The following is a 72,089-nucleotide window of genomic DNA, read 5'->3' as shown; positions in this document are numbered from 1 at the left end:
GACGAATCCTGGCAACAGGCGCTTGTAGTTCCTGAGGTCGGTTGATGCCATCGTGCATCGAACCGACGGATAATTGTCCAGCCGCGTTGGCATCGCCACCACTTGCGATGAATTCTTGCGGCATCGCGTCGACTCGACTTGCTTGAAGACGCGCAGCACTTATGATGCGCGTGTAGATACCAATCATGATGCATAGAGGGGCTATGACGCACAGACCAAACTGAAAACAAAGCAATGATGGTGTCCAGACCTGGTCGGTAAAGCAGTAAGGTAAAGGAATATTAGGATGTTTTCTCCTCCATCCAATGTAAGGGAGGGTATTGAATGAAAGAACGAACACCCATATTACGGCAATAACGGCAAATATCCTCCGTTGAGTTACGATCTGGGGATACTGTAAAGAATAGAAAACGGCGATGTACTGGTCCGTGGCGATGACAAGAACATGTAGTATTGACGTCATTGAAGGTACCAACAGGATAGTAATCATGGACAAACAGTAATAGAGGCTTTCCTTCAGAGAATCAACAAAAATAGCCGTGTAATAGACGGGTGTCATAGAAAACCCCACAAGCATATCCGTAGCTGCCATGCTACCTACGACGTAGTAGAAGACTCGCTCTCGGAGCTGAAAACTTGTGTAGACAGCGACGATCACCAAGGTGTTCCCGATGATCACGAATAACGACAACGGAAGAAGTACGACGAATATTAGAATGAAGAATAACGTTAGGTCAGGTGTTTCTTGTGAAAAAGCCGTTTCGGCTGTTGAGTTGATAGCGTCCAAGAGGACGTTCTTCGTTTCTTCATCCCGCAACGAAACCGTCGACGGATACGGCGTTGAAAGCGACTGCGACATAAACGCCATGATCACTTGATGCTCTGACGCTTCAGTGAATTCTTAAACCGAGCTAAAAAAAATGTATATGGCTCGCTTTTTTTAATGTACAAAATGTCACATACAAGGAATAGTACGATACTGTGATCTTGATGAATGAATCCCTAGTCCTTACACAGATCAACTGGTGGGGATGACAAACCTATCATTGCAAATCTTGCGACCCGTTTTTATTGAAAGCTACATTCTCCAAAAGAACCTAGTTTATGATGACTGTTACAGTCTTATTGTATTTCACATCCAAACGTAGTTAAAACTGAAAACTCATTACCATTAGAGCAGTCGCAATCCAATCTGTTTTCCAAGGCTTGAAGAATCTAAAAGAATTCGGAATACAGCAAAGGAGAATCTCGTTATAATCACTGTTGTAATTAGTGACCTCGTCGCAGAAAAGTTAATGGAAAAGCTAACGTTCCTATTGTGATACCATGTTTTTGGAAGAAAAGAGGAATTACTTCGCTCGGATGCAAAATATAATGATCAACCTTGTGTGTAGCTGCAAAGCTATTAGTATAAAGAAGTTTATTTTTCTTCTATTTTTGATAAAAAAAGATGCGAGATTCTTTCGAGAACAAAAAAATACTTGATTTTCTGTTTTTAATTGTGAACGCCAAATGATGATGAATTATGATGAATATGATGATGATGAAAATGATGATAATAATGATGATTATAATAATGAATAACTAATAATGATAATAATGAATAAATCGTCCCTATTTTCACGAAGTGACGGTAGTCAAAGAAAATCGCATACAATTTGAATGCGGATTGTCCTCACTACCGTCACTTCGTGAAAACAGGAACGAAATAATAATGATATGACTGATTATAATAATATGACTGATAATAATGATATGACTGATAATAATGATACTCCTACTACTACTTCAACTACTTCTACAACTACTACTACTAATTACTACTCCTCCTACTACTACTACTACTACTACTACCACTACTACTACTACTGCTGCTGCTGCTGCTGCTGCTGCTGTTGATGCTACTCCTATACTACTTCTACTACTACTACTACTACTACTACTACTTCTCCTACTACTTCTACTTCTACTTCTATTTCTGCTACTTCTACTAGGCCTACTTCTTCTGCTTCTATTACTTCTACTACTTCTAATACTACTACTTCATAGCGCGCAGGATTGTGCGATAAAGGGAGCTGAAACCAGGCGCGACCTAACCGTCCCATTTTCCCCATTTTTTTTCTTCATCCCCCCCCCCATTTTTTTTTTTTTTGGGGGGGGGGGCGGGGGCGGGAGGGGGAACACTCTAGGGGCCATCTAAAAAGATTTTCGACAACTTAGGCTTTGAAAAGTAGCTACGCTTCCTACCTTCATATGCCCCCCCCCCGAAGCTACACTATTTCTCCTTTAATTCATGCAATTCAATTCAAATGTTAGTGATTAAAATCCAAACAAATAGGATCATTCTCAACATCTAGTTTATAAAATTGGATAACAGATTTCAAAATTATAGTGTAACATAGATAATTGAGTGTCGACGTAAAGATGACAATAACCAGGAATGACAAAAATTAACTTACTACTGAATGCCTCTTGTGGAATATAATACAGGAATAAAACTACGTGATATTTCTTGACATGTCAATGTCACAGAAAGAGGATTGCAAATTTTCATTTTTAGAAATATTCGAAACAGTCTTCTTTGGAAATATCAAGAATTTAGCTTTGTTTTAGCATATTTTAAGTACAGAAGCAAATTTAAGCATAGGCCTATTTAGAGTTATTATTTTACATAAACATAACGTAGGCCTTACCAATATAATAGAGTTTATATAATATTAGGGATCATTATCAATCGAAAGCAAGTTTTATTATCCGAGGGAGCGTAGCGACCGAGCGAAAAAAATTACCTATGTGAAATTGAAATGTGTGATCAAATATAATGTGACACACAACGAACAATCACAGTCTAAATATTTTTTCGTTATTATTGACTCTAACTCTAAGTATCTAGGCAGGCTAAATAATACCGCGCTGGTGAACGGATGTTATACCATTTTCTTTGATGACACGACTTATTATGTCTGGAAGGGCAATGCGCTAGCTAGTAGCTACTCACAATTTAAAAAAAAAATCTTTGGTCTCTAAGGAGCATTACTCTTTCTATTTATTTTCTTTCTTTTGTGACTACTGACTGATATGGCCTTATTAACCCAGAGTAGCAGCATCATAATACTGTTCTCCCTGAGGACCCTGCATTCGTGTTATTTCCCCTGTTTTAGCCTGGCTACCGTGAAAAGACGCTCAGCATTCAAGGAATAATCTCATTATCTTATTACTTCGCATGCGTGGAACGTGGCATAACCACTGACCTCTGTGTAGAGGTCAGTGGGCATAACTATGTAGATTAATGTCTACATGCAGTCTTGCTAAAGGGATTCGAACCCCGGACCGTGTGCTACAATTTTACAAAGTCCGATTGACTGATCAGCTATAGTCCACAACCCCTCTTCAAAACTCTTTCATCACTAAGAAAAACAACAGCAACAATGACAACGAAAGTAACAATATTTCGTCTCATATTCCAATTCTGATTTAATTTGTCAAGCTTTAATACTACTACTAGGTCGAGCGTACTCGCACTGATTTGACAAGCTTTTTCCATTCAGTTCTATTCTCCATAATCTTTGGGAGCTCCTGCCTTGGTAGACAGGTGTTAATAAGGTGTTAATACTATTGATAACAAATAGACCAAGGTTGAAGCCATAATGATGGAGGTGCATTTATGTTTCGGATTAAGGACATCTTCCCTGGAAGATATCATTTTGTATGAATCCTGAATGTGTAATTTGATGACTTAGGTTCCTCCCATCTTCCTGTTTTTTTATTTGTTGATCTTGCTTGTGCACCACTAAAGGGAATTCTTTAAAGAGATAAGTAATCATTTTCTTCTTAAAGACATATCGCATTGCAATGACCTTCGCTCCTTTCCATCCCGCCCTTTCACTGTTCTCTCTCTCTCTCTCTCTCTCTCTCTCTCTCTCCCTCTCTCTCTCTTTCTCTCTTTCTCTCTCTCCCCCTCTCTCTCTTTCTCTCTTTCTTTCTCTTCTATATTATTGTTAGTATCTCTTTTGTCCATGTCATCACATCTCCCCCTCTTCCTTTGCACTGTACACTCCCTTTTGTATTATTAAAGGTAAAGACCAGTATTGGAAACGCCCCAATTTCAAAAAATGAAATGGAAGCTCTCATTACCAATCATGTGAAAGAATATATTTTGACTAATACATGATGATAAAAAACTTGCCGGGAAACCGCCTACTAATTCATATATTTGGTAAATTTGTTTCTCTCATGGTCTGTGAGAGATATAGGGTAGTCCCATATACATCTTTCTGTGTATAGTGCTTGTAACTTTACGAAGAATGGGCCAAATTTCTTATCATTTTGATGATTCCAGAACCTTGCAGATGCTAGATGCTAGATGATCAACCTTTTCTGATCGATTCCACAACGTTTCTTTCACAATGCAATCGCGTGACCATAACTGGTCTTTACCTTTAATGAGCACAATCTTTCTTCATAATATTGTTCTACTGCAAATTCCTTTTTAATATCATGTTTCTGTATATTAAAATGTTCTCTTCTCAGATTTGTTATACATTTCCGTGTTTATCCTCTCCATTGCTGTTGACTTTTTCATCTCGCATCCATATGGTGGCCCTGAAGGGACATCGCGAATAGACTAAATCGTGAAAAATATGCGATAAAATTCACGATATCGTCAATGTTATCGCATATTTTTCACGAAGAAATTCACGAAATTGACGATATCGTGAACTTTATCGTGAACTTTTCACGATGAAATTGACGATATCGTGAATTTTATCGTGAAAAGTTCACGATATAAAGTTCACGATATCGTCAATTTTATCGTGTACTCTATCGTGTACTCTATCGTGTACTCTCCTGACGGGCGCTTCGTAAACAAAACCAGCCCTAGCTGGGGGAGACAGAGAGAAGGAAAAAAGGGAAAGGGAAAGAGAAGATAAAAGGAAAGAAAGAAGAGGAAGAAGAAGAAAAGAGGAAAACGGGGGAAGGGCGAAGGACTCTTGCCCCCCCCCCCGCCAAAAAATAAATCAGAGAGAGAGAGAGAGAAGGGAAAGGGAAAGGGAAAGAGAAGATAAAAAGAAAGAAAGAAGAGGAAGAAGAAGAAAAGAGGGAAACGGGGGCAAAGGGCTTTTGCCTCGTCCCCCCGCCCCCGCCAAAAAATAAATAAGAGAGAGAGAGAGAAGGAAAGGGAAAGAGAAGAAAGAAAGAGAAAAACGAAAAAGAGGGAGAATAGGAAAGAAAGGAAAAGAAAGAAAAGAAAGGAGGCAAGAGCCCTTCGCCCCTGTTTCCCTCTTTTCTTATTCTTTTTCCTCTTCTTTCTTTCCTTTTATATTTTCTTTCCCTCTCCCTTCTTTTTCCCTTTATGGCGGGAGGGGGGAGGGGGAGGTAAGAGCCTTTCGCCCTTCCCCCGTTTCCCTCTTTCCGTCTTCTTCTTCTTTCTTTCCTTTTATATTTTCTTTCCCTTTCCCTTTCCCTTCTCTCTATCTCTCTCTCTCTCCTATTTATTTGTTGGCGCGGGAGGGGGGAGGAGGCAAGAGCCCCTCTTTTCTTCTTATTCTTCTTCCTTTCCTTTTTTATTCTCTTTCCCTTTCCCTTCTCTCTCTCTCTCTCTCTTATTTATTTTTTGGGCGGGGGGATGCAAGAGCCCTTCGCCCCCGTTTCCCTCTTTTCTTCTTCTTCTTCCTCTTCTTTCTTTCCTTTTATCTTCTCTTTCCCTTTCCCTTTCCCTTCTCTCTCTATCTCTTATTTATTTTTTTGGCGGGGGGTGGGGAGGGAGGAGGCAAGAGCCCTTCGCCCTTCCCCGTTTCCCTCTTTCCTTCTTATTCCTCTTCTTTCTTTCCTTTTATATTTTCTTTCCCTTTCCCTTCTCTCTCTTATTTATTTTTGGCGGGGGGGGGGGGGGAGGAGGCAAGAGCCCTTCGCCCTTCCCCTGTTTCCCTCTTATTCCTCTTCTTTCTCTCCCTTTCCCTTCTCTCTCTCTCTCTCTCTCTCTCTTATTTATTTTTTTGGCGGGGGGGGGGGGGGGAGGTAAGAGCCTTTCGCCCTTCCCCCGTTTCCCTCTTTCCTTCTTCCTCTTCTTTCTTTCCTTTTATATTTTCTTTCCCTTTCCCTTTCCCTTCTCTCTCTCCTTATTTATTTTTTGGCGGGAGGGGGGGGGGGAGTGAGGAGGAGGCAAGAGCCCTTCGCCCCCCCCCCGTTTCCCTCTTTTCTTCTTATTATTCTTTCTTTCCTTTTATCTTCTCTTTCCCTTTCCCTTTTTTCCTTCTCTCTGTCTCCCCCAGCTAGGGCTGGTTTTGTTTACGAAGCGCCCGTCAGGAGAGTACACGATAGAGTACACGATAGAGTACACGATAAAATTGACGATATCGTGAACTTTATATCGTGAACTTTTCACGATAAAATTCACGATATCGTCCATTTCATCGTGAAAAGTTCACGATAAAGTTCACGATATCGTCAATTTCGTGAATTTCTTCGTGAAAAATATGCGATAAAATTGACGATATCGTGAATTTTATCGCATATTTTTCACGATTTAGTCTATTCGCGATGTCCCTTCAGGGCCACCATACATCCATGACTAGCATGTGACCGGTCTTACATTATACTACTATTCTCCTTCGCGTTACCTCTCCCTTTATCTCTCCTACCCCCCCCCCCTCTCTCTCTCTCTCTCTCTCTCTCTTTCTCGGCTCTCCATCTACCCACCTATCCATCTATCTGTCTATCTGTCTAGCCTTAGTCGTAACATTTTAGTATTTTGTTTAATATCACTTTTGTCTCAGTCTAGTGTACGTGAATTCTGTTGTTGATTTTTCTCCTTCTGTATGATTAAGTTAGTATATGTAGTTTGATTCAGTGAGCCTACATACATAAAGTCTAGCTGTAATTAAAGTAGGTTCACTTTTCGTTTCCGTATTTAGTTATTTACAGAACATCCCTTCATATCAGTAATGATTCAGGATTATTACTTCCATATTACTTAAAGAAATGTTAGCGTTTAGTAAAATGAATTATGCTTTGTTAATTTTGAATGGAATATGAATAAAACAACCAACCAACCAATCAATCAATCAATCAATCAATCGATTTATCAGCGTTTATGGCACTGGGTATTGATGCTAATGCGTTTGTATACACATTTCCTTATTCCATTGTGTTTTAAATTCCACCCTCTAAATTACGTCTTTTCTATATGTACTGCTACGGTTTTTAGGTTTTTATATCTACAAAGTCTATTTAACCAGGGATATATACAAGCACTGCTTTTCAATAGGATCCCCATATTCTGCTAAATCTATCATATGAAATGAGTGTCATAGAAACTTACTCATACTATGTATATACATGTTTATATATATATATAATTTGTATTTGATATGTTTGTCTATATTTTTGTAAAATTTGGAACAAATAAACTTGAAACTTGAAACTTGAAGGATATTGTACCACTACCCGTGTCCGCTACGATTCTGCCCCATTGTTATTGATTTTTAGGTGCTTCTCATTGAACTTACAGATTTGTCTTCCTTCTCAAGCCCTCTAATCAATATAATCAACTGCTCAAAAGTAACGCGTCATCGGTCAATTCTGTTGCCCTGCACTTGTGGGAAATTCACTCATATTTTGCTTCTCCAGATTGAATCCGATAAAAAGCACTTATTATCACTGGACAAGGGTAAGTCCAGGTATCTAGGGGAGTTGGCATGAGGAGTAAGGGCATCTGTCTTACTGGGTGGATGTAATGCTAATTAAAGAGATTCCTAATTTAGCTGGGGAGGGGGGGGGGGGGGTGGGGGTCTGGAAGGCGTTCATTTCATCTTCTTTTGCGTTCCTTCGCCCCTCTCCCTGTCTCTTCTCCTTCTCCTTTTCTGTTTCTGCCCTTTTGTCATTATTTTAGGGGTCGGCAGGTGCCCCCTTTGCCCTTATATCTACGCCTCTACTTACTCTCCAAAGCTACGGGCTAATGCCTGTCCACCATATTCATTTGCCTCTTTATCATTTCTTGACAGACTAATATAATTATAGGAAATAAATTGAAAGACGTGTTTTGTGCATGCTTTTGAATTAGCCTTTGCACGAACTCCGGGATACTTTAAGTTGAGTGAATATCAACATAATGAGAAACAAATCGCAACAGAATCGATGATCTATCAAAGGTGTTTATTACGATGAATAATGTAATTATTGACATTAAAATCAAGTTTCTGGACGCTCGCACAAGAAGGGATCGGTGGAATTTTGACATCCCCGATTGGGATATGACTCTATATAGTGATTAGTTATATGGCGCATAAGAAGTGAAAAGACTCGCTATGCCCTTAACAAGGTCATGTTGGTATATTATTCAATTAAAAAAAATACCATTTCGCACTTTCAAATTCTCATGTTCAATTTCTATATCCTATATCTGAAATAGCTCGTGAAGAAGACGCTTTTAATTATTATAAAAAGTGACTATCTACAGTTATATCCCATATGGATGAGAGGTTTTCTCCTTCCCCCCACCTCCACCTGATTTGTTTTCGTTTCCTTTTTTTTTTATAATCCTCCTTAATTTGTAAGTATCTAGGAAATGTTTATAGGAGTAGGCTTTATTGAAAAACTTGTTTAGCACAAGGGAAGTCTGCCATAAGGTCCAATACCAAAATTGAAAACAATACATTATCAGATACAAAAATGAAACTTAATGAAAATAAAAATTTAATGAAAACATCCGGTCAATGTACATTTTGACGGTCACAGTGTAATAACCTAAATATCAAGACGAGGAAAAACATGTAGTTGTCAGTTTCACTGTGCATCTTTCTTACAAATAATTTCAGAGGAATTAATAAGTATAGTAATTATACCTTTGCTTCATTACTTTACTTCTTTAGATTTTTTTTTCTTCTTTTTTCTTAATCCACGAAGTTGGATGGAAGTATAGCCTGAACCTTCATATTTCCATTTCGTGATAATGGGATCATAAATAATTATGTGAAGCCGTCTGGCGATGCGAAGGGACTTTAAGGTCAGTAAAGGCCGAAAGAAGATGCAAGAAGTGCAAAATGGAGGCCATCCTCTTCTCTGGCCATACTTACTGCCTAAAGGTTTTTATTCTAATTAAGGTCCCCAGCGAAATAGAGAGGGATATAATTGAAATGGAAATGAGACAATTTTGTAGAGCATTCGCTACGAGCGATCACCTGAGGCGGGTGCCGGTGCTATTATACAATGAGCAAGCAACTTCGTCTGGGGCCGCGTACATGGCGAAACTCCAATCAATAATCGGTAATTATTTAAATAATCTCGCCATTATGGAAAATAATTGGATCAATAATAATCTCGCAATTATGGAAGTTAATTGGATCGATAATAATCCCCCATGTATGTCAGCGTTAAAGTCGTTTCGCCCACTTCAGAATCATTAAAATCTAAATGAAATTTTAAAAAATGCAAATAAATAAGTATCAATCTATCAATTGAATCTCTTTATTGGCAAATAAAAATGATAATGATGCTTATCGACCGTTATACTATATAATATGGACTTACTGATAACCAGATAACTGCTGTATAACTCTGAACCACTTTTTTCTCTCCACATCTACGGAGTACGGGAAGTTGTTTTTATTTTTATTTTTGCGTTTTGTACTATTCAACGAAAGTCTTTAAATCGCCTTTATTATTGAAAACTTATTCTTGTTGTTTGCCAGAATATCTTTTTTTTTAAATAGGCCTACATGGATATAACTTGGCACTTTCTATTATAAGTTCAGTCTTTAATTATATTGTGTACATGTATGTACTTATTCTAGGTCAACAGGGCTATTGTGGAAAGCAGTTTTATAACTACCCGGTCCAAATAAAACTACAAATAAATATATGATATTATGGAATAGATTTGTGTTAGATTACATATTCCATTACAACTGACAATGTACACCTTTTTGTTACAGCGAGTTGGCCTCTGATATCCATTCATTATGCAAAGACGGGTAATGCGGGAGGGGGAGGGAGATCAGTAAAAGAAAGCCACTGAAGAATAACAAATTGAGATGATTAATCTTGTTTACTGGACAAAGAAGTATTTTTCATGAAAAGTATATCTTCGTTGTATCCCTCAGCGAGGGGGTGATACTACTAAATCAGTTTATGATTTATGATTATGGAAATAGGATCAGTGTTCAACGAGAGAAAGAGAAAGGAGAATCAAAATCTTCGAAAGCAATAATAGATAGAACTAGGTACCATCATGACCCGTTCATTATGCATGGATAATTTAAAGGGGGAGAGAAAGAGAGGAAGAAAGAGATTATCAAGATGAGGTAACCAGGAACAACAAAACAGAGGTGATTTATTGCCGAAAACGAATTATTCGAGAAATAATAGTTTTGTTACTTAATGGCCAATTTTTTTTCCCCTCCAATCCATGCAGCATTATAACGTGATTTATTTGTAGACTGGGAGGAGAGAGAGAGAGAGAGAGAGAGAGAGAGAGAGAGAGTAAAAGGGGAAATAAAGAGAGGGGTGGTGTACTGGTGAATGAAGAATTTGTATACAAAATGTATAAGAGCAACATTTTTGTTTCAAACTCACATTCAGTAGGCAATTCTATACCGGAATTACTCTCTTTAAAAAGAATCGAGTGATCCATCATGAAATGGCAACATGATTGAAAGCCTAGTGATAATAGAGGGAAAATTCTTTTTTTGATAGCTACAATAACTTGATATGTTCTCTTAACCACAGGTGATTTCTGACGTGATCGCCGAGTGAAAATTGTACTGGTGTACTGGTGATACATTATGAACAGAGATATAAATATGAATGGTGAATGAAGAATTTGTATACAAAATGTATAAGAGCAACATTTTTGTTTTATTTAAAGCTCTAGAATATTTAGTTTCATAGACATTTGATAAGATATAAGAGAAAGAGAGAGAAAGGGAGAGAGAGAGATATAGAGAGGGGGGGGGCAACCAATAGTAACCTACTCTTTCGTGTGTTTTTTGTTTTGTTGTTTGTTTGTTTGTTTGCCACTCTCCACTCAGGTGTAAATCTTAACCAGAAAGGGTAAATCACTATTTCTATATTGTTCTGTCTTGATTTCACCTGGGAGATTCACAAACTTATTACTGTGTCTCAGGTTTCTTCGAGAAGACTGACTTTCAGACAACCACTCACGAAAGTTACATTAGAGGGGCCATGGCAAAGTTGCGACAGAGCTATACTCCTTTGTATAGAGAGGCAGTGGCGGATCCAGGGAGGGGGGGGGGGGGCGGCCCCATCCCCCCCTTGGGAAAAAAAACGTGTAAAAACACGTGAATTTTACCTTTTTGGGGAGATATGCCCCCCCCCCGTCGCTCAAGGGGGGGGGGGGTGCAATTTTCACATTTTCAAGGGCCCCCCCCCCAAAAAAAAATGAGATCACCACCCCCCCCCCCCCCAGCCCCACTGAGCGAATTTCCGGCCGGCGCGATTTTCAAATTTTCGGGAGAAAAAAAAAATAGTGCCCACTACCCCCCCCCCCCCAACTGAGCACATTTTCGGGAGCAAAAAAAGAAAACAAATTGGGCCCCCAACCCTAAGAAATCCTGGATCCGCGCCTGTAGAGAGGACACGTTACACAATGTATGTGCCTGGATTTAGTTATCAGGTATAAGCGTAATTAGTAACACATTTTTAGAATATAGATTATTACTAGTGAGCCAGAGTTTGACCCCACCCCTAAAATAGAGAGAGAGAGAGAGAGAGAGAGGGGGGGGGGGGGGCTTTTTTAAAAAGTTTGGTCAACAAACTCACATTCAGCAGGCAATTCTATACTGGAATTACTCTCTTTAAAAAAGAATCGAGTGATCCATCATGAAATGGCAACATGATTGAAAGCCTAGTGATAATAGAGGGAAAATTCTTTTTTTGATAGCTACAATAACTTGATATGTTCTCTTACCCACAAGTGATTTCTGACGTGATCGCCGAGTGAAAATTCAATTTTTGTTTAAAGAGTACATCTGCAAACTAGTTGTCTTTGTTCTTTTAACGATTGAAGTAATGCGTTTTAAAACATAATTTTTAAATAAATCAATGCTTTTCGAGTTAATAAATTCTCATTTAAATAATTGTCACTGTAATGTGCGTTAATGTGTGTTTTCCCTGTTTATAAGCGCAGGCTGTGGTACAGTGGAAAACACTCCGTCCCTCGGATAGGACACTAAATGGAGGCCCCGTGTAGAGTGTGAGGGGAGGGGGGGGGGGCAGTTCCCCCACCACTATTTAAATTATCCAAATATCCTCTTTTTTTTCCTTTTTTTTTTACATCAGCCCCATTTCCTCCCTCATAAGTCCCTCTTTTTACTTCTTGATAAGAACCCCTTCCCCTCCTCATAATATATACCCCTATTAAAATCTGATAAGTGCCCCTTTTCTTTCGACAAGTGACACATTTTTGTGTAATGTTTTCCCCTTATTACCTGGTTAGACAAGTTACCAACTGAAAACGATTTCTTTTAATATAAAGATAAAATGTATACGTAACACCCTATAAGATACAGTCAAATCTTTCTACTATGGCCACCCAAGGGAAACACAGAAAGTGGCCGTTGTGAACAGGTGGCCTTTCTAGGCAGGTTCTACAACAAATATCTGTCTCTCAAAGGAGACAATAATATATTGCCACTATAGACAGGTGGAATTTATAGGGAGGTGAACACTAAGACTAGTTTGACTTAACCGATATAGCATTTTTGTCTTGGTTGTTCAGATAAAAAGAAAAATTACACAAATTTGGCTCGGGCCCTCTATCGGCAGTTTTGAGAGATTTCACTTAGAAAACATGTGTGACTTGTCGTGTGAACACCAAATCCTCGTTTAGAACTTTAAAAATCACCAGTTGAGAAGACTATTATGGCTCGTAAAAAGGTATGAAAGATTTTTAATTGAATAAGTATAAGTTTATGAAATATGGTGATCATTCTCGTTGTATTCATATCAAAATCTGTGGATGAATTATTATGAAAATGTGTGTTGCTTACTGGAACCCGGTCCCATGTGTAGTAAATTGTGTATGTAGTTTGAGAGGGAGGTGCTCATGTCTCCTGCGGCTGCGCGCGCGATCGCGACTTAAGTAGTAAAGCCAAGGTAGGTCTGAAAAATGTTGATGGCCCTCAAGATTAAACAAACAAAAGTTAAGTTGTATATATTTGAATATGAGATTGTGTGCTATGTCATTGTTTGACAGAAGAAAAAGGAGGAAAAAGCTGAAGGCGAAAGGCAAAGCCTTCTCTAGCTTGCGTTTGCTCCTCTCGGCTTGCCTTTTCCATTGCGATTGCTGTTACTTAGTATTCTAAAAGTCTTTTTTCTTTAAACATAATGGGATGTATGGGTTCAATGATTAATTGCATCATACTGCATGGTTTTGAAAATGGATTCTTTGAATATTCCTGATTTGAAATCAATGAAAAACTTGTGATAATTGTTTGATGATGATTCTTTCCTGACCTGCAGAGCAAATCTAAAAAGGCAGCCCAGAGGAAACAAAACCTTGCAGAGAATGACTATGGGAAAGCTCCACATACGTTTGTCTTCAATAGGGGCAGGGTCGGAAAGAACGGCTTGCAGCTTATGCTTGATACGAGGCAAATGATGGAGCCTTACACCGCATCAAGTCTTCGAGTAAGTATTAACCCAGGCCCTTGTCTACAGGGGCCATTTCATTCCACATCACAACGTATGATTATAACTCTTGGTTGTTGTTAATTAAAGCTTTAAAAAAGAGCTCTGAAAAAGACTGAAAAATTGGACACTCTAAATTATGAATAAGGATATGAGGAAATACTTGTTCATTCTATCACTTACCCCTGTAAATATTTTTGCTTACTCTTTCAGAATAATCGGTAAACTGCCTTGCAAGGACAAACTCAAACAACTTCTATTTCCTTTCATGTTTTAAAAGGGGAAAATTGTTATTTTTTATAGCATCTTACTTAAATTACTTGTGTATAAAGAAAAAGTCTACATCGAAGTCTGATATTACATTAAATTAGTTTTGCTGACATCTTGGGCCATAGGCAAATTCTTATTTTTTGATTTCTCATTTTGCCATCTTGTTTTTTCTTTTGTATAGGCCCGTAAGAAGAACACTCTGAAGGACTTTGTTGGAGTAGCTGGTCCTCTTGGTGTTTCTCACTTTCTGTCCTACACAAAGACAGACTCTGCAATTCATATGGTGAGTATTATATTGTCATACATGTACAGGTATCTCTTCATCATCATCATCATCAGCTTGCCATTCAGATTTATTTTCACAACTGATATTACTTATATCTCATGCTGTGTAATGAATAAAAAATTTAACCCACACTTTTGCAATTGGTTCATGCAGCAAAGTGATGACATTACAACACTAAAATTACGCAATTTAGGAAAGATTCTTATCTCAAAAATTGTAGCCATTAGCTTTGTGCAAACGTTTCTAGATTTCCAGTAATTGAATAAACTTGATTTACCGTAGTGCCACCATATCAAAATAATAAATTTCATTTGCTCTTTTTTTTCAAAGGGTGAAGCAGTATTTTGTGCAATGGTAGTAATTATTAATGTTATATATTTTGTTTTCACCTTTAATTTGTTTGGTTTGTATTACAGAGAATAATGAGGCTGCCCAGAGGACCAACCTTGACCTTCAAAGTTCACAAGGTGAGTAAGAGTTATTGGAAATAGCAAAGCTGAAAGATGGATGAACACCCCCCCCCCCCCCCCAAATAAAACAAGCATTTCAGGTCACCCAAATTTTGGTGTTGCATATTATATTTTTGGACAAATAAAGCTTGTCTTTCTGTTTGAAAGTCAACCTGTTATTAGGAGTAACTAAGTTAGATATGCATGTTTTTTAATAATGATGAAGAATGAAAATAATTATGATTGAAAACATATAGGGGATAAATAAATCAGTTAACGAAACCAGTGCTCTGACTTTTATTTTCACACCTGCAGTACACTTTAGCTAAGGATGTTGTATCGTCGCTACGGAAACCCAGCATGTATGCATCTCAGTTCCTGCATCATCCTCTTCTCATCCTCAACAACTTCAACGGGAATGAACTGCGCTTCAAGCTCATGACCACCATGTTCCAGAATATGTTTCCATCTATCAATGTCAACAAGGTGTGTCATTTGTCTTGGAAGGCTCTTAAGTATTTTTAAATTTGTATTTGTTGTTAAAAAAAACTGCTCGACCAAGGGGCCCTGTAGTATGCATGACATTGTAGCTAGGTTCTAGTCAAATGTCTTGATTAGTTCTCAATAACAATTTTTGTTTTGTTAACATAGTTATCATATTTGTATGTTATCCAATTCTAATATCAATTTGTGAATGATAATGTTTTTCAATAAGTTCTGAGTTATCATTTTTCATTAAAACTGAATATTTAAATGGTAGAAAAAAAGCAGCGTAATTTAGCATTCATACCTACTCATATGAAATTAACTTCAGTGTAACTGTGTATTACGTGAGTGTGTGTGTGTGTGTGTGTATTGGGTTTTTACAGACGTGTATCAATCAGATATGATTATTTACGTCTGGGGACCGACCTTTAAGTGTCACCATCCGTTTCGAACCTGCGTCCTCGGCTGAATCAGTTTGTAACTTCAAATGGTAGCTGGATTACAGGTGCACACCACAACAGGAGTGTAATGCTTGTCTGTTCTGGTTTTTATCCTGTTGTTAGATTCATCTGAATGACATCAGAAGGTGTGTTCTGCTCAACTACAATGCAGAGACCGAGCGGATAGAGTTCAGGCACTAGTAAGTTAAATCTCATATTGTACAATAAATAAATAAATGAATGAATGAATGATGAACTCTGTTATAATGCCTTTTCTGTCCTTTTAGCAGATGGCATGTTCGTACAAAAATTGCCTAACATTGATTACTTGTGACTTATCCAGTAAAGGAGTAGATCTTTCAACGATTAAGAAATAAGATATTGGATGTTGTGGAAAATCCAACTTAATATACATACAATCAATATTAAAGAATGCAGAAAAATCAGAGAAGCAGGGTGGTAAAAATTCGAATGAAATCGGACACAAAATAAGAAAGTTATGATTTTGTTAAAGTTCTAGTGGTAATATTACTGTGACGTAGTGCCGAACAACTTTCCCATTTGTTTTAAAACACAAAACAAGACTTAAGTATCAATTTTATCAAACTATATGATCCAGGAGGGTCTTTTTATTTTAGAGGTCATATAATAATATGCTATCCAAGACCAAGAGAAGTAAATGTACAAGGGTACTAGGTAGAAAAAAATCTTTTACATGCATCATGAGCTAGGTGCCTGCAGGAAATAAACCCTGTGCAACGTGAAATTTATAACTGTCATCTGTGCTGTTTATGAATAAGAATTTGTTTTGATTATGTTTGTTTTTTTCTTCACAGTTCCATCAAGGCTGTTCCAATGGGAATGAGCCGAAGCACCAAGAAACTTCTCCAGAGTAAAGTTCCCAATCTAGGACGTTACCAGGATGTCAGTGACTTCTTCCTAAAGTGAGTATACTCTGCCCATCTATTCATTTGTTTCCTCTCTCTATCTTCCTCTGACTCTCTTTCTGCCCTGATGCACAGTAAAGTTCCCAATCTAGGACGTTATCACAATGTCAGTGCCCCTCTGCCCCTCTTCCCTGGTGTGTAATTTGGCCGCCTGCAAAAGAAGCTTATTTCTGCAAACCAATCACTTGTTAGGCTGCACAAAAAATGATTTATGCTAATAAGCATGAAATGATAAATGGAAAGTATTTGTTATCTTTTCATTTTATTTCATTTATTTTCATATTTGTCATGTTACATATACATTTCAAAATATAGTACAAATTTTGTTGGTCTTTTTTTTGTTGTAATAAAATAACAATAATACATAATAAATAACATAAAGATAAGTGGTCCATTAAGAGAACTGATTGAACTGAAAGAAATATGATAGGACCTACATAAAAGCAAGCTTGTAAAGATGTAGGCCCCTGACATCACAGCTGAGGAAATTAATTGCTCTTCTATTAGATATATGATAGATCTAATGAAGTTGACATCATTCCATGTCCGGGAAATTTTCTATTAGTAATATAATGATTATTATGTATCCCCATCTTTCTTTCTTTCTCAAGCACCGGTCAGTTGTCCGAGAGCGAGGCAGAGCTGGACGGAGAACACAATGAAGTGACCCTGCCTCAGAGGCTCGCTAGCCGAGGCAACCTGGACAACCAGAAGAGCGCCATCAGGTTAATAGAGGTGAGACAATGACATCGAAAACCATGCTATTGCCTCAGACACACCAGCAAACCAACACAAGACTGACTCCAAACTGACAGAGTTTTGGTCATAATAATAATAATGATAAAAACGGTGCTTATAAAGCGCCCACCACCTAAATCTCTAAGCGTCATTGGGGGTAATGTAATTGTTTGATCGGTCTGTTTTCAGTCTGGTGTCTGGCTTGTTGGTGTGACTCTGGTATATATCAGTGCTCAAAAACAATAATACAAAAAATGGGACTGTCAAAATGATTTTGTTTTGACAAGAGAGTTTATTATGATTGTGTTCTTTGTAAGAATATAGTTTCGTCTTCACTACTTTACCTCTCGTGCTAGCATAGTTAATTTGAGGCACCCAATTACTGTTATGATGAGTACTCTCTCTGGTGAAATGGCAAATTTTATTTCTGGAATTTTCAATATATTTAATATTATTATTTTGATGATTATTATATAATGTAGTACTCTGTGCACTTTGCAGATAGAATAGAGCATGAAGTATGATGCAAATTTTTCTCCTCTCGTATCCAACTTAAATTATTATGTCTTGCTCCTCTCAGATTGGACCTCGGCTACAGCTTGGCCTCATAAAGATAGAAGAAGGTCTAGGTGAAGGGGAGGTACTCTATCATGAATCCAGTGAGTAAATCAATGTCTTAAAGCCCCACTGCACTACTTGTAGCTACTTGCGCCCTTTATATAGTAAACAATGCCTAAGCGGTACCCGTTGGTCCCCCATGGTCCCCTTTTTCTTTAATGTTAATTGAGAGCTGATTTGATGAGATAATCACCTGTCAGTGACCAGGCTGGGAGGTCTAATCCCTCCTGGCCAAACTAGTACAGACAGGAGATAAGATTATGGTACCATTGTGCAGGCTCACTTTTCAACTTATAATGCATTGTTTATTTTTAGGGCAGGAATATGATGTTTCAAAGCATATGAATATCATTGTGAATAATATCATGTGTAATGTACACAATGTCATCTAATGATTAATCTCCCAATGCTTTATTTTTGTCAGCATACCTCCTTTTATTTCTCATCCTGTGGCTGATGATATTAATCAATCTTCTTTTATACTTTATTCTATAGTAACAAAAACAAAGGAGGAAATTTCAGCAGCCAGAGAGGTGAAATTCAGGAAGAAGTAAGTCATTTTTTTCTCTTTAAAGAAGAAGACATAGTAAAGGAGAATTTTTAATTACAGTTCAATATATTGCATTTGTTTGTGCTAGTCATGAAGAAAATAATGAACTTTTTTCCTCCACAGCTGTTCTTCTAATACAGCAGGAGAGAACATTAGCACATCCATGAACAAGTGGGGATTATGTAATTGAATCGATGTGCGTAATTGTGAAAGAAATGGCATAAATAAATCATGGGAAAATATACTAAAAAGGCACAATGTCCAAGTGGGGATTATGTAATGGAGTTGATGTGCGTAATTCGAAAGATATGGCATAAATAAATCCATGACAATATACTAAAGAGACATTATTTTTTGCATGCATGAACCTTGCATGAATTTTACAAGTGATTCATATTTGTGAAGATTTTTCCTCTTGAAATATTTTTGTGAAAGACTCTTCCTGATACTCATTTTTGTTCTCCCGTTCTTGTTTTCCATCTCTTTCTATCCTTTATTTACCTCCTTTCATCACCTCTTTTTCTTTTCTCTCTGTCTCATTCATCCATTTCTGTAAAATGCTTCTTCTCTATCTCTCGCTCTCCCTATCTCTCGCTCTCCCTATCTCTCTGTTTCTATCTCTCCCTCTCTTTCTCTTTCTGTCTCTGTCTTTCTCTTTCTTGTTCTGTCTGTCTGTCTTTCTCTGTCTTTCTCTCTCTCTCTCTCTGTCTGTCTGTCTGTCTCTCTCTCTCTCTCTCTCTCTCTCATTCTCCCTCCTTATATCTCTCTCTTTCTCCCTATCTCTCTCTCTCTCTCTCTCTCAATACCTTCCCGATTCTAGGATTGCAAAGATCAAGAGGAAAAAGCAGCAAGAGGCAAATGTAGCCAAGAAACAGCAGGAAAATGAGGAAAACAAGTGAGTATGAAAACAAAATCCACATTCTATTTGAAATGTTTACGAAAGTTTTGATGCCAATAGGCTATACCTATAGATGGACTATGCTAAAAATACCTCTTTGTTTGGTGTTTATGTCTCATTGTTGCAGTGTGTCAAGGCTCTTTTTTAAAACACCTTTTTACTGCATTTGTCATTAAACACTCCACCCCAAGAAAAAAGAATTCTGTCTTTTAAGTATATTCTGAAACCAACCTGTACCATTTCTTGCTTTTTATAACTTTTTTAAAAATTTCAAATTGAATTATTTGTCAACACCTCAAACCAAGGTATAATTGAAATAAACCTTTATTTGTCACTTGTTGTATGTAACTTCATTGAACTTTCTCCCACACTTCTTGCTTTTTATAAGTTTTGTTAGTATTGAATTATTTATCAACACCTCACCTCAAGGTTCAATTGAAATGTACCTTTATTTTTCACCTGTAATCATCTTGTTGCATTGTGAGGTCATTGAACTTTCTCCTTCATACCACCAGGACACGTTCCATTCAAGGGATGAAGAGGAAGTACGGGAAGGAGGACGGCGAAGGGAAGAACGAAGGAGAAGATGAAGAGAAGAAGGTGGAGGAGGATGACGATAGGCAGTATTACAGAGACGCAGTGGGAGAGGAACCTGATGCAGGTGAGAGAACGATTCTACTTCAGAATGAAACCAGACACAAAATATGTATCTACATGTTGCTAACTACGGAATTATGTCAATCTAGGCTTAAAGGCACCGTTTAACAATGTTACATCTGAGATGCATGGCCCTACGTGTTATCAGTGTCTGTGATATTGTGTAATATTGAAGCCCTAAAAAAATTGCCCCTCAAAATGATCATGAAGTGCCTCAAAAAAATAAAAATCTTTGAGTGACCGTTTTTAACTTACTAATTTTTCCCAATAGTCTGTAATATTATAAAAACTCTTAGGAAAACAAAAAATGAAATTTTGATTTCCAATCATAAATATCTTGATAATCAGACAGGTGATCTGCTTGTAAAGTTCATTGGATTCCTGACTGATCTAAAGGTTTATAATTATGATTGCAGCATGAAATATATCTAGGATTTTGTTTCAGCATCTGAGTCGATGTTACCGAGTCACTTTAAATGTAAATAGAAGGTTGGGTTCTGGAAGAAGAAAACTTATTTTTTGCATTTTCTTGTTCATTTTATCTCTGTTTGGATGAATATCATGGTAGAAATGTCGTCAAAAAAAGAGTGCTCTTCAAATGCTCCCATATTTGCTATATGACGTAAAATAGCTGAAAAGTTCGGACCAATCTATCATGCCATATAATTTCTGTGTGCAGTGCATGCGCTTTCCATAAAGATGGGGTCAATTTCTCATCATTTTTATAATAACGAAACCTCATTGTATACATAAATTTATGCATCAATCTTTCCACATAACTTAAAACATGATGTACTGCTAATTGTTTCTTCTACTAAAAATCATGTTGGACAGTAATTCTAAGATAAGTTTAGATTAAACCTATAGTGGGTGTTAAGGAAAATGAATGTATATAAATTATATTGTGCAACCAAAAAAATAGAAACGCTGTAACTATAAAAGAGAAGGTTCAGTTCTGGGAAAGGTGAAAAATAATTGTGAGGTTTTTCAATCTTTTATGTTAGTGTGGAAGAGTATCGTAGAACAAATGTAACTCTAAAAAGGATGGCTCGTCAAATGCCCCCATATTCACAATAAGTCCATTAATAGGTAGAGCATGTGGACCATGTTTTCATGCTGCATGTTTGTGTAGTGCGATATACACATTTCTATGTACAGCTCATTTGACTTTTAGCAATTTCTTAAAATTTTGATGATTCTAAAACTTAAAGGTAATACAAAGTTTGGGTATGGGGTCATGAATTTGGTTCCATTGAACATATTGGAAGCATATGCGATCCCACCACCATCAGTGATCGTTGTCGGGATTGAAATCGGGTCAAAAGTTATGAAATTGTAAATAAAAAACTATTTATGTTGTATAGCTCCCTCTCAAGGTCAAGATATTAATTAAGCTATAAAACAATGTTTATTGACTAAAATAGACCCAACTAGCTATTCCCATTTGGAAAATATATATCACAACTACACATTATGAGATGTTCATGGTCGCAACTACTATTGTGGGCCGTAGGCGCTATTTGAAATTTATCAAGATTTACCGGGAGCAACGGTAAATTTTTATATTCAATATTTCTCGAAAGCAGAAGTGTTCTAGGGGCTAAATTTTTAAGTGCTTATAATACATCCACAGGGGAATCCAAATATATCAAAATTGTAAAGAATCACTATCCACCAAATTTTCAAAATTTCCCAAAACTTTGTATTACCTTTAATAGTGTACACAACTATTTACATGTATGTCCTACATGATCATTCTATTCCAATCTCTTCTACACATTTTCCTTAACAATGCAATCGTGTGATCAGATCTCAACTTTATCTTTAATGGTAGTTTATGATTAAAAAGTTGCATTTTATATTTATCAATATTTTCTTTGAAAGCAGTTGTCCTGTGCTGATCCACCCGGGGCTTTCCCTAAAAAGAGAATCCATACTAATTTTATTAACCCACTGCTTTCAGAAACCAGGTAGATCGTGTATTAAACCCTGGGGACTGAAATAATTCAGGAGTCAATGCGTCTATCGATATAAACATCTTGGGAGATTATTTTCTTTGTATTCTATTCCTTAGGTCTGTTTCCGAAAAAGAGATCAAAATCTTCTGAGGGCACCAGAGGCAGAGGCAGGGGCACCAGAGGCAGGGGCGAGAGCAGAGGCAGGGGCGACAACAAGCGGCAGAAATTTGGATCTCAAGATCGTAGCAGAGGAGGATCAGGGGAACGAGGAGGAGGAGGGGGAAGAGGAAGAGGAGGGAGAGGAGGAGGAGGAGGAAGAATGGAAGATAGAAGAGGAGGTGGAAGAGGAAGGGGCGGAGGAAGAGGCGGAGGAAGAGGAAGAGGAAGAGGAAGCGGAAGAGGAGGTGAAAATGGATCCAGTAGTGGAAGCCAATCCTTCAAGCCCAAATTTAGTTCTAGAACTCAAGCCGGCAGATCCAGAGGTGGAAGAGGGCAAAAAAGGTCATTCTCCAAGCACTAAATTTAGACCAAAGCCGATCAAGAATATGAACCCTAGGAACACTTGACCTTACACTGGACCTGGTCTAGGCTTTGGGCCTAGTTGCTGATGTCTTCCCCGAAGAGATACATGTATGTTGTGTGGGCTCAAAGAGAAGGATGGGTTCTGGTAAAGGCGAAAAATTATTTGCAAGCTTTTTTCATTCTGTAATTATACCAGGGATGCCAGTTTTCAGGCAATAGCCTGAATTCAGGCACTGGCAAGTTATGAGCTATTTTGTACACAATAGCTCATTTCCAGGTGATTTTCAGGCCCTATGATAAATTTTAACTGTCATCCCTGTTATAATACTAACAAAGAATAATGGAAAATAGTCTTAATTTTATTAACACTGACTAAGAACATTGAATACATGTATGTGACACATTGTATAGCAATGGTCATGAGCACCCAATAGAGGCGGACTCCGGAGCTATACCAGAAGCCATCATATGTTTTTTCAGCTTTGAAAAAAGTCCCCTGAAAAGAGGATTGCCCTTCAAATGCCCTCATTTTCAAAATATGACAAGAATTAACTTTTAAGCCATATAGGCCCGAATTCACAAAGCAAGGTTTGAGCTCAGACCAAGGTTTGAGCTCAAACCTCCTTTTGTTCCGCCAAACCTCCTTTTCTTATTTACAAACCAGGTTTGTAAATAACAAAAGGAGGTTTGGCGAAACAAAAGGAGGTTTGAGCTCAAACCTTGGTCTGAGCTCAAACCTTGCTTTGTGAATTCGGGCCATTTAGTTTGAAACCATTTTTACTCATTTCTGTTCTCAGGGCATGTACCGAGTTGGTTTCTCATTAATTTCATGATTCTGAAATTTCTCGGTATTCACCAGCCCCTGTGTACTACATAAAGCATCTTTACAAATTGCTTTCTTTCAAAATCTTAATCTATGACATCTTTCACATGTTGAATACTTCACAAACGTGCAGGACAACTCGGGCTTGGACCTATGGAAAATACATGTATGTGTTTTACCAAATCAAAAAATATCTAGCTGATTAAATGATAATTGAGTTACTTTGACTGAATAAGGCCTCACCAAGAAGTCAGGCAGTACATGTATTATATTTCTTCATGCATTGTAGGAGTGCATTTAGATGACTTAAAGCCCCACTGCACTACTTGTAGCTACTTGCCCCCTCTATATAGAAACATTGCCTAAGCAGTGCCCATTGGCCCCCCATGATCCTCTTTTTCTTATGTTAATTGAGAGCTGAGTTCACCTGTCAGTGACCTTGCTGTGTGGTCTCATCCCTCCTGGCCAAACTAGATGGGCTTTAATGAGTTCAATTCCCTTTTCCTTTATTATTTTGTCTGACACACATTAGTTTTGTACCTTCCTTAAAACCTCATTTGTATTTTCCCGTTCTGATTTATGGATCACATAATGAATATTTGTAATCTTAATTGTAAATTGTATTGTTATATATCATTCTGTTGTGAAATATCCCTCCTTATTCTTTAACTAGCGTAAGAATAATTTTTGTAAAATTGATTGATGAAATCATGAGTCCATAAATTCAATTTAATTCAAACGACCTGATTCCACAACAAATTTGCCGAGATTCTATAACACTTAAGGTCTCAGCCAGTCAACTGCAGTGATTTCAGTAGCTTCTAACAGTTATTGTAACTTAGTATTAAGAACAAGTTTCATGAATCGATGCCCAGATCTCAGAGAGGTACATTTAAAACAGTTTCAGAGTCTAAGCTGCTAGTATTATCATTGTCTCTGCCTGCACCATCGGGCCACTATCCGTCAGAGTCGTTTAAAGACAGAGTTTGCCCATCTGGTTGCTATTGGTCAGAGCTATTAAAAGACAGAGTTTGGCCAAAGCTTATGATTTTACGGCCTTTCTTTTATTCCGTGCCAATGATGAGGAATTTGGAAGAAAAAAACGCTCGGTTGAGTCGGCCTAATATTATAAATACCGCTCTTTTGGGCAAGCACATAACAAAAGAATATATGCCATGTTGTGCCCTACTCGAAACGGATTGGCCAAACTCTCCTTCAAATGGCACTGCTTTCAGTATGAGTATAGCGCCCTCTTTAGACCATTTTGAGTTGTTCAGAGTGTATGTCTATATCTATGTAACCAATCATGTTTAGGTATGTCTACTACTATTATTATTATTATTATTAAATATTTGGTGTCATCTGTGCCTGGGAGGCGAAGCGCGAACTGAATCGCTGTAACCCTCGGGTCTCTCCTCCCGATACAACTGATTGGGGGTGTGCAGGTGGACCACTACACCGGAGTTTCCCCTACTCTTATACAAATAGTGCAGTTGGTTTTTAACATGCAAAGGTGCTGATTTTCCCTTACACGTTGCCTTCATCCTACATTGGTTATTGATTGTATTTATGATTTACATTTGGCCTTAAAATGATTTGTCATATTCAATTTTTTTTTTCCCCTGTATTTTTCTTGCACCTTCCTCTTGAAGTTTGCAAGCTTTCAGAATTCAGTGTCTCATATTTGCTCTGTATCACAAGTTATAGGCAAGTCAAGAGTATTGTTGAAGTATCATATTTTAATAAAGATTATTAAAGAAAACAAGTAAGATGTGTCCTTTCATTCAATTTGTTAAATATCTAAATTGAAAATAATCAGAATAGCTACCAAGTTTATTCAATAGTATATCATGGGCAGTGGAAGGTAGCTGCAGAGAGAGAGAGAGAGAGAGATGACTCGCGCTATAAGCGCTATAGAAATATAATGTATTATTATTATTATTATTATAATTCATATTGGTGATTCATTGACATATTAAGGTATATTACTGACGAATTATTTTCTCTGAATAAGATATTTGCTTATCCATGTAAACAACATGGGGTAAAAATGACAAAATTAACATGTGCATCTGTATGATATTCTTGTTTAATGATGAAGACGAAGAATGGGAAACAATTAGGATTGAGCTCTGGTTGTCAACTGTTGTCTCAATAATAAAATATGTATCACATCAAAGAAAAAATGAATACTCTACCAACATCAATAGAACATTTTCGTAATTTAATCAAATTTAATGCACAAATCTTTGTTAAAGGTAATACAAAGTTTTGGTACAGGGTCATGAATTTGGTTCAAATGAACATATTGGAAGCATATGCGATCCTAAAATATTCAGTGATCGTTGTCGCGGTTGAAATCGAGTCTAAAGTTATGAAATTGTAAATAATAAACTATATATGTTGTATAGCTGCCTCTCAAGGTCAAGATATTAATTAAGCTATAAAACATTGTTTCTTGGCTATAATCGACCGATTAGCTATTCCCGTTTGGAAATTATATATCACAACTACATTTTCTGAGATTTTCATGGTCGCAGCTACCATTGTACGGTCATAGGCGCTATTTGAAATTTTTCAAAATTTACCGGGAGCACCGGTAAATTTGTATATTCCATTTTTCTCGAAAGCAGAAGTGTTTTAGGGGCTAAATTTTTTAGTGCTTATAATACATCCACGGGGGCATCCAAATATATCAAAATTGTAAAGAATCACTCTCCACCCAATGTTCAAAATTTCCCAAAACTTTGTATTACCTTTAAAGGTGTCCCATTTGCAGGCCAAAAAAATGAAAAGGTTAAATTCCAACGGCATATGAAAAATTATACAAAATTAGAACTTCCCTCACAGTGAGCACATTTTTTTTTTTTTTTGGTCCTCAAAAATGTTAAAATTTGAACCCCCCCCCCCCTTGAGCGCCAGGGGGGAGGGGGGGGCCCAACCCCCAAAAAGGTAAAAATCGCGTGATTTTACATGATTTTTTTTCTCAAGGGGGGGGGGGGGGGGCCCGGGCCCCCCGGGCCCCCCCTGGATCCGCCACTGGTATATTATTACCGAAGAAAAACAGAAGCCAGTCAGTCACTCGACAGTTTCTGACAGTGAAGTCTAGAAAGCAGGCCTGTATAACAAAAATAAAAAAAACTGTTTTTTATGTAAAATATGGAATAAATAAAACTTCAATAATTACCCGATTTAAATCGGTTTCCCGATTTATTTTTTTCCCCGATTTTCTTTCTTCCCAATTTTTTTTCTCTTCCCCGATTTTTGCTAACGTTTAAATTTCACAAATAGGACATACGTAACATATTCATAATTCCTGCAAAGTTCTACATACTTTGATGTTGGCTGCAAAATGGATACACTACCTTTAAGTGCCATGTTAAAAATTATTTAATTCACCTGTTTTAATTATATTTTAATGATAAAAATGCAAATTGCATACATAAATTGTTGCTAGAAAGGACAAACATTATGGCTTGTCCTACCCCTTAATACGGAATACTGTTTATGCAATTCGCATTCAGACTATTTGATTTTGATTCGATTTTGTTTTATTTCTGTATTTTTTCCAAATATAATAACTGAATAACAAAGAACAGATAAACGTAAGGTATAATACAAAGTATACAAACAAAATCTTCATGTCAAAATGAGGGGCGGCGATTTCTTTTCATGACCGGGGGGGGGGAAGAAATGCAAGAGACGAGGAAGCAGTGGCGTAATGAGCAAAAACGTTTGGTGGGGGCACAAATAAATAATTATCACCCCCTCTCTTACAGGTTACATGCAGGCCCCGCGAAACGTTTTTCAAAATGGGAGGGGGGGGGGGGGTTAAAGTATTTACGATCAGGTAGAGCAAAGCGAGCGAAGCAAGTGGAGCTGAATTAGCGTGAGGTCCAGGGGCAAAGCCCCATGAAGCTTAGGGGTTTAGACATTTAATAACGGTCAGATGAACATCCAGGGCCCTGGTGGGGTCCAGGGGGCGGAGCCCCCGGAAGCTCAGGGAAAAATCATGCCATTTCAGCATCATTTGTAAATCACTGGTATCAAATTAGATAAAAACCACGTTTGAATATTTTTTTTTTTGGGGGGGGGGAGAGGGGGGGCAACTGCCCCAAAGCCCCCCACCCTCCCATCAAAAGGGGCACGTGCGTGGGAGAAAGTGAACGAGAGGGGTGGAGGTGACGGAAGTGACTACCCCCTCACTGGTTTTTTAAGTTAGCAAAACTATAGTATACAAACAAGCAATATATTTTGTTCACACTTCACTTTTCTACAATATTTACTTGTACACTTTGAAAGATATTATGCGAGGGGGCCTAGCTCTCGAGCGAGAAGATTTTTGCATTTCTATTTGTCTAAACGCTGCACTCTTGGGCCCTCCAGGGCCTAAAATAGTGTTGCAGTCTTTAGTCAGTAATTGCTATACATTTTTTGTGTGCACTTTTTTAAATTTCCGGGGACGACCCCCCCCCCTAAACAAATCGAGGGGGGACGTGTCCGTGCCCCCGTCCCCCGGGATCACCGCCCCTGATGTTACATAATTATATACATAATTATGATAACGAAATTTAGTATTTATATAACATATTATTATCAATTTAAATTATTATCCGAACTATCTATGGAAAAAGTGCAGGAGACCGCAATCATAAGCGATATTTGACTAGGATAGCGGCCTCAAAAGAAAAAGGTAAAACTTAAATGAAATATGTGTTTAAACGATATTTGTGTATGAGTTTGTGTGTTGTGTGAATGTATATATTGTGTGTGTGCGTATGCATTATTAATATACAATTGTATAATTTGTTATTAGGCACTTAAAAAGATTTGTGCATTAACTTTGATTACATTACGAAAATGGCCTGACCAAGTTTCGAACTTTGACGCTATAGGATGGGCACATTCATAAAACCGTTAGGAGGTCTGATTAAGAAAATTGCAAAAATTGAGCGTGTAGCCATTCTAATGCTAATGAACATGTGCATCTGTAAGATATTCTCGTTCAACAATGAAAATAAACAATATAGTTATAGGCCCAGTTGAAGACTAACTAAAACTAAAACAATTTAGTCTCAGGACTGCATGATGTTTGATGCATGGTCACGATACCCTTGTCGAATGCAGTTATAAAATAAACTCATGAAGGAATTGTGTGTCAAGAAATTGTATGAGTACTCTGTATTTTAAGCCAGCGTAAATGGTTGAGGCTGAAATTATATTTTACATTCCTTCGGATTCTTGCTAACATAGAAAGGAAAGCATAAGTATGGTTCTAAGCTGCTGATCAGCATTTCCTCCGAAAACAGTTCATATCGGCATTTATATAAAGGAAAAGGAACGGTAAAAATGAGTTATATTTTGGATTAATTTTCTCTTGCATTCATTTGCCATTTTGAGCAATTGCCTCCTCTCGAAAAAAAGAACTTTGAAAGTGGGTCAAATGGAACAACAGATACTTTTTTTTTAATGGACAAGTTGTGTTTCTTTTTCTCCCAGAGGTTTCGATGCAGAGCTTTTCCATTCTTTCCAATAAGCAACTTTGGAGATAGCACTTGTACAAATTAATGACCCCCAAATATCCCAAGATCTTTCACACATGGAGACGTCCCACTTTGTGCACTTAAGAATAATAATCACTGCTAAAGTGATGGACGTGCTTCATGAATAAATTTTGTTTTTCCCGTCTTGAAAAGAATTTTGTTACCTATGTATGGTAGAATGTATACCGCCGGTGCAATAATGATTATATGATTTTCGTGAACACGTATCCAGCAATCGTCTCGACGGGTTTTTAGAGTTTTGTACAAATGTTATCTCTGAAGATAATGTCATAATCATGGTGTCCTGGAAAATCGTAAATAGACTGGTTTACTATTAATAAACCTTTCAAACAAAAGCTTGCCCAAGTCTTGCCCGACATGGCAACAAGTATGCAGAATGGATGCCAAGTATAGTAATTTTTTCATTAATAACCGATTAATGAAATAACTCGTCACTAGGTTCCACAGAAAGAAACACCAATATATTTGAATAATGTATTTATGTATTAAACCGGTCTACCATGTGCAAACATGTACATGCATATCGTGTCTGAAAAAGAAATCAATTGCATGTGGAATTTCATGTTGTAATTTCCACCACCTTAAAAAAAAAGACCCTCACCGGCATAACAATAAATTATCTGATGAACACCTAAATGCAGTTCAATTCTACTAGGTTCATGGTCTGATATGGATCGGGTCGGTGGGCATATGTTGTTACTTTAACGACATTACACGAATCCACATCATGGTTTATTGATCCCCGGCACAAAAATAAAATGGAAACAAAAGAAAAGACAAACAAACAGGTGTTGTAACAGGTGTTGTTTTCTACTAATATCATAAATGTGAACATGAGTACACTATTCTAAATATAGGCCGATGCTTTTATATTATCGTTTAGAGTGCAATTTACAATACATACAGTAATATATATTTACATGCCTGTATACTGCAAAGAGAGGTCTTTGTAATTCAATTCATCATAAGTAAATTGCTATGATGCCAATACACCCCTATCTGCCAGGGCCTTGTAAGGGTTTAATGGGGATATACTTTTTTTTCTTTCAAGATAGTAATGATTCCTTTCGCAATATCGTATATGGGATTGATGTTATTACCCTTTTTATGTCGAAGTCAGAAGAATCTGGATGCGAATCATTTTGAATTTCCTCTTTATCTTTCATCTATGAAAGATGACAGATGCTTTACATCATCCAGCCATTTTGTTCTCATTATCTGGGCGTCAGTGACATTTTGAATAGTTTTCAAGCTGGAGAATCATTCGTGAGAATAGACCGTTTTATAAAACATTAAACACTGAAACATACCAGATGACTTGCAGATTGTATTCTAATTATCTTTCCAGAAAGGCATGTTGCCCCTTCCTTTCCTTCCCACTAAAATAAAAATCATAATCCTTCTCTCTCAAACGCGATCAAGTTTTGTCACTTTAATTATCCCCCTTCCCAGAAACATCGTTTCTGAATCCAACCATGTTTCAAAGTTCTCCTTAAATCAAATCCTTTTCATACGATGATGATGGATTGTGTCAAAAGTCAAGTGCTGGCGGCTTTGTCTCAATCCACCGGATCAAAGAAAGAATAACGAACTAAACCATGTGCGATAAAAATGTGTAAGTATGGTATTGCTATTTCCGCCATTTGTGGCCACTTGATCTTTTGCACATTTTATGTAGTGTGATATGAAACGTGAATAGCGAACTCTTTCGACAGTTCAATGACAATAGATCAAGCGCCCCAACAAAATTATTATAATAATAATTGAAAATCGATTGGTTTTTGTTCTGGGTTCATACAACCTTTATAAAACACCGACGATGTCTCAAAGCGCTTTACAAATGTATTATTACCCCGGCCATCGGATTCAGGCTTGCCCCCGTCCGCAATGTAGTATCTCCATTCTCCACTCCCTAAGGAGCATTCTTCCCTCCCATCCAGGCGCCATTTTACAGACGCTCACAACGCTGAGCAAACTAAAAATGACTTTCGCATCCCATACCCATTTAGCACCTGCATGGGTGGAGTGTTAATGCCGGGCTGGGATTCGAACCCTCAACCCTTTGCTAGACACTATCATACCACGACACCTCCGATGCCTACGCAGAAAAAAGAAGATTTTTTTTTCAGTCAGCAGTAGTTCAGCAAGGATAATGGTTGAATCACTCATTTCTTTCACAGAGAAATAGTAATACAAATAGTTGCACATACTTGATGATGAGAATCGTAACTTGGTCCATGACCATGTTCGTTTTGTTTTTGTTTTTGATTTGTTTTTGCTTATGTGATAAAACTTTCTGAAGATCTGTCAGCATTTAAGTTTTTAGTTTAAGTTAGTCTTCAACTAGGCCTTTAACTTAGTAGACAACTCCGCTGCCATATTGTCGTTAATCCGAATTGGAGGTTTCGCTTGCCCGAACTTAGTAGTCGTTTGTGGGATATCGTAGTCCCCCCCCTTCCCCCCCCCCCCTTCCCCCCCCCCCCCCCACGCCCCTACCTTCCGGTGACTCGCATGGGATTATTCGGAGAGGAGAATATACTTTTGCATTTAAAATAAGTATATTAATGGATATTAACGTAGGTCTACCTATATCACGTAAAGATTGGTGAACCATTTCGTCGCCATGGAGTGGGTGGTTTTGTTTCAGGTTTCTTCTTTTTTTGTGTGTGTTCGTGCTTGGGTGTCTTTGTTTGTTGTGTGGGTGTTTTTTTTCTTTATTCCATTAATATGGAAGAAGAATATGTGACTCATTGATAAAATGTTTTCAAGCTACCTCACTTACCGGTGACCATCCATCACGTACTAGTCGGATCACTACTTCTGTGATAACACTTAAACAATTTAGAAATAACAATTTAGACATTGAGAGAGAAAGAGAGACCCGTGCATATAACAAGAGCTCTCGATCGTCCTTACCCTTGCGAACTTGAACCAGGTTACTTCGAAAAAGAACAAAAACAATAAAATGACCAAAAGTGCAGAAAGCAACCATTTCGGATTCCTTACAAATATTTGCACAGCTATTCATAGAACGTCAAGATACGTAGGCGTGATTGAATTCGTTTGTTCAATGGCCTTATTACTTAGCTGTCTGTAAATTACTATTCACCCTCAGAGATCCCGATATTGGATAATAATTATGGTGTGAATTGCACTTACAATTTCTCAATCAAAACGAAGTTGCTAGATAATGTATTATTTCGAATCACCATCACCATCGTCATATCATCATCATCATCATCATCAACATCAGCATCATCCTCACCTGCATTGCCAATATCATCATCCTTATAATTTGTATTTTCAATTACTTATTCATTCTGCTTAATAAATGTGTTAATCTGTTTCATGAGTTTTGTCTGGTGCTGTCATATTTTCAAGCAATCTGCTTACAGGGTTTCTCATCTCTCTTCTCATAATAGTCCTAGAAACCGTTTCCTTTTCATGGAGAAAGAACAAAAACAAACCATCAATACATCGATCATGAAGCCCGTACATAATTATCCAACTCTCTCACGGGCATAATAATATTTTATTCAACGGGTCTTGATGAGCAGACTAATTTGACCTGGATAAGTACGTGCTATATTCTTTCATACGTGACCGGTGCATCTCTCAATGAATTCTTAAATGAGGTCTGCTATGGCAGCCTAACGTGGCCTGGAAAAGTACGTGGCAAATTTCCCTTTCTTACGTGCCTGTAGCCTCTCTCACGGTCTCCTAAATCTATTCGTCATTTTGGCATTGACGATTTAGTCAGTGCCTGGGGTATCTCGCAGTTCGTTCTCCCTACCGAACCTCCATAATAGGATGCAGTTCGTACGTACCATGGAGTACAACACCAGGTTACAATAAATGAAGAGTGAAAAGTAGCTGTATTGAGGAAAGACTACGTGGTGATTTGTTTGTCCGAGCCTTGCATATGATCGTCGGAGTTCGAGTGACTTCCACACGCAGGCACAGATAGTAGCGTAACAGGGTTGCCAATCAGAGCTAGCTAGTAGTAATAGCAGGAACACCCGCGGTGGATGAGAGCCTAAGGTAAGTCAAATAATTTTCTATCGTCGTTTGTTTATTTCTACTGTAAAATATCTAAAAAAATTGCACTGAATAACTATTTAAAAAAAAAATTTAGCTTTACTTCACGTATACACGCCCCACGTACGGGACATTTAGATGAAGTCTTCATCCCCGGATGTTGATAACGACGATGACCGACCTCAGACAATGACCGTCATCCTTTGCGAACCTTATGTTTAAACATTCGACCCCTGTTCGGCCTTTCGGGTCGTATTCACAACAAATATTTTAATATTCAAAAGTGACTTTTTTACAGAGTTGTGCCAGATTAAACGCAAAAACGTTTTCCTTGGTCAATTCATCCAGTGTATATAGCGCACAGCTCAAAGATCATATTTTGTATTAAAGAAAGAGTGGCAATTAAAGATATAGTAATCTACATTGCATGCACTTCATTAATTTTGGAACATTATATAAATAAGTATCTACATTTTGCATTACCACTATTGTTATTAAGCACTGCATAAACGATTTCTTCGATTGGAAATCCCCGATGATTTATTTTTCTCGGAGGCCGGGGTCCAAAGTTGAACACATTTCCAAATGATATACGAGATCGAGCTTTCGAGAATGAATTGTGGTGGGAAACATGCTATGTGATCGACTCAAATCTGTCCACATTCAACATCTTAAATGCATTTTCTATCTATAATTAATTGGGCGTCATTACTGTCCTTCTGACTGTATACAGTGTAATGTGTGTTCTTAAAGGTAATACAAAGTTTTGGTAAGGGGTCATGAATTTGGTTCAAATGAACATATTGGAAGCATATACGATCCTACAATATTCAGTAATCGTCGCGGTCGAAATCGACTCTAAAATTATGAAATTGTAAATAATAAATACTTTATGTTGAATAGCTCCCTATCAAGGTCAAGATATTAATTAAGCTATAAAATAATGTTTATTGACTAAAATTGACTGATTAGCTATTCTTGTTCGGAAATTATATACCACAACTACATACTCTGAGATTTTCATGGTCGCAGCTACCATTGTACGGCCGTTGGAGCTATTTGAAATTTATCAAAATTTATGGCCGGGAGCACCGGTAAATCTTTATATTCAATTTTTCTCGAAAGCAGAAGTGTTTTAGGGGCTAAAATTTCTGGTGTTTTTAATACATCCACAGGGGCATCCAAATATATTAAAATTGTAAAGAATCACTATCCACCCATTTTTCAAAATTTCCCAAAACTTTGTAATACCTTTAAGTCGTCTTTGAATTACTCTTTTGAAAGTGGATGTCACTATTTTGGATTTCTGTTCTTATACATTTAAATAATAGGCCTATTATGAATGGAATGTTGTGCCGTATATAGGCCTAGTTACCTCATCCCCCGAAATCGATAATGATATTTGCATCTTCATTCATTCATCCATTCATTTATTTGTTCTTTCGTGGGATGGAACACTCTAACAGCGAAAGCTGATTACCATAGAAGTCCAGCCGGTCCATCATCATAAAAAAATATATATATCACAGATGAAAATGCATTTTAAATATTAATTTCACATTAGTAAATTAAAGTTGATGTACAAAATAATTTTAATGAATCAAAATATTATAATCATTACGGGTAAAGATGCACAATAATTATTATAGCGGGCACACTATAATAATGAAATTGCAAAATGAAATGTCAGAAAATAAGATTCAAACGAAAGACACGAGGCTTTGTTATACACTTAAAACAATTACCACTGTAAAACAATTAAAAGGACATAAATACATAAATGCATTTATATATATATTATGTATAAGACAAACAAAATAACACGTACACAAATATCATAGGATGATATTTTGTTTTAGTCCAGATATCGGTTTAAGATATTTTTTAGTATAAGATAGTAAATAGGATTCTGTATCTGAAGATGAAAATAGTGGGTGATGATAAATGTGTTGTAAAAGAGAGCTGGAAATTATTGTAAATTTCTTTTATAATTGTGAAACCAGTAGATCAATCTGGAATGAAACGGTGAGAATGATAAATGAAGGTTCTCGAGTACAAATAGAGTTTAAATTAGAAAATGTAATTTGGGGTTTTGAAGCCAAAAGAAACGATGCTTTAAATGGCATGGTGACTTTGATTAAGCATCAACTATTCGTACAAAAGCTTAAAAATAAAATTCCAAAGTTTAGTTCTTTGAAGAAAAAAAATATTCAATATTATGAAGACGAGAGATATATTCATTTTATATCTGGTATGTATAACAGTTTTTTTAAAAACTAAATGGCAGTCACTTCAACATTTGCTTGTATAAACAACAAGGAGAAAATTGTTGAAGTATTCTGTTTTATTTGAGTTAAAGTAAGACTTCATTTCATAAGTTGAATTTTAAAATGTTTTGTTTGACTCAATAAAAAAGCATGTGGAGGGCTAAAACGTTATATAAAAAAAATAACACGTACATACACAAAGACAAGAGGAAATATAGTATGCAAGTAGAATGAGAGTATAGGGAATAAGGGTGTTGTCAATCATTCAGTTGGTCATATTTAAGCTTTGTCCTTTTAAATACTAATGATAAAAATCGGCCGCTAGTTAATATCATATCGTTGATATATAAACATACTTTATCAAACAATGTAAAGAAATAAGTTTATGATTACAAAATGCATTATGCAACAATCTAATATTTAAGATTTACACATAGCAAAGTTATTACATTTTAAAAATCCATATGTGCATACCATGAACAGAGAAAAAGGGGAAAGCTACGGAAATATTTCTATTAAACTTATCTTCTTCGTTGTTTCAAGTGTTAATGAAATCAGATGTTTGGTGACATTTCACACTTTCAATGAAAAAAATTAAAGTATTTTTGTGTGCTTGAGAGAATTATTATTCAATTTTTGTTCCCTCAAAGATTTGCTTTGTATAACCTCGATTTCGGAACATCTTACGTTGGGTAACAAATTATCTAACATATTAAATAATTTTTAGATGTATGACTCAAACAGTGAATTTGTTTATGGTTAGCTTGAAGCATATCATTAATTATTTGAAATCTCTTCACAGACAACTGTCCCACTTATATCCATATTGTATTACTATTATAATCAGTCGCAAACAAGCATAGCGATATCACTTTACTCAATTCCAGGTAAATTCAAATTAATGTTTGTTGATAATTACCTACGTTTTTCAGTAAAATTCGTTCAAATAAAAATATGTATTATCAACCTGGATATATTTATTATTATTATTATTATTATTATCATTATTATAATCATTTTAATTATTATTATTATTATTACTACAACTGGGCCTATTACTAATACTACTACTACGATTTTTTTTAAAATATCACTATGATTATTATCATTATTGATAAAACTAAACTTCAAACATTCAAATTAATGTTTGTTGAGTATTTACCCGCGTTTTTCATTAAATGCGTTTATATCAATTCTACTGTTAAACCTGTTTCTTCTGCTTCTTCTTCGTTTTTAATATCACTATCATTATTATTACTACTACTACTTCTACCACTACTACTACTATTATTACTACAATTATTATTAGTGACAAAAACTGAAAGACTTCCTGCCATATCTGATCTACCATGGATCACGTGACTGTATATTATGTATGATGAGATACAGGGCAAACATGCACAAGTAGGGATACATTAAAAGTACTTCAGCAGATTTTTTTTGAGAGTGGACAGGGCCCTCAGAAGTTTTTGAAGTTTGAAGTTTATTTATTCCACATATTACATCGAAAAACAGTTTTTTTTAAATTATTTTTTTATATACAAGCGTATAGATTTCACACACACACACACACACACACACACACACAATTTTTTTTTATTTTTTAAATTAAGTATAATGTACGGAAGATAAGTACGAAGTTTCGAAATTTAAAGAAATTACAGACAAGGTTAAAAAAAACAATTACATGGATCATGTACTGAACTATGACATACTGCCTAACACATGCACTGGGAGGGACCTGGCAGAGGCCAACCACGTAGTGCCCTTACTTTTGCAAGATATTGAAAGCTGTTGTGTGATGACTTCAGATGAATTCAATTCAATTTAATTCAATTCAATTTTATTTCGCAAAATAACAGTCAAAGTATACAAGGTAACAGTAAATTTTAACTATATTTACAAAGGTTGTATGCGGGGCTTTCCATGAAGGTTGCGAAAACCTGTAAAGTTGGATCGCCCATAACAGAAATACAAAATATTATAAGCACACAACAATAAATACAATAAAATAAGCAAAGTACATTGAATAAATTGATATTACCATTATTATTATTAATGTTATTGCGCATAACAGGATCAAATCCATACATTTTCCTGGAAATACTTTGTTTTGACAAAAAGCACCAACTGTTTTCAAGTACAACTTTATCAGTTATCAGTGTGGTTGTATCGAGGATAGCTGTCTTCTGAAGATCGTACATTGCGAAGATGAGGATAGATCTTGGTGACGTAGGCTTCCATTTCCTTTTCTTGACCATTCCTGTGTGTCCGATAATGATTGGGATGACCTCAGCTTTCACTTTCCACATCCTCTCTGTCTCGATCTCGAGGTCTTGATACTTTCCTTGATACAGAGATGTTAATGTCACAAGGAACGGAAATCTTGATGATATTTACTGTGTTTCTGTCTCTTTCGACGATGTCTGGCATGTTGCAATATATAGTTGTATGTCCCTCATTACAGGGCATATGCTGCATTTCCAGTATACGTTGCTTTCATTTACCAGAGTAATTATTATTATCATTATCATCATCATCATCATCATCATTGGGGCTCAGTCTTTCGGAATCAAGCCGTATGGTAACATGAAAATAGTTTTTTTTTGTGAAAAAAGGTTAGCATATGAATGGATACAAACGCTAGAAAATCATTCTTCAATAGAGAATGTTAACGAAATGAAGAATAAGCGTAATCGCTGGGTCGCCAAAATTAAGTTTATCAAATCTGCATAGATGGGAAATTATAAAAACATAAAAAGTTTGGATAAATAGGATTACAAGTGCAAGATAAAAATGTAAAGCGGTACAAATTACATATCATGTATGTTAGAAATGTGTAGCGGACAGTACATTGGCTGCTTCAATATTTTACTCTCGTATCCGCTGTACATTTCTAGAATGTTTTTTGTAGAATTAATGATTCAGTTCAAACTAAAACAAAGTGGTTAACTGAATTAGTTCAAGTTGTATAATTCTGTGTATTAATGATAATCTAAAGAGAGCGTTGAAGTTTGGTTGGGGTAACAAAATGATGTGAGCTATCTCATTCTTTTTGTGTTATTCCAATGTTTATATAGTTTATAACCTGTAGCGTTATTTATACAGGGTAAAGTATTAGAATAATTAGCAACAGATCTATTTTCTACATTTCCCATGTGGGTTAAACGAAATTAGATTGAAATCACGGGAAAAAAGTATTGGATTGTTAAGTTCACATAAACCTTTTTTTCACTGAATAAACTATATACCATGTTTCGTGTATGTATATGGCGAGAGATAGATTCTGTTACCCTAATTTACTCTTCGTACACACAAACACACACACGCTCACATCCTCTCACACGCACACCCTCATACACTGTACATCTATATACATCGTTATTTTTTTTCTCCTTATATATAATTAATATTAGTTTATTATATGAGTTTGAGTTTGAGTTTATTCTATCTATACATGGTAAAAGCCCGAAACAGTTCGCAGACTGGTTCCAATCAGGGCCGTGTTGATAGAAAAGCAACATAATCATGACATATAAACAAAATTAATATAACACTGACAAATTTACAACCATATTACAACAATATATAGAAAATAAGCTAAAAAAAACTTAAGTATTTAAAACTATGTTGATAGGCCTGAAAGATAAAGAATTAAGATACGTTATGAACATCAAAATCTGTTGGTATGTAGTAAAAACAAAACGAAGGATAAGTTAAGAACATATTTATGTATTTATGTTGAATATTGAATAAGTGAAACTTTAAAACAAAAACAGAAGTAAACACACATACATGTAACAGTTAAATAGGCTATTACAAATATTATACTCTCTAAAAAAATCGAGTGATCACGGACGTCATTCCTCTGGAGAGTTAAAATGTAGTGAAAATAGAGTGAACATTCACCCTTTTCTTCTTAGAGAACACTCTAAAATCAATCGATTTTCACTCCTAAACAAGTGATCACGGACGTCACTCCCAAGAAAGTGAAAATAGAGTGAAAATTCACTTTTTTTTTTTAAGAGAGTACTTTTCAAATTAGGACAAATGCGTATTCCATATTGTGTAGAAGTAAAATGAAATGTGGAATAATAATAAATACTTAAGAAAAAATATGGATCAGTGGAATATTACATAAATAAAGGAAGTGATTATCAAACTAGAATCAATGATCCTGATCTATTATGTTAGTATGCTTTACAGCTTTTGGTGAGTGTATATATTGCTTCTTTGACTGGTAGTGTCAGTTGTGTTGATGATTTATGGGTGTGTTATGTTTTGTTTCCCATAAGTGTGCGGTGAGATTCTGGGAGACAGATAAATGTAATTCTCATAACACTAAAAAGCTTTGTGAAGGAATAGCAGAAACCGCAAAGTTAAAACATCACATGAGCAACCAACATGATCAAAACACAATGAAATGTTGATATACCGTATGGAGCGGTTTTAAATAATAATTGGATACAATTGTTTGTGCATACGGGAACATGAATTGACTGTATGTTTTATTTCAATTTATAAGATATCTATTGTTTGCAAGTGTAGTTAATTTGCACTTTCGCATTCAAAAGATCACTATATAATGAAATTTATATAAGTAATTTTTGTATCATGCATTTCTCGTTTTAATACTGCAACACGTTGACCAGTTATATACAGAATAAAAATAGTCCTGCGTCGGTTGAAGAAAAAGTAGACCAGTAAACATGATAATATATCAAAAGAACTGAAGATACACAAAATTGTATTTTTGTAAAAGTGGTAGGACTATAAATCTTCATCTTTCAAAACGACTTTGCATTGCTGCCATGGCTAGTAATAATAATAATAATAATAAATTTATATAGCGCAGCTTTTATACAAAATATATTCAGCTGCGCTGGTTAAGAGCTCCTTTTTACTAAATTCTACAAAAATAAGATCTCTCAGTTGAACAAATAAGTTTTTAATTGGATTCGAAAACATTGAGAGACGGAGTGCTTCGTATTTTTATTGGCAAGCTATTCCATAGTTTGGGGGCAGCAATAGCAAAAGCACGGTCCCCAAGAGTTACTTTAGTTTTGCCATGGGGAATCTGAAACAATAATTTATCTGTGGAACTGCGCAGGCTACGACTGTGTGACTGGACTTTGAGTTGAAGTAATTCTGTAATGTAATTAGGAGCTTGACCACTCAATGATTGAGGAACAATTAACAATATTTTGAATGAGATTCTTTGACGGACTAGCAACCAGTGGAGTTCTCTTAGAAGAAGTGCGGTTGAAGTGAATTTCGACCGACGATAGACAAGTCTTGCAGATGCATTTTGGACTCTATGTAACTTAGCTATCAGAGAATCAGGCATTCCAAACAGCAACCCGTTACAATAATGTATAGTAGGAAAATGATTTGACTTTAGGTTGAGTGTGCCGTTCGCTCTGGAATTATTCAGTTCCAGACTGCCCCTGTCGACGGGGGATACTGCAGTTCGGGTGTTAATGTCTCGTAATTATCAAAAATAATGGTAAATTACAAGATCTATCTGTGACTTCTTTTCAAATTCGGTAAAAATCCTTCACTTTATTTTCAGTATTTTGATGATTTCGTTTCAACGTTTTCCCGTTCATGCCTATGCGCTTAAAGTAGTACTAACCATTTATTGTTGATTATGATTATATTTAAAGGTAAAGACCAGTATTGGAAACGCCCCAATTTCAAAAAATGAAATGGAAGCTCTCATTACCAATCATGTGAAAGAATATGTTTTGACTAATACATGATGATAAAAAATTTGCCGAGAAACTGCCTACTAATTCATATATTTGGTAAATTTGTTTCTCTCATGGTCTGTGAGAGATATAGGGTAGTCCCATATACATCTTTCTGTGTATAGTGCTTGTAACCTTACGAAGAATAGGCCAAATTTCTTATCATTTTGATGATTCCAGAATCTTGCAGATGCTAGATGCTAGATGATCAACCTTTTCTGATCGATTCCACAACGTTTCTTTCACAATGCAATCGCATGACCATAACTGGTCTTTACCTTTAAGGAATTAGCAATGCTCATCATTTATATCTATCAGTAGAATTAGTCAAACTTTTTAAATGTTTCCATCGCATGTGACAAGATATCTAATGCAATTATTATTTATTCACAGAAGATTCATCTGTCTTCTTTTGATTGTGCTTTTTATTAATATTAGTATTAACTAGAAAAGAAAGCGATAGTAACGGTATAACGTTCCCCTGGGTTGATATGAAGCCATGATAATATGTACCACTAAATTTCAGAATTGTATTAATCATATGTTATTGCTCGTAATGCCCTACGAGACAGCTTTTTCTGTAAAAATTGCCCCGAACGTTCCGGCGGCATTCTATCTTGAGAACCGCACGTGCTTTTAATTCCCAGCGGCTTTACGACCATCATTATGTTCATACGAATAAAAAATTTTTTTAGGCCTAAATGATTGTAATTTTCAATAGTTGTTTCAATAAGAATCCGAACAGAAAGCGTTATTAACTGTTTCCATACTGGTTGATATTGCAGCCATAATGACATTCACCACTAAAATTAAGGCTTTTATTAATTAGTTTATTTTTGTTCATACATTAATACATGAATTCAAGTATTTACGAGGTTCTCCAATACAGCGTTGTCTGTAAAAGATTTGCCCCGAACGTTCGGGAGACATTCGTGGGGGAGACCACACATGCTTTTAACTTCCAGTGGATTCGTGATCTTTAGTTGAAGAACACGAATACACAGTTTTTAGTCCTATTTGAATAATTTTCATGATCGACCCATGGACAAACGTATATTTAATTACCTAGATTGTAAATATGCAAAACGAATACTTACTTACTTTTAAAAATCTTTAGCAGAAAATGCATTTTGGCATGTAAACAGTAGGCCTACACATGAATTTTGAACCGGGGGCTTTTTCCATGCACGCCCAACCTTCCCTCCCAGGGGTTTGGGCGGGATTTGAATGCTATATGTCGGTGGAACAAGACTAATGTATTTGCCAGGAGCCATTTTCTGAAACTTTCTTCTGTTCGAAAATAATATTAAAAATTTACACTTTTTGTAATTGTATAACATCTCATGTATATTAGTATAATTTACTGTTATTTTTATGTATATTTAGTGTGATATTTTAGAAACCATTATCTTGTCCACATTTTTTATCGATATCGTGAAATTATCAAAAATAGAACGAACGGTAATATGATCATTTCCAGCTATTCACTTTTTTGTCAAGTTAATTGTCTTAGTATTTCTCCTATTACAAATATAATTTCATTATGAGGAAAATGATTTTGAAGTGTCTATGTTGAGGAAGATACGTATCCATATTTCCCTTCATAATGACTGGTGTCTAAATGATCGGCTGTGCTAATGTAATATAATATAAATTTTAAACTCGTCGCAATAAACAATTCCCCCTCTTTTTTGCATCATTCTTGTCCACCCGTAGTTTGACAGAAGTTTTTATATGATAAAGACTGTGCGTTAACTACCTAATGAAATTTATATTTCAAGTCAGAGTTTTATCTATCCTCCCTTCCATTTATAATGATTGAAACATGAATTTAGCAGAATGTCATGTTGATTATACTTGAGAATGAAAACAGTGAGTCGCCGCTAACATGGCTAATGCCTCACTTGCTGTTAGTTCGTTCCCGCCAAGTTTGGGGAAGAGCAGCGACTCTGTTTTGGTGCGATGACATGGGGCTGCTTTGTTGCTGCTTATAAACGGGGAGTCTATACGTGTATGAAAGATGAAATACAACACAGTTGTTTAAACAAATCTGATGTATTATTATTTGATTATGTTTATTTGACAAAAAAATATATGAAAAGGAATTAAGGAGTTCTTGTATGTAGTCAGTGTTAAATATATTCAAGTTACAAAGCAGTATGAGTTTGATGTACTGTATATAGGTATGTATTCAACTCAGTCTTGTTTGAATTGTTCAACTGTTAGTGTTAGTGATGATTTCAGTAGACGATGGAGTCTGATCCAGAGTTTGGGAGCAGCAGAGGAGAAGGCAATCACATGTTTGATGTTTAAATTGTTATTACAATTTGAATAGTATATATTTGAATATAAAATGACACTAATAAAAAATAATAATTTCCTCTAAATTACTTAGTGCAGCCAAATCAATAGTAATACTGCCCCTCCTGTGGCCCTTTCATTATTATTACCTCAGCTATTGCCACATACCCCATTTACACCTGGATGGAGAGTGGCGAATGTGGTTTAATGTCTTGCCGTAGGACGAATAACTATTTACCAGGCCGGGATTCGAACCCTCAACCCTTGGATTGAGAGTCAAGTGAATGAACCACTTTACAACGACACTTCCATAGATTCGTACTTTCAGTTAATGTTTTCTTGTAGATTTTCGATCGTTTAATATATTTACTGTATTAAAAGAGTGGAGATGGTGCAAAATTGTATACTCGCATTAGATCCAGAGCCCGGCCCCCCCCCCCACTCAGTGTTATTTAGGGTACGCATATGCTCGTACCCTCTTTTTGAAAGCACCCCCTATCTGAGGACTGCCAACATTTCCGAACCCCCCTTTCGCGGGCTTTTCGCGGGCTTTTCCTGCCTTGGAGACCCCCTAAATCAGGAAAAATGTTCAATATACCCCCCTAAATTCGGAATAATTTCTCAGGAGTCCAAAGAGATAAGAGAAAAAAAAAGAAAAACACCCCCTTTTTAAAGAAATCTCCGGGTGAAAAGTCAAATACACCCCTTTTTTTTACAATTCTCGGGCCGGACTTTGTCGCACGAAAAGTACCCCTTTACCGGACATTTTGGCAACACGCATGCGGTCATTCCGACCTTTGAGTGGGGGGGGGGGGGGGGGCCGGGATCCAGAGATAAGGGTAATAATGAAAAGCTCACTGAATTTCTCATGAAACGCTCCAGTAATTTCAAATATACTATTTAAAATAATATTTTTAAAGAATATTTGTCATTCTGCCAATAATATTTGTTTCACATCCTTTCATGAATGATATCGATAACTTTATGTTTAGGAGTAGAATTATTGTTCTCACTGGTCGATGTTGTCGCCTATGCTCAGTATGAAAAAGTTATTACTCCATGAATTGCGATTGATTATTTGTTAGTGATTCATCCACTGTACTCGCAGACGATTTTTGCAAAAAAAAAGGTCTCTTAGTCCCCTGGTTTTTTTCTGTTATTTTCTTCATTGATAGAGCCGGCGATAGATCTTTTTCCACAAGAACTTTAGATAAAGGCTTGTAACCTAAGCATGACGATTTGTCTACTTGTAGCCCTCAGATTTTAAAAGATCAAAATTGTTCATTTCCGAATGAGTATTCTTTAGCTAGAAAAGCATGACGACCCCCCCCCCCCCCTTTTTTTTTTACACACAAACCAGTAGATTTTATGTTGTAACATGTATTTCACACTTTTTTTAATACATAATATTCAATATTTTTCTCCTCCACAGGGTTTTTATTGATTTTCATTTCCAACAAATTAACAAATATATATTCAAGGTAATTTACATTTATAACATAAATAAAATGGACTTCTCAAGATACCAGTATTGTTGAACTGTTGGGTTAACAGAAAACTCACACATTTTCAATAAGGTATTTCTGATATTCATGGAAAGAAAAAAAATACAGAAAAACATCATTTTATGTAAACAAATTCCTGAATTGAAACCACTTTTTAACTTTACCGTGCGCGTTTATAAATACATATAAATAATATTATGTATACCTTAAGAAAGCCAGATCCAGGAAGAAGAAGATCATCTCTCAGCTTGGTCCTCACCAGTCTCTCGGTACGGCATTAACTTTGTTTTATGTTCCTTTCCTTCTTCCCTACCCCCCCCCCCTTACCATTTTTTTCTCTCCTCGTTCTTACTTCCTTCCCTCTTTCGTTCTTTTTTTTCTCTCTCTATTCTGTGGCTTTTCTTTCTCTCTCTTTCTGTCCCTTTTCTTTTTCATCCTTTCATTTAATATTTAATCTCTTCACATTTCATTTTCTTCCTCTTTTATCTAATCTGTTCTCTCCTGATTTTTTTAAAATTTCCATCCGTTACCCCCCCCCCCCCCGGTCCATGTTTCTCTCTCTCTCTTTCTCTCTTCTCGTCTCTCTCTCGTCTCTCTCTCTCTCTCTCTCTCCATTCTCCTTTCCCCCTTTTCCTATATATATATATATATATAATATTATATATATATATATTATATATATATATATGTAAACTCTTCTCTCGATCTCCCACTTGATCTCTGTCTTTCCATTTCTTTCTCTCCCCTTTTCTCTTCCCCTCCGCCATTGGCTTTTTGGCAACTCTATTATTCTGTGCATGTTCCCTTGACAACATGCCCGTACTGGTACTTTGCATTATCATAACTTGAAAAAACCCCTATGGGCATGCAGAATACTTTTTATTTCTATATAACTACATACCAGTCAACTTAGTCTTTTTCACTAGTTTTGGGGCTATTTTAAATAATTATCTCCTCCGTGGCGGAAAAATTATCTCATGTTTATAACATACCTTTTTGTATGTAAGTTGCAAAACGTGAACAATAGCATCACACCAAACATCTTACAAAACTTGTTTTCCACTGCTGAGAGGGCCAATCAAGTGGTTCACTGGATCTCAGAATGAACAAAATTAATTATTACAAAACAGTTGAGATAAAGGAACAAACTCATACAAGCACGATATAAAAAGCAACAACAATATTACGTCACATCAACGAGGTATCCATGTATTTTCAATTCAATATTGCTTACATATTCTTAATATTTGTACATACTTATATAATATAGATTCATTGTTTTTATATATATATATAATTTAACCCTTACTGTACTGGGCTATTTTGAGCACCCTCTGACTGGGGGGGGGGGGGGGGGCCTGGGAGCCCCCCCCCCCCTATGATCTCGGCCGCCGAATGTCCGATGAACACGAAAATTTGCATATTTGTAGATATTTCCGTAAGGAACAAGATGGTATAATTAGTTTTTTCCTAATATGCAAATTTTTGTCGTTATAGCCTAATTAATTATGCAAAATGCTAATTTTATGCATTTTACCGAAAACTCTACATATTTGTCCGTAGACTTGTGAAGAATCTTGAAAATGTATTGAATAAATGTTTCCTTCATCTCAAATTCATGAGGTTTCATTATTTTAATGATATTTGAAAATGCTTGGGTTAATTTGCATAAATTATGAATACACAAATTACGCATTCATGAATATCCAATCGGGAACTATATTTAGGGAACTAGAATCATTACAAAAATTTTCAGACTCCACTTTTTGAATGTTGAAACTCATTATTCATATGAAACTTCTTTTCTAACACAAAATAGTTATTTGATGTAATTAATAATGATAATTTACGCAAATTTGATGCGATTTTCAATTATCTATTTTCTTATGTATTTTATTGTTTTTTATTTCTTATTATATCTATTGTTTTATATCTAAGGTATTCTTTTGTTCTGGAATACATCAAGTTACTCTGAGAAACATATAAAAGCAATTTGATATCAATTCATATCTTCACATTTCTGCTTGTACATGAATATATGCAATTATAGCACTTTTTTGATGACATGCGCATACTAATTGTTATGTAACACCTTACAGGTATATCCAATTTTTACGAAAATGGTATCAAAATGTGCGCAAGACTTGAGGGAAAAAAGTCATGAAACGACAATTCAAAATTCCAAGCGGTTGCGGCGCGATCTCCGAAAATGTCGAGGGGGGGGGGGGGCCTCACAGGCCCCCCCCCAGTACAGTAAGGGTTAAGTCCTTGCTGAAAACGCACCTTTTTAATTCATGAATGATATTCTGCAGTTGTGAGTCGGTCAAAGGAGGTGCACACCGTCTTATTTCTTGTTTGTTCGATCTTATGTTTGATCCTATGTTTTACCTTATGTATGTTTGATCTCGCTCTTATTCTTATTATTATAATATAACGATTTATTGAATAAAGAACAGATGTATACTGTTGTGTGTTTATTATAGATTTTGGTGAATAATTTTTAGTCAGACTATGGTGCGCTTAGAGACACCCGTATTAAGCGCCTTATAAATATTGTGTATTATCTATCAGACGATGAGGTGAATAAGACGGAGAGAAAGATAACAACATTGAGCAAGTCGTTCACGTGCTTAACGCATGATCTTTAACATGCACGACATGCGTGTACATAAATGTCATTTTCATTATTTGCCAACAAGGTCTCACTCCTTTGAAGTCTATACAGATCAAAACAGAATGATATTGATTCAGTTTGTTTCTCTCGAAATAGAATAACTTTTAAAGATATCATAGATTCGCTACAGCTTGGTTCAGCAACAGTATAATGTTTTAGTTTATTTTTAGAATGGTGGAATATGTAAGAGTGGAAAGCAAGAACTAGTATGCAGTGTACACCACATCTTGATCCTCAAACGAGTAAATTTTTATCTTATTTTTTAACTCTGTAAAAAGAATTCCCCGAAATTCTATTTAGAATGAAATTCAGGGGCGGATCCACGTAGCGATTTTTCCGGCCCAGGCCCCCCCCCCTTGCCCCCCAAAACGATAAAAACAAAATATAAAACAAAAAACAAAAGCGCCCCCCCCCCCCGCTTATTCGCCGGCCGGCTGAGCCGGCACTAAATTTTGTATTAAGATTTGGCTCCCCCCTTTGTCGCCGGCTGGAGCCTCTGCAGGCGCGGATCCACGGGGGGGGGGGGGGGGTGGGGGGGGGCTGACTGTTAAAAAAAAAAAAAAAAAAATTAAAAAAAATTCTCACTAAATATTTCCTGAAAAAATTGGACAAAAAAAAGTGCCTCCTACCCCCCCCCCCCCCCCGCTTATTCACCGGTGGCTGAGTCGCAATTAATATTTTCTCACGGATTGGGCCCCCCTCTTCCCGCTGGCTGGATCAGCCACTAATGACATTTATGTCTATAGACTGCTTTGGAAGATGACCAATGAGACAACGTTTGGCTATATATTCAGTGATATGAACATGTAGTAAAAGAATTGCGCAAAACAGCTTAATTTCCTTTTTATTTGTCGCAATGTAATGTCAAGTTTTCTTGGACGGAAAACAGATTATTGATTTGATTTGCTTTATTGGTTTCTGCATCTGTTTTCCTTTTTTCATCATAAATTTGTATAAACATAATATGGTTTGATACAATATTTCATATGTTTATATACAGAAAATATACGAAGTTAAACAAAAATATTGAATGCAAAATTAACATTGGATCGATACAATCATATGTATATAATTTTATACAGTAAATATCAGAACATTAGATTTAAAACAAGCACGTAAATGTAAACAAATTTTAATGATATTTTGTAGGTATGAATTTATTCTCATAATGTAGGTCTTTTCAAGCTTTCTTCCTTCGCAGATACAAATACATAACTTTTTAGAATGAAAGTGTGTCGTTTTTTTTAAACAGTATCTGATGTTCAATTATTGATTGTACCTATAGTTTGCATTTCAGTTTCTAGCTCGTGCGTTTATTAGGTAGTAATAATGCATTACTTAATTCATCATAATTCAGTTTTCTGTTCAGGCAGGCGCTTCGATTAAAGATAAACTTTAGTACTGGTAATGCGATTGCATTGTGAAAGAAAAGGTGTGGAAAGGATCAGAGACAGTTGATCATGTAGCATGTAAGTATTGGTGTGTACCGCAAGGTTCTGGAGTCATCAACATCATAATAAATTTGACCGAGTCTTGGTAAAGTAACAAGCACTCACATAGAAAGCTATATATGGGACAACACACATGGTGTCGGGGCTAGTACTTCCTTGATTTCCTTGTCTTTCTATGCTCATTACTCAGCCAGTATACATTTTCTTCCAAAATTGTTTGGCACATGTCATTTATTTGTAATCTTGAACATTCAGTGTAAGTTTCGTTTGATTCTGTGAGAAATTTTTTTTTTTTTTTACCAGTACTGGAGTTTATCTTTAACATGATTAAGATGACTATATTACTGCGAAACACAAACGTATAATATGTCTAGTGTTAACTTGAATTTTCTTTGACTTTGATATGTCTCTTATATCAAATTGCTATCGAGATTCCAAGAAAGGGTAACATTCTGCTTTCTCGGTTTCTTAAACTGGCAGGTATGTTGACGATGTTTAAAAAAAACTCTTTTTATATCATGAACAGAAAATAGATTTTGATGAATTTGACTGTACTATGAAGTTTACTGCATTATCAGAGTATTAAAACGGGGTTGGAATATGCCAACAGCAGAAATATCTTCCTGATTTGCAGGGAGGCTTTCTGATTTTTCAATTTTGTTGTACTTACTCCACACACATATTAATGCCTCCCTTATTTTTTCGAAAGATTTATTCCAATTATGCTGTATGCAATTGATAGAAATATCCCTGATTTCTGAATGAATCCTCCCTGAAAGCTGAATTTAAAGGTTGGCATATACTGCATTATACAATGGAACATTGGCGTTATGTATAGTGGCTGGCATCTACCAGCTTTGTCCTTTTATTTATTGCAGTCCACTGCACTTTAAATGAATTTCCCCGAAAAACTATTTAGAATGATACTTATGTCTAAAGACTGATTTGGTAAATACATTCTGATGAATTTTACCGCACTATGAATTGTACTGCATTATCAGAGTAGTAGATGGTGGGGGGGGGGGGGGGAGGGTTGGTGGAATAGGAGAATGGAGAATTGGTGCTATGTATGAGGGCCGGCATCTAACAGCTTTATTTTTGATATTGCAGTCCACTGCGCTTTAAATTTGTTTTTTGAAAAATATTTTTGGTCTTTTCGGAATTTGGTCACAAAAACAAAACAAACAAAAAATATAAAGAAAAGGAAATATAATGTGATTTAAGAACTATCCACATCGTATTATCCTTTGTATTTCGAATCTTACGAATGATATTCATATTAAATAACATAAACAACATGTTAATGTTGGCCCCGCAAAGAGAGGCAGTCTGATCTGAGAAAATTGTCATTCCACCATGTAAAATCATCTTGTTATGATGTTTGAATACACTGGAGTCTTCCTTAGGGGTAGGTTAGTCACATTCTATCTATCTTGGCTCTTAAACTTGACTCTTTTGACAGACTTCCACCTTAAAGGTACTATGTCCCATTTGCAGGCCAAAAAAATGAAAAAGTTAAATTCCAACTGCATTTGAAAGATAATACTAATTTAGAACTTCCCTAAAAAAGGTGGGGCTTGAAAACGTCTTCAAGTGGGAAAATAACTACTATTAGTTGTCAAATCGACTTTAGGGCTATAGAGCCCAAAAGTAATAGTCTTGATTTTCAGACAATTGTACCGAATGGTCATTACGTTTTATGCTGCGCAAAGATTCAATCAGTTTAATCTTGGCAAGCACAAGAAGTGGGTTATTGATGCTGACAAATGCTCATGTACCCTTTAAAACTCTTTCCATGTATGTTATTACCAAAGAAGAAAAAAGCCAGTCAGTCACTCAATAGTGTCTGACAGTGAGGTCTAGGAAGTAAATGCGTTTCCTTGCATAATTTGAATATGAGGACACTGCTAACGTTTAAATTTCACAGATAGGACATACATGACATATTCATAATTCCTGCAAAGTTCTACAGCATTTGAGATTGGCTGCAAAAGGGACATAGTACCTTTAACAAGTAGGCTAAATAGTTATTTTTTGCAAAGATTGCGTCGATACCAGAAAAATAGAGTGGGATACAGTAATAATATTCGTCCTTGTTTTCACGAATTACGGTAGTGAGGAAAAACGTGACGCAAAGTGAATGCAATTTTTTTCACTACCGTCACTTCGTGAAAACGGCGAATATTATGATGTAGAAGAATTTACGAATAGAGAATAAGAAGTTTGTCTTACTTAGCCACATAGACGCGCGCACGCACACTTACACATACATACACAATATATCTGTATCTACAGGTACATCAATATCTTCTCTTCTAAAGTATATCTTATAAGCATCGTATACACAAAAGTTTGCATGTACTCTTTGTTTTGCTATACAACATTACTTGAAACATTACTGGTATACATAATTGTCAATTTATCTGACTTCTGTAAAAGACGAAAGCAGGAGTTGTTTATAGTTTATAGTAACTCAACTGTAGTTTTTGAAGTGCTATTATCATTGTTTGAGCGGCCCTTCGATATAAGTGGTCATTGAAAATGAAATTACATCAGATGACAGAATATTTTGATTTATTACAAAATGTGCTGTTTAATCGAACGACGTATAAAGGGCAATATCTTTAATATTTGAGCCTCGAACGGTATTCAGAAGACCACCGTTTAAAGTGTTAATTTCATGGCACATAACGCAATATCTTAATCTCCACTTCTTCATGAATGGATGCATTCCATATCTTTATCACATTGCTCTACTTGAATTATATTGTTGTTAATGTAATCTTTCGAGACATGTGTGTTATTTTTTTATTATTATGATGCACCAAGCGTCATATTAAATGTTATTACTTTTGTCATTCGCACGTGAACTGGCTTAATTCAGCAGGTCTTTATTTAAAATAAAAGAACCTGTTTCCAAATATTCCAGGTCCGTGGTCCCATTTCGGACTTATAGCAAGTCATACGATTATTACATTTATTTCCTTGCAGTACGTTCAGAACAAAATGTTGGTCTTTAAAAACAGGAGACGTTGTTTTTGCGAAAAAACAACTAAGGGAAACGTTACGCGGGGTTTCCCCTTATACCACAAACGAGAAGACATTATGGCGAACAACGACAAGCACGAAGTGTTCCATTCATGAATGATCTATAGTGTACTTATTTTTAGTTTACACGAGACGTGTAATATAATGGTCTTTGTATTCGAAAAATATCTGTAGTATATTTCCACTCAAGGTGAGACTCTGCCCTACTTTTGCAGGCGGTTTTTATGCAATTTATTTGGGGAGGAAGCCAGAAATAAAATGCAAGAAAAAAATGAATTTTGATAAAGAAGCATTGTTGTATTGTTTTACATCGCAGATGATAACTTCAAGATTACACCATATGGAAAGGCATAATTATATTGAAGGTTTGCTGTAGACAATTTTTGGCGCCTTAATTAGCCTGCTGAAATGATATTTAAGCGGTCGCAGAGAATTAAATCAATAAGTGTCACAGTAATCAAGAATAATTCAGATGGATTTTGTTTCTATATTCTGTTAACCATGTAGATCTACGTGTAATACATTAATTATATCAAGTTTTTTCAAAGAAAAGAAAAACAATTCCCCAATTCAGGACTAGGGGTCTCCTTGTTGAAGTGATTTGAATTCGAAGTCTATTGTCCTATGATTAAAACATAACAAAACGGTTTACAAAGTTATATATAATAATATCAAATATAAATGGAACGAGAATTTGGTACTTTGAACATTGGAATACATTATCTGGTTAACTAAAACAGACAATTGCAATGCTACACATGAAAATTTAATGTCAAATATCAAATACCACGATGTTAAATCAGACTAACGGTTAAAAGGGGAGAAGGACAACTAAAGAGAGGGAGGAAAAGAAAGGAAACATTTTTTTTCTTTTCGATATCTCAACTATTTGGGTTAAAATCGGGAAGAAATGAATCCAGCAGCGCGAAACATCTTATTTGTAAGATAAAATGTTCAATTCGTAAAGAAATACTGAATAAAACCGTTTACGACCATTCGATACTGTGATCTGAAACAAATGATAGACCTCTCTCTCCTCAAACCTTCAAGAAGATTTAGGTCGTAAAATGAAATACTGGTAAGACGGATAAGATTGATGACGAAAAGTCTGGTTGTTTACGATTCATAATAAACTTCCCATATTAAACATTTTCCTGTGCATTAATACCTCAAGATCGTCTAGACTTTTGATAATTTGAAAATGTATATAAAGTCTTGTATGATTTCAGAAAAGTATTGTCTAAAATTTCGTTCGCCTCGGTTCAATTGTTTGTGTCCTTTAGACATGTTCACATCGGCGTGTATAAGCTGGTATGTGTGGTGGATATGGATTTGTATTGGTGTGGGCGTGTGGGTGTGCTTATGGGTGTGGTTTTGTGTATAAATTAAATGTGTGATATTTGTGAACAAGACAAACTGAAGAGTTATCCGTCTCTACGTCACGATCCACTGACGTAATTCCATATTTGAGAATCGCACAGCTGTAGTGAGCTCACATTTCTTACATTCATAAATTTCTTATTATTGGTCCGATTTATTTCAAACATTAGTCATTCTGTTTCTCTGATGTTTCTGCTTTCATTCACATGAACTTATTACAAGGGTTGGCTTTGACTTTAATGTATTTGAGTGTCGCAAGATTGAAACTATAGCATTATTCAAAAACAAAAATTGCACAAACTTGAGTTTATGTCGGCTTTTTTTTTTTTTTTTTTTTTTAAAGTTTTGTTAAAATACAAATACTCCTGTAATTTATATTAACTTGTTTTTCGTGGTTTTTTACATTGTTTTGTTTACTTGTCACACATTTTACGGACTTTGAATCTTAGACTTAGAGACTGCGCCCGACACAGCATATATATATATATATATATATATGGATATTTTTGGATATCAAAACTTAAAACCCTACACCCAGATGGGATCATTGTTGATCAATAAGGCAATTAACACACCGACATATCAGACGCACGTAAACTTTTGATCACATAAAAACTGCCTCAACGCAGTGTATTCGATCTTAATTTTAATTTTATTTTTAGTCTTTGATTCTCACGTTTTATCCTTGCATTTGTTTTGCAATGTAGGGTCAATATACTCCAACCAATCGGACTGCGTACACTCCAATGCATTTGAATGATGCCTTCTATCCTCCTCCCTCTCCCCTCCCTAGACACAGGTCATGACACCGGCTGTGTCATAGATCAGTAACATCCGTGTCACAGGTCAGTAATCCACACTTGACCGCACACCACTGCACGTACACATATATCACATAAACTGTATAAACACACACACAGCACCGACAGCTCAACACACAAGGAAGGTAAAACACTTTGAAATTGCATTATCATTTCTAAGTTTATTCCGAAGTATTTCTCGTAATAATTTTTGCTATGTTCTTGATGCTTCAATATGATTGAGTGATTTATTAAATTTGTATGCCATGTATATTTGTTCATACGTATTAGTTTCTGTATGTGTCTGCACTTCCGAACCTGAAGAAGGCCTCATAAGCCGAAAGCTCGTAATAAAATTGTTAAGTACAGCTACGTCTCACGTTCCTAGACCATTTTCTTCTCGTCTACATTTTCTGGAACACCCGTTGACATTTCAGAGTTGAGAATTCTAGCACTTTTATATATATAATCCTACATGGTACATTAAGTGGATATTATAAAAATCCTAACCCTAACCCTAACCCTAAACCTAACCCTATTCCTAACCCTTACCCTAACCCTAATCCTAACCCTAACCCTAATGTCTACTTAATGACTCATTTTTTCACTCCAAATGTCCCTCCAACGACGACTTTAGTAATATTACATATATAGAGAGAGATATAGAGAGAGATATATAAAACAAATTGGGCCTTCTATGAGAAATAAAACGTAAAATAACGTTTAATGACAATGTCGTGCACTTAACGTTATTGATAAATGAATGGACGATAATAGTGAACTTAAGAAAATCATGCGTAGGCCTAATTTTAAATAACAATTTTCTTTCAGTAGCAATATTCAAAGATGAAGAAATATTATCTAGTTTTCAAACTGTTTTAGTAATAATATTTATTTTTTAAAACCTTCAGGTGTATTTTCCATAAAATAATTTGCGACTCAGGTGAAAAAGCCAATTAAAGATAAACTTTAGTACTGGTAATGCGATTGCATTGTGAAAGAAAAGGTGTGGAAAGGATCAGAAACAGTTAATCATGTAGCATGTAGGTATTGGTGTGCACTGCAAGGTTCTGTAGTCATCAAAATCATAATAAATTTGACCGAGTCTTGGTAAAGTAACAAGCACTCATATATAAAGCTATATATGGGACAACACACATGGTGTCGGGGCTAGTACTACCTTGATTTCCTTGTCTTTCTATGCTCATTACCCAGCCAGTATACATTTTCTTCCAAAATTGTTTGGCACATGTCATTTATTTGTAATCTTGAACATTCAGTGTAAGTTTCGTTTGATTCTGTGAGAATTATTATTATTTTGTTTTACCAGTACTGGAGTTTATCTTTAAGCGTTAGACCTACGCATAAACTATACAAATACAGTTGACAACTGTTCATAATCCTTGCACCGTGAAAAGGTTGGGCAATATTTTTCAAAACTTTACCCAACGTTGTGCCAATAGTCAACCCAACCATCTATTGGGCAATATTTTGTCAAGGTAATTGCATAATATTGTTTCGTATTTTGACCAAAATTTGGGCAAAGATATGACCCTTCAACTGCCCGACTATGGTAGCCCACTTCTTGGGAAAATCTTAACCAAACAGAATTTATTTTTCGAAACACACTCAAAATGTACACACATCGCACACCCGCTAAAATAAGTCTATTCACTTAAAAATATGTAATTCACCGTGCTTAGTTTACGAGATATTGTTCGTATTGTCCTCAACGACAGCTAAGCGTTCTATAAATAGTAACTGTGCTATAAATAGTAAACTTCCTTTTTGTTGTTTGCAATTGTATGCCGCTAAAAATCAAATGGGTTACGCTTCAAAAAAGGTCTGTGACCGGGACCTAGAGGCGTATTTCTTTATACGATTTCACCTGCTCACGACACCCACCCACATACACATACAACCTCAAACACACACACACACAAGCAGTGGCGTACGCAGGATTTTTTCAAGGGGGGGGGGGGGGGGGGGGTTTAAAATCGGGTCCAAAATTTCGCAACGACTCAGGAAAATTTGAAAATCGCGCCGGCCAAAAAGTCGCTCAGTGGTGGGGGGTGAGGGGGGGGGGGGGGGGGGGTAAGCGGACACTTTTTTTTTTTTTTTGGGAGCCCAAAAAAAATCGCAACGACTCAACCGACCTCTGAATAAGCGGGGGGGGGGGGGGGGGGTAAGAGGACACTTTTTTTTTTTTTTTGTCTCAAAATTTGAAAATTTGACATTTTGCTCCGTTGGGGGGGGGGGGGGGTAAGGTCGCCTTTCTTAGGTCAGCCATGGGGGTAATTTTTTTTTTTTTTTTTTTTTAAATAATTAAAAAAAAAGGGGGGGGGAGGGGGGTTTTAGGGATTTTTTAGGGGGGTTTACACACATAAAAATACCAAAGGGGAGGGTTTAACCCCCCAAACACCCCCCCCCCCCTGCGTACGCGCCTGCACACAAGTACACGTGTAATCGCAATCAATTGGGGAAGTAAGCATTAGACAACACACACCACACACCCACACACACACACGCACACGCACACACAAATAGATATTGCATGCTTATGCCTAAAATGATTTTTTTTTTTTAAATAACAAATTTCTTTAGTGGTTTACCTACGACAAATGTCTAGAGCAATATCTCAAGATGAGTCGGAAACAGTATTTTTCTTCTTCTTCTATGTACCCTTGCACAGGGTTCCTTTATTAATTATCAACATCATCACCCGGAAATGAACCTGGTTCACGAAAATATTGTGACCCAGTTCTGGTACGACCAGGGAACTCACATGCCCTGGTACGACTTACTATGCACGAAGAGTAAGAGAGAGAGAGAAAGAGAGGGGAAGCGAATCGCAGTCGCTGGAAAGGCACGGATGATGTGCACGTTGTGTATACGTGTTAGCTAGTCTCGATGTAATTCGCTGCAGCTGCAGACCCCTGTTGCAAATTATTCTTGGAGACTCGGAGGTGATAGAGATGGGGGCAGTGCTGATCAATATTCGATAGGGCCTAACTCTAAAACAATCTAAAGTGGAAACGGTCTTGACAGCTAGGTTGATTAATGTTTGCTTAAGGGGCTTTTTAATTAGCATTAGTCTTTGAGTGGTGGAACATTTTCTAATCCTTGCCGCTGGTAAACTCTAAAAAACCATTCTCTTGTAATCACTTATTGCTATATCTCCATGGTTCCAGTGGCATACTTCCTCTGAACAACAAAACAACCAATCCAAAAGTATTCCAACAAAAACACCCACAATGCGTTGTTCACTCGATGTCAATTAACTGCTTAATTTCAAGTATATTTCAAAGTGCCCTTCAGTTGGTAGGGTTTTATTTTTTTGGAATGAAAAACATGTAGAAGACTGCAATACAAGCGGTCCCCCTCCCCCTTCCTTTCTTTTTCTGTCAGGCGGTTCCTTATTCTTTATTTCTTTCTCTCTCTCTCTCCATTCCTCTCTCCCTCTTCTCCACATCTACCCGCTCCCCTTTTCTCTTCTACCTCCATTTTGTCTTACCTCTGATAATGCGATTGAACTTTTAATATGTTCAGTAAAATATTCGAGGATTTATGCAATGCAAATTTGTATAATTGATGTACTATATTAGTTTTGACATTGATCTACATTATTTTGCCACACTCCACCCAGGTGAAGTAAATGGGTACCTGGTTGGAATTTATTCCTTGAAACGCAGCGCGCGTAACAGCTGCACTGCTAAAGCCAGGGTAATTATGCTGCATTATTGTAGAGCGCTTAGAGACGTCTGACAAAGTAAGTGTTAGGCGCTATATAAGCACTGTAATTATTATTTTATGTCAACATAATGGTTGATAGTAGGTACCTCTTCTATTCCATTTTTATTTGCATTTTTGCATTTTTTATGTTCTATGTTGTGAGTTGAAAGCTGCATGTTCGATATTTTTTTTATCATCATAAACCAATTCAATCAATTAATTATATCATAATGATTGTAGTGATTGTAGTGACGCCCTTGAACTAACGCTGGCTTCATTTTCAAATCTTTAATTTTATTCATTCATTATATGCATGACTGTTTCTCAGAATTTAATGATCATTACACGTTCAAGGCTGTCGATTGCATTCAAATCTACGTAACAGTCTACATTAAAATGCCTAACTCATGGCGACTCGTTCATAATTGATATCCTTTATACCGTGCTTACGGGTGTGAAATTAAAAAAGAATGTGCTAAAAGTTCTCGACTTTGGGACCTTTAGACCGGCTTATTAGGTTCCTGATGTATATTTTGTGTTGAAAAGATTCTTTTGTTGTTGATAGGATTTTCTCAGACAAGACAACATGCAACTCTATTTTAGATAAAGAACAACTATTTTTATGTCAAAAGCTATCGAAATTAAGGTACTTCTAAGCAAGAAAAGAGCTGAGCTTTATGAGAAGTTGAGGTATTTGAAAACAACCTTATTGAGATAGATTTTATGGATGTTATACTTCAACCATCCATAGGAACTAAATTTAAAGTGCGTACATTTCCATCCATTGCTCCTCCGAATTAGAGACAATAATAGAAAAACTTTAAATGAATATAAAATGTGCAATCATTAGATGTTTTACCATATCATTTTGATATTTCTTCCCTTAAAGGTACTGTGTCCCATTTGCAGGCCAAAAAAATTAAAAAGTTAAATTCCAATTGCATTTGGAAGATAATACTTATTTAGAACTTCTCTAAAAAAGGTGGGGCTTGAAAATGTCTTCAAGTGGGAAAATAATGACTATTAGTTGTCAAATCGACTTTAGGGCTATAGAGCCCAAAAGTAATAGTCTTGATTTTCAGACAATTGTACCGAATGGTCATACGTTTTATGCTGCGCAAAGATTCAATCTGTTTAATCTTGGCCATCACAAGAAGAGGGTTATTGATGTAGACAAATGCTCATGTACCCTTTACAACGCTTTTCATGTATGTTATTACCAAAGAAGAAAAAAGCCAGTCAGTCACTCAATAGTGTTTGACAGTGAAGTCTAGCAAGTAAACGGGTTTCCTTGCACAATTTGAATATGAGGACACTGCTAATGTTTAAATTCCACAGATAGGACATACATGACATATTCATAATTCCTGCAAAGTTCTACAGAATTTGAGGTCGGCTGCAAAAGGGACATAGTACCTTTAAGAGGCAGACAAGCCAATTTAGCCAAATTGGTCAAATCTTTGAGAAATGATATGGGTAAATGGTTACACTGATTACAACTTATATAGCTCAGAATATTATTCTCCACCAGAGAATCTGGGTAAGTATGCGACAAGATAATTCAAGGAATAAATGACATACTATATATACACGTATTTCCCGATGGGATATTTTTTCATCCATTATTACATTTTTAAAGCTGTTTCATGAACCCGTGAAATAAAGGTGGGTCATGTTTAAGTTCATCACACTAAACACACATAACTCTTTGTTTGAAATTTATCAATGCATTATTCAAATATCGAAATTATTCAAAGGACGCGGTGCGTATTTTTAGGCCTCTAATCACACACCCGCTAAAATAAGTCTATTCACTTAAAAATATGTAATTCACCGTGCTTTACGAGATAGTTCGTATTGTCCTCAACGACAGTTAAGCGTCTTATAATAATTGTATAAATAGTAACTGTGCTATAAATAGTAAACTTCCTTTTTGTTGTTTGCAATTAATTGTATTCTGCTCAAATCAAAGGGGTTACGCTTCGAGAAAGCTTGTGACTGGGACCTGTATTTCTTTATACGAATTAACCTCTCAAGTACACCGACCCACATACGACTCACCTCAAACACACACACGCAACGCTCACGCACAATCGCATTAGACAACACACACCAATCGTTACATATTTTACCGATATCATTATGATATGGCAGACCAGCCAGTCTAGCCAAATTGGTCAAATCTTTGAGGGATAGTTTTTTATCCATTATTACATTTTTAAAGCTGTTTCATGAACACGTGAAATAAAAGTGGGTCAAGTTTAATTTGATCTCACTAAACACACCTAACTCTTTGTTTGAAAGTTACTAATGCATATTTAAAATATCGAAATTATACAAAGGTTACGGTGCATATTTTAGGCCTCTTTAAGTAGGAATCGACATCCAGGGAAAATTAATTGAAATGGAATGTAAAAGTTTCCGTTTTAAGGTACTATGTCCCATTTGCAGGCCAAAAAAATGAAAAAGTTAAATTCCAACTGCATTTGAAAGATAATACTGATTTAGAACTTCCATAAAAAAGGTGGGGCTTGAAAATGTCGTCAAGTGGAAAAATAACGACTATTAGTTGTCAAATCGACTTTAGGGCTATAGAGCCCAAAAAGACTAGTAATAGTCTTGATTTTCAGACGATTGTACCGAATGGTCATTACGTTTTATGCTGCGCAAAGATTCAATCAGTTTAATCTTGGCAATCACAAGAAGTGGGTTATTGATGCTGACAAATGCTCATGTACCCTTTAAAACTCTTTCCATGTATGTTATTACCAAAGAAGAAAAAAGCCAGTCAGTCACTCAATAGTGTCTGACAGTGAAGTCTAGCAACAGTGGCGTACCTGGGGTACTCCGTCAGGGGGGGCAAGCGACCGAAACAAACAAAAAAGGCGATGCTAATTTTCACTTCTGGCGAGCGAGCGAGCAAAAAAAAATCTTTAAGTAACGTTTGGTATATAAACTGCTATTGTTGCAAGTTGGGGGTGGGAACATTCACTTGTTAGCGACGTTAATTTCATTTTTTTGCAAACGAGCGTAGCGAGCAAGAAAAAAAAATCACTTCTTTTTTATAAACTTGGTTCAATTGTCCCATGCAGGGCGCGGGAACAAAATTGTGTTTAGGCTAATTTTATACCCATTATAGCTAGCGAGCGAAAATACATCTTTCTCTCAATGAATTGCTATATCAAATTTGTTTCATTGTTGCAGGTCGGGGGCGGGCACAATCGTGTTTAAGGCAATGTCAATCCCATTTTAGCGGGCAGGCAACCCCCTACATTTCTCTTTTTAATGATATTGTAGCAGGTTAGTGGTGGGCACATAATTCCACGAGCTAGCGAGCGTAGCGAGCGAGCGAAAAAAACCACTTCTCTTTTATAGGGAAAATATGGTACATAAACTTGGGTTCATTGTTCCATGTCAGCGACGTGATTATTAAAAGCGGTGTTATTTCTATTTTGGCGAGCGAGCGTAGCGAGCGAGCGAAAAAAAAAATCACTTCTCTTTTATAGGGAAAATATGGTACATAAACTTGGGTTCATTGTTCCATGTCAGGGACGTGATTATTAAAAGCGGTGTTAATTCTATTTTGGCGAGCGAGCGTAGCGAGCGAGCAAAATTTTTGTAATGATAGTTGGTTCATAAATTTCAGATTTTTTTGCTGCAGGGCAGGGCTTACACAATCATGTTTAAGGTGATGTTAATTCCGTTTTGGCGAGCACGAGCACACCACAACTTCTTTGAATAACGTTTGGTACATAATTATTAACTGGTTGTTGCAGGTTGGGGCGGGCACGTTAGCGGTGTCAATTCCATTTTGGAGAGCGAGCATAGCGAGCAAGCAAAAAAAAAAATTCTCTTTTAATAGAAATTAATAAATAAACTTGTTTTTATTGGTGCAGGTCAGGATGGACGCAATCGCGTTCAACGCGATTCAATTCCTTTTTGGCGAGAGGGCGAAAAAACTCTTCCATTTTTGATTATATTGTTGCAGGTCAAGGGTGGGCACAATTGTTTCCAAAGCAATGTCTATTCATTTTATTCGCGAGCGAGTGTAGCGAGCGAGAAAAATGAATTAGTCTCTTTTTAGTAACATTTGGTACATACATTGTGTGTTATTGTTGCCATGGTTGCAGGTCGGGGCCCGTCGGGGCAGGCACAATTGTATTCCAGGCAATGCTAATCCTTTTCTTTTTTCAGGGGGACGAGCAAGTGAAAACATTTAATACAAAATAGGCTAGCAAGCAGTTCGCGCCAGCGAAGAGTTTCGAATTTGTTATATCACTTATTTTCCTATTTTCATTTGTCTTAATTTTTCAGGGCCGTATGCGGAATATTTTTCTGGTGGGGGAGGGGGAAAGATGCGTTAAAAGTTTTCGAAGAATCTCAAAAGCAAAAGGAGTGAAGGGAGTTCGAGCGACCGAACTAGTCATGAGGGTACTTTTGCATTTTCAAAAGTAGAATTGAAGGATTTGGTATAGGCCTACACTACATTTTCAGGAAAAAAAACTGTACGTTTTCAAAATATCTGGGGTCAACTGCCTCCCCACCCCCCCCCCCCCTGGTGCGTACGGCCATGGTCTTTTTTTTTTAATTTCCCAATTTTCCTTTCCTTTTCTTTTCCCTTTTTCTTCCTTTTTTCTTCTTCTTCCTTTTTTCTTTCCTTTTCCTTTTTTCCTTTTTTCTCTTTCTTTCCTTTTTTCTTCCCTTTTCTTTTTTTCTTTTTCTTTCCTTTCCTTTCTTTTCTTTTCTTTCCCCTTTTTCTTTTTTCCCCCTGGAGCCCGTCAGGGGGGGGCACTCTGCCCCCCCTGCCCCCCCCGTAGGTACGCCAGTGTCTAGCAAGTAAACGGGTTTCCTTGCATAATTTGAATATGAGGACACTGCTAACGTTTAAATTTCACAGATAGGACATACATGACATATTCATAATTCCTGCAAAGTTCTACAGCATTTGAGGTTGGCTGCAAAAGGGACAGAGTACCTTTAAAGGCCCACTGCACTACTTATAGCTACTTGCGCCCTCTATATAACAAACAATGACTAATCGGTGACCATTGGTCCCCCATGATCCTCTTTTTCTTATGTTAACTGAGAGCTGAGTTGATGAGATAACCACCTGTCCAGTGACCTTGCAGGGCAGTCTAATCCCTCCTATAAACTACGGCAGATAAGCTTTAAAGGAAAATCTAACCTTACAAAAAAAGTTACTCTATTAATATAATAACAGAAAGTAGAAAATTCAGAGAAGCAGACTATCTTGTAAAAGTTTGAGTGACATCGGACATACAATAAGAAAGTTATACATTTTTGAAAGTTGTAATCACTATAATAATGGAAGGAAATTTTCATATTGGCTGAATATCATTGTGACGTTGTGCCTGACAACTTTGAAAATAAAGACTACTGATAACGGTTCAGATAATAATACATACGATGAAAAATAATTTTTTCTTAAGCAGTGGTTTGCGAGTGGAGGTTCTGCCCCAGTTCTGCCATTATACAAGATGACGATATTTTTGGATATTCAGACTTCGAACCATATGGCTGGTTCGCGTATACCGCTCTTCCTCTGTGTACATTAGGTCAACCAGGAGTAGCGGTGTCAAGCAACCTTTTCCCCATGCTAGTTTGAGAATTCAGACTCTTTCAGAATATTTTTGTATATTCATTTATCGGATAGAACAGTGGAAATGTGAGCGAAATATGACATATTTTAGACAAATGTAGTCTGTGAATTATAATCATCTTTGAAATTGCGTTAATTTGATGGTTTTGATAATGATGCTAATATTATACTGGGTTTATAACGCGCCTTATACATTATACAGTCAAACATGACGCCCAAGGGTTAGTGGTCACTGTAGATACACTAATATACAGGTTCTTCAACCCATACTTTCTTCTAGAGGGAGCCAATGTAGATGATCACTATAGACAGGTGGCCTTCATAGAGAGGGAGCAATTTCATTTCCCTAAGTTACCTGTCATGTCCCATAGAAATCATTTTTTTTTGTGGTCATCTTCTCACATTTCAATAGCGGGTAATTGATTTTGAGTTCATTCGGTTGCGATCGAGTCAAGCGACCTTTTCCAGAAGCTAGTTTGGAAATTCAGACTCTTTCAGAATCTTTGTATAATAATTTATTATATTGTCGAATCGAAAAGGGGAAATGGAAGCGGGAAGAAAAAAAAAATGAAATTTTGGCAAACGAAGTTGGCGAACGATAATGCTCTTTTTGCTCTTCAAAATCTGTATCTCATTTGTTGCTTTTGAATTAATGACAATAATGTTCGATGAAGGGTATTGGGTGTGGTTATCACTTTCCAAGTGCGAATAACATGATAATGCCATGCACTGGTATTGTGTGACTATAGCGTTTATACAAGGTAAATACTCGATCGGGTGAATGCCATGGAACCTTTCTGTCGGCGGAAATACCCAGACTATGAAGTAGAAGCTAGTTTGCAAATGCAGACATTTTGCGTATATTTAAGGCAAGCGGAATCGCAATAATGTCACGCAACCTTTCTGCGGCTGCAATCAGATTTTGAATCGCGTGCTAGTTTGCAAATTCAGACTCTGTAATTTTAATTTAGACATACAAGGTATTCATGCTATCTCCTCCTCTCTCTCTCTCTCTCTCTCTCTATCTCTCTCTCTCTTGCCGCTGAGTTACTAAATAAGTCTTGAGGTAGTCATAATTTTACGTTTTATGGTCTTGAATATTATTAAGGTCTTCACATTTTAATTGTAAGTTACAATCATACAGGTGCTTACCTAACCAGCTTTGACCAGGGGGCGTTTCACAAAACTTGTCATCAGTGACGAATGACAGTGTTTGTTATAAGCTACTGCAATCCTTGCTTCTGATTGGTTATCAACAGATTTGTCACTGATTTTTGTCATTGGTCATTGAAAAAAAAAAAGAAGCTTTATATGAAACGGGTCCCAGACGTCTAGTATCACGCGGGATCGTCCCGTATTTCAATCATATTTGTCCCGGGGCGCCATTATGTATTGTGATCCCAGAGGTCTTATCTCAGTCATGTAGAAATACTGTAAGCATGCGTGACCACAGGTTTTACAGACACCCCCTAAACGAGGATTTCTTCTGAAGCCAATGGGTATTTATATAATATTGGATGGCTTTGAATGTGATACAAGAATATATTGTCATAGCGACAACATTCTTGTATCACACGAAAAGAAAGCCATACAATATTATTATTATTATCTATATCAGGCTGACTAGCAAAATAAGAAATTTCGATTATCAAGCAATATTGTACCGATAGTTGAAGTTCCCGGATGACAGAGCGATATGAAAACAACATTGATCTGCCATCCGGGTACTGCGCTAAAGATATTAATGCACCGATTTAATGTAGGCCTAACCACTTGGAAGCCTTACATAGATAATAATGATGTATTGCGCTAAAGATATTTAATACACTGATTTATTGTACCACTTGAAAGCCTTATATATATATATATATATATATATATAATAATGATGTATGATAATACACAAGCTGAGAAGTCTGCCAGTTTAGCGTGCTTGTTTTGCTCGTTCACTACGTTTTAGAAACTTGAGAGATTATATTTGGGTATATTTAAGACGACAAAGATTTCAGTGCTATTAAATTTGCACTGATAACATCTTTCCATTGACGTAAAGAAAATGATTTAAATCAAGAACAAAAAATATTGCGACTGTCGGTAGGACTATGTAGTAACAAAGTAGATACCTTTAAATACATGCCCTTTAAAGCCTTACTTCTCTGCCAATACCCTTGACAAAAGGGTGTGTTGGGATTACATCGGTATAAATTATGACGGTATTGAAAAGGGCGGTACTCATGAATAAATTACAATAGATTTTTTTAACAAAGAACCATCTTAGAATTACAGGCATGAGAATGTATACCAGATGGTATCGAATATAATTTTATTGTAAAAGAGAAAACGTCTATTATTGTTCTCTTTCTTGATATTGGTTGGAAACAACAGTTTTTTTTTTTTGGGGGGGGGGCGGGAGGAGGGGCGGGTCAATATACTATCATAATACTATCATGTCAATGCACTATTAGTGTTTTTGTATCAAAGTAACAGTATATGCCTATCAACCTTGAGTATCCAATCGATAATCATATTCCAGATCAAGAGTGAATTCCGTTTAGGTGATTATCAGAAACTCTAGTAGTAAGAGTTTCCTTTTCTGGTGCATGAAAATAGCCTGTCCTGCTCCTTTATTATAGACCTAACAGAATGACTTGTTTCGGATGAAATGGTGATCGGCAATTTCAAACTAACTGAATGAAGCAAACAATCGAACCAATCCTAACCATAGCAAAAATACATTGTTTATAGAGGAACTTTTTTTAATGTAACTTTGTATATAGGTTTAAATTTTGAAACATGGAAGTATGACTTGACACACGTACACACGCACACAAAATAATATACACATTCACAGATATTTCTCATTTACGGAATCGACTTTTAGGTCTACACAATTTAAAGCAAATATTCTTCAAACATTTTACATTTCATATACATATTCGTATTTCTTTTAACTCTTTTCCAATTCGCATTAATATACATGACATACATATATTCGGCGATGATGTCGTATGATATTAAATGGCATTATTATCAACAACAAAAAAATCATTTTAATAAGAGGTATAGGGGTTGAAGTATGGAGGGCTGATAGAACAAAATGCATCATTGCTTTTCGAGGCGTTATCCCATGAAATTTGATGAGAAACAACAACACAGGGAAACTAATCATTTTGTCGTTGATGTTGTTTTATCTTTCAGTTATCTGATGCTATAATAGATTAGAAGCATACGGGACTTACCAGACCCTTCATCTTCACTACCCAGTACCTGACTTGGAAGTCTCCTTCACTGCAATGCGTTTCATCGACGACAGAGACCTAAGGCAGTGGGTCCAGGAGAACCTGCAACGAAAGCTGGTCCAACAGGTGGGTCCATAGTAGCACAGTGGTTTTAAAGCCACACTGTACTATTTAATTGCGCCCTCTATATAGCAAACAATGCCTAATCGGTGCCTGTTGGTCCCCCGTGATCCCCTTTTTCTTAACTTAAATGAGAGCTGATTTGATGAGATAACTACCTGCCAGTGACCTTGCAGGGAGGTCTTATCCCTCCATGCCAAACTAGTGCAGAGGGGTTTAAAGCCCCACTGCGCTACTTGTATCTACTTGCTCCCTCTATACATGTATATAAAACAATGCCTAATCGGTGCCCGTTGGTCCCCCATGATCCCCTTTTCTTATTGTAATTGAGAGCTGTCGGAGTTGGCTGGAGTTGATGAGATAAACACCCGTCAGTGACCACGCTGGGAGGTCTAATCCCTCCTGGCCACACTAATGCAGATTTAAAGGGTACATATACATGCAAGTTTTAATTGAATGGATGAGGTGAACCATGTTTTGAGCAACCGACACGGAACAAATCTTTCCCTCTTCATTTACTGCAGTTTTTAAATATAAATATGTGTCTGCGTATACACGTTGACTAATATCTGTACCTATTTTAATATCAGTTTTGAGGGGAATATGTTACGTTATACAGTTCAACATCAAATTAATTGTTCATTCAATATTTTCATTTCGTTTGTTCATTGGAACAGGCACACGAGCTTGCAGTGCAGACAGGGTGCGAAGTGCTTGTTCGGTTTCAAGATGGACGGGAGTCTCCACATTGCAAGTACTACGTCACAGACAGGATGAAGCATGACTACGTGAATTACGGCGTCCGGGCTGACCCTGGTGACCTGCCGATGTCAGGTGAATCAGGATTGCCCAAGAAGTATGTCCACGACTTCACATGCCAGGTGGCTTGTGAACCCACTGGCCCTATCCCCTACGCACCGGAGCACACCGAAACACACGAGGCTGAAATCATTCGGGTACAACAGCATCCCAATATATCTGTGCAAGGTGTCCATTGTAGTGAGGAGTGGCAAAGGCTGTACAGGGAGAGATTGTGGACCCAGCAGACTTCGACGTCATCCACGTCAAAATTAGAAGCAGCCATCCACTCAGAGGTTCAAAGGCGATCGCCAGGCGCCAATGGACAACGACCGTATGTATATCCAGCAAGTGCGTTGATTCAGTCGGATGCGTCCGTACCTACTGCGACGGAGAGCCACATCGTGTCACATCTAGATGACAACGATGCTGCTCTACGAAATCTGAAGCAGTTACACCTCAAAAGACTGATGAGGCGTGAGATAGAACAAGAGGCACGTACAAACGAATTTCCTGGGCAGTCAAAGCCAGCGAATGACCATGAATGTTTTCGGGTTCTCTCCTATCTAGAAGATAACGCTGAACAACGCGAGGAATTGGTATATGTATCTCAGCAAGAGAACCCCCTCTTGCACCACAGCCACCGCCACCGCCACCTCCACCACCACCAGAGCCATGGCCACCACAACCACAACAAGAACTCCAAACACAGGATGTCAGGACGAATGGTCTCGGCTTTGATCCCAAAACGTTACCTGTTGGAAGTACACAGCAACGTTACCTATGTCGCATTTGCGAACGCACGTTTTGTGATATCTACAACTTGGTCTCTCACGCGAAAATGTTTCATTCAAGATTATCCGAATTGATTTTCGCCTGCAACTCATGCAATTCATCGTTTGAGGACGCTAGGTCTCTCCATGCTCACCTGCAGACGCACGGTAATATGGGGTTCTTTGCTGGAGCTGCTTGCCAGTTAAGGAGTCAGAGCAAAGATCGACAGAATGTCGTACAACAACGTCGATTCCCATGTCCAGACTGCGGGAAAATATTCTCAAGGTTTGGCTTCATGCAAAGTCACATTGAGCGTGTTCATGGTGGCACCAGGATCGCGGCGTCAATGGACACCACTGCCCTCTCCAAGGATACCTCTTTTCTTTCTAAAGATTCCATGGTATCTCCTAAAGGACATAATGGAGGCAACCCAGTTGAAGATATCATTGTAGTCAGAAATTCATCAGAAAATTTGTATCGTTGTATGGATTGTGAGGAGAGTTTTGACAGAGCCGAAATCCTCCAGCAACATATCAAGGAGTCCCATCTCATTCTGAAGACCAGTTCAGCACCCCCTTCGTTTACAGAAGATGATGAGCCTCCAGTTCAGCGGATGAGGTCCAAGTCAGAGGATGTAACATTCGTTGGAAAAGAGATCTACACATGTCAAGAATGTGGCAAACAGTTCCCTAGAGGAAAGCTGCTGCAGAACCATGTCAACAAATACCACATTTCAGCCGACCCCGCCGCGGTGGCAAGCCACCGAGAGGAACAGCACGAAATCGATCGGGCAGCCTTCGTCCAACCCGAACAGCAGTACAACAATAATGTGGCGAATTCCTCAGTTTCCGTCGTAAAGAAAGAACCCAATCAAGAAATACTAGATTTGAGCACCGGGAACTCGACCAGGAACTCCAGCCTGACTTTGTCAGATGATTCTAGCGATATGCCACCAGACTACCCCGTTAGCAGTCCTGACACACCGGGGAACGAGGCCAAACAGATGGAGGACCAAGAAATGGCTCATGAAAATGATGAAGGGTTTCGACGAAGGCGATTCGCTTGTGATGTCTGTGGAAAGACCTACAAGTACGGCTTCCATATGAAAGAACATCGATTGACCCATGCGGCGGTGTGTCCGTTCGTTTGTCGCATCTGCGGCATGGGTTTCTTTAGACAGAGACAGCTGAGGGACCATGAACTGAGACATACAGGAGCTTATCCGTGTCGCTGTGATATCTGTGGCAAAGGGTTCCCTCGGACATCAGAACTAAAGAGACATTTAGCGTTCCGGCATAACAGTCATCTCGATATATTTGTTAGACGAAAGTCAACGCCTTCACGGAATGGGGAACAAACATAGTGTATAAACTGTAATAGTTCGTATAATAGTGAAATACTTGGCAGTGTAAGAGCTTTACCTACATCGTGGTCATTATTTGGCGCGTTTGTATAGAATGTAAAAATGAGCTGGCCAAGCCGGAGAGGTACACAAAACCCTGGTTGTTATGATATTTATCTCATGTACGAGTACATATTCATTGTTTAATTTTATATAGTTGTTGCCGTCAAAATCTTTACGTTGTTCAATAGGATTAGAAAGAGTATCATGTTTCTTGTTGGTTGTGTACAATGAAATAATGCACTCCTAAACAATTCTGTTTCCTTTTTGCCTTTACATGTTTCGTTTAGTGACAGTTTTTTTTTTGGGTGGTAGTATTCTTAGCTGGCTTAACTTGGTCGCTTTTCGAGAGTAAATGAACCACTTGTATTTTTATTAGTTGTTACGCATTAGGCAAGATAGATGAGTTGTTTAATCATGCTGCAAATAAATTGTAAAGTACAATGTATTATGATATCTTTCTAAGCCACCCTGCCAGAGGGAGTAGATGAATTCGATTAAAGGCCCACTACACTACTTGTAGCTACTTGCGCCCTCTATATAACAAACCATGCCTAATCGGTGACCATTGGTCCCCCATGATCCTCTTTTTCTTATGTTAACTGAGAGCTGAGTTGATGAGATAACCACCTGTCCAGTGACCTTGCAGGGCAGTCTAATCCCTCCTGTAAACTATGGCAGATACGCTTTAAAGGAAAATCAAACCTTAATCGATCTACCCTTAACAGAAAGCATAACAATCAGAGAAGCAGATAGGTGAAGGTTTGAACGAAATAGGACCCCAAAAAGAGAAAACAATGAATTTTAAAATCACTATACAGTGCGTCCCAGAAAAAACGAAACCGAGAATTATCGATGTTTTATTCGAACTTGTTCACAATTATTATTAATAAATGACACATATTTGTAAAGCTTAGAGCCTCCTCTTTCATTTGATGCAACTCATACGATGCATATTTCACGCATGAGTGATTGAAAGCAATTTGAAGGAAGGAAACCAAAAAGTCATTTGGCGGGCGGTATCTGAATTTCGTAGGAAAATTCACATTTCTAAAAAGTTCAGTTTCTGCCCTTTCATATGACACCTCAATCAGGAAAAATGAGCAAGGAATGACAAAGTTCTTTTTGTTTCAAGTAGTGCTTGCATTTCCATAATTTTATCAAACGGATTCGTTTTCACTGGCTGCCTGCATGCAGTAGCAACAAACGGAATTGACAAAAGACTTAACTCCGTTTCGTTGACAATCAACCGTATACGAAAGACTTCATTTCTTCGTTTTTTTCTGGGACGCACTGTACATACGGGAAATTCAAATTGGCTGAATGTGTCAATGTGACGAAGCGCCGGATTTGTTTCCAACACACAAAATGACTAAAAATGTCCCTTTTTTCATAATGTATGACTCAAGACGATCTTTTCTTTTTAGGGAGAAGGCGTTTAGGAGAAAAACATTACAATTCATGATATGTTTGTACAAGACAGAAAAGTTGTCTGTGAATATGTCACAATCCAGTGACCAAATCCAGTGGCCAAATTACCAATTCTATTCGCATGGCGGCGATCTCATATTTCAAACACTCGTAACCGTCTTAATATTGATCCGATTTATTTCAATTCGTCGCCTTTCTGTTTCTCTTTTCCCGCTCTCATACATACGAATTATTATTGGGGTTGGATTGCCCTTTAATAATGCAGTATACTCGGGATTCGGGCTGGTATATTCGACTGGAATGGAATGCCGGATTTTAGCTTGAATAAAGGAGATGGTGCACATAGGAAAGCCAGAATCCGAAGACAGGGGCAATAGTTCATCTTTAAATCGCTAAGAGTTCATCGCTAAGAGACAACACTTTCTTTTTAAATCGCTTTGAGACATAATAAATGTAAATGCGCCATTATAAGCCAGAGATATAAATATTATCATATATTTATTTGTCAGAGTATCATGGAACTGGTTTTTATGTCAATGATGTATGACAACTTTCCCTGCCAAAGAGATACAAACTGCTTTGTTCAATTCAGGGCGTGTTTATATTATGAAGTTTGTCAATGATTATATATTAGATCATATTTAGATTATATCTTTCGATATCATAAGCAAAGGCAGGGGCTTTTAAATAGATATGTATATGTGAAATGTTATTTGCTGTTTTATGAATAAGAGCTGTACAGGTATAATACTTATATTAAAGAAATTAAAATGCCGGTGATAATTGCTGTCAAAGATTTAATGATTGATATGTGTATGGTGATATGGTTGTTACTATGGTTATGGTTGATTTGTTTGTATTATTAAAAAAGCAGAAGACTATATTTCTTTATCGTGTTTATATTTT

General features: G+C 36.7%; 3 protein-coding genes across 3 annotated transcripts in view; 2 read left to right on the top strand and 1 right to left on the bottom strand.

Moving 5' to 3' along the window:
* Window positions 1–868, bottom strand: part of LOC115929092 (adenosine receptor A2b-like) — a 1,146-nt gene extending 278 nt beyond the window's left edge. Inside the window, exon 1 of the mRNA XM_030997257.1 lies at window positions 1–868. This exon is cut by the window's left edge and continues 278 nt beyond it. Within this exon, the coding sequence (XP_030853117.1) occupies window positions 1–868 (868 nt within the window).
* Window positions 869–12,787: 11,919 nt separating this feature from the next.
* Window positions 12,788–68,317, top strand: LOC115929091 (suppressor of SWI4 1 homolog). Its single transcript, XM_030997256.1, has 16 exons — window positions 12,788–12,894; window positions 13,480–13,647; window positions 14,099–14,200; window positions 14,620–14,670; window positions 14,968–15,138; window positions 15,702–15,778; window positions 16,415–16,522; window positions 17,137–17,260; window positions 17,844–17,922; window positions 18,377–18,431; window positions 19,252–19,326; window positions 19,845–19,990; window positions 22,061–22,240; window positions 66,684–66,784; window positions 67,456–68,074; window positions 68,217–68,317. The coding sequence occupies exons 1-16, from the start codon at window positions 12,880–12,882 to the stop codon at window positions 68,315–68,317; spliced, it is 2,172 nt and encodes a 723-aa protein (XP_030853116.1). The 5' UTR covers window positions 12,788–12,879.
* On the top strand, window positions 66,430–70,300 carry LOC100893252 (zinc finger protein 90). The gene is made up of 2 exons (XM_030997845.1): window positions 66,430–66,784; window positions 67,456–70,300. Exon 2 carries the CDS (start codon window positions 68,418–68,420, stop codon window positions 69,711–69,713), a length of 1,296 nt encoding a protein of 431 aa, XP_030853705.1. The 5' UTR covers window positions 66,430–66,784; window positions 67,456–68,417; the 3' UTR covers window positions 69,714–70,300.
* Window positions 70,301–72,089: the final 1,789 nt, after the last annotated feature.

Source organism: Strongylocentrotus purpuratus, unplaced genomic scaffold (assembly GCF_000002235.5).
Source record: "Strongylocentrotus purpuratus isolate Spur 01 unplaced genomic scaffold, Spur_5.0 spur5_scaffold_4, whole genome shotgun sequence".
Lineage (NCBI taxonomy): Eukaryota > Metazoa > Echinodermata > Echinoidea > Camarodonta > Strongylocentrotidae > Strongylocentrotus > Strongylocentrotus purpuratus.
This window is presented reverse-complemented; position numbering and strand designations above follow the sequence as displayed.

Bases quoted from the DNA above. Each gene is read 5' to 3' on its own strand.
- LOC115929091 (XM_030997256.1), top strand. The intron at 15,139-15,701 runs GTGTGTCATTTG...TCCTGTTGTTAG, and splicing joins CATCTATCAATGTCAACAAG to ATTCATCTGAATGACATCAG. The intron at 22,241-66,683 runs GGAGAGGAGGAG...TTCACTACCCAG, and splicing joins AGGGGGAAGAGGAAGAGGAG to TACCTGACTTGGAAGTCTCC.
- LOC100893252 (XM_030997845.1), top strand. From the start codon at position 68,418: ATGTTTCATTCAAGATTATCCGAATTGATTTTCGCCTGCAACTCATGC.